Below are 72,089 nucleotides of genomic sequence, written 5' to 3'. Positions count from 1 at the left end.
AATAGGTATGCTTTGTAGGTACTCTAAAAACTAACAAACGATCGAAATATGGAATAATTTTCCTGCTGTTTGAAAAAGTGCATTGTTACTCTATTATTAAAAGGAAAATCTGCAAAGGAACTGACGTCTGCCCACAAACCACTTTGTATTTACAAAACTCACAACTGTTTGCAAGTTTCACTTTAACGCCATTGAAACCGATTTGTTATTAAACTTACCGATCACAATAGCATAAAACCTTTCAATATAAGCACTGAAAGGTAAACAGCTCCCTCTGGTGACAAACCGACGAAGGAGAGCGGCCCGTGCTGAAAGCGCCACGAGCCAAACTGATCATGCCATCCCTTTTCATCCACGACCGTATACCATTCCTGTCCCTCTCCCTCAACGGTATTAGAGCGCTTGTCGCGCGTCTCGCTCCTATCGCATCGATCATTGATCTTTGAAATTCGAATGCGGTAACTCGAGCGGCGCGCGCGCAGGCCTTCGGCCACTGCGTTCCGTCCCGCTCCCTCGCGCGGGCCACCGTTACCGTTGTCTCGTGTTTCTTTTATTGCCGTTTTATTATTTCTTGTAGATGATCACGCGATTGTGAGCTGTCGCTTGGCGCGCACACGTCACATGCTCCGTCCCTGTCTGTAGCTCTGGTAGCTGGGTCTTGCGTCTCGTTCTGACCGGCGCATGTCGGGCTCGCTGCCGTGCGTCGATGTTTTGGGAAGTGCACCCGCCCGGCGTTCCCACGGTTCACCTTCGGTCGACTTCCTTACGAAAAAAACAAACAAGAGCACTTTGTTGAAGAAAATCGACGTCTGCCGGTCGCGCTGAATGATTAATACAATTATGATCGCGCACGCTGCTACCTACACGACTTGATGGTAATAATAGTTCTTTATACGGGACACGTGGTCCGCTCGGACTTCACAATTATTGTTGTACGGACACTCATTTTTCGGTTGATACCGTACATTGAATTATTTTTTTATAGTCGAGAATGTATAACATGGTTTTAATTTCGTACTTATGGGAATGTTAATGGTCTACGCGCTCGTGTAGCGGAATTCTTCGTAGCGTTTCGTAGCTTTAGCGGAAAATGAAGTTGTGATAACATTGCTAAATGTAGTTTTACATTTTTGTAGAAACTTACGCAAAGATGTTGTAGTAGACGTTTTCTTATTTTCTGGGTTATTGAGTGCGGGCCTTTTTTTATTGTTTTGCCATAAAAAGATTCGATTACGGTAAAGTTTTTTGCTTGAGTGTGCCTTATGGGTTTCTTTCTATTTTTGGAAATCGATTGCATGATTTTGTTTTTACGCACATTTTTGTAATAATGGTATTTTGTAATGGGATACAGATGTATCTTTGCTTGTCATTACTTTTATAGACTTACTTTGGTTCCTCTCATATTAAAGGTAGGTAGATGATATCATGATTATCATAAGCTAGTATTAAGCTGAAAAACTTAACATTATCGTTCTCAATAAAAGTACTACCTCATTTGTTTACATTATAAACACTGCCCTATCTTTAATTAGGTCTCCGTACTCAAAACATCTATACAACAGTTTACCGACCATTTAAATGACTTAACTAGATCACATTAAAGACAAAGAGATTTCTACGAATCTGACAGTTCGGAAAGAATGGCACAATTCTTTCAAGCGTGAAAAATATGCCTTTATTAATTACGTTTATATTAATTTGGGACAAGATATTAAGGACAAACATTATACAAATTCTTACATGTAAGTACTAATATCTATATAAAATTTTGTGTAAGTATGTATGTGTATGTATTTGGTGTCGTGTTATGTTTATGATTGAGTGCGGAGACGCGGCAGATGGCGAATCATCCTTTTATGCGGGACTTATTCAATCAGACGGGAGTTATGAAAGAATAGGGTGGATGTGCCATTTCGTTATAATATTTTTTGTTGTTGTTAGTTTAAGGAGAAGAAGATCATGAGGTCTTACCCTTTTAATAACATTGATCAACGTATTTATTTCGAAAATATCACTGTTAACTCGTTTATGAACTATTAGTAAATGAGAAAATCATAAAAAAGTGATAACAAAATGAAAGAAATCGAATATCAATTTTTCTTCGATTACAACGGCATTCAATATTTTTAAACATCCTTGTAGTGTAGGGAATAAATTATATTATTAGCATTGAAGAACTGTGTAGACGGTTAAGATTAAAGTAAAATTAGTCTAGGTAGATGGATGCTTACGATATTTTTTCTTTCATTTTAATATTTTATTTTTCATGATTAGAGCAATGCAGAACACTATATTCAATATAATCATTAAAACTCTTACATATTTACCATAATAAATAAAATCTAAATCTCAAGTCATTTCAATATATAATCATAGAAACTCTTACATATTTGCCGTAATAAAAACAAAAAAAACGAAGTCTTAAGTCGTATCCACACTAACCTCAACACCAAACTGGCATGTGCTGAAGAAACAATATCCCTACTCGTGTAAGATGTCCCGAGGGAGCGGCTCTCACGGTCGGCGCAGGCGCACACGTGGCTACACATCACACCTAATTACTTTATTTACTATATAAGTCTTATATACTAGGTTATTTTGAAAGTGAATTTTTGGCATAGAAAATAATTTATTACTTTTGTACACTTAAATAAATTAACTTAGGTAAATGTAAATCATATGCTGGTCAGTCTATGTATCTATTTCGAACACGATATTATGTATAGACAACATAGACAATTTGTGACTTTTTTGTGAAATTCGCTATTTCATGGTATGGCTATATCTAAAACTAAAAACTAGTTTTAAAACATATTTTATAGGTCAAATGAGCCAAACGGTAAACGTCAATAGACAGTTTCTCATAATTAGCAAATCATTATTTAATCACCACTAGGTATACTGAAATTTAAATAATAAACACATCGAATTCTAAAATAAATATTAGCTTAATCATTTAAAAGTCAATCAATATTTTAATCAACTAGATAAACTTTGAAAGAAAAAAAACGTTAAGTCAATTCAAAGTTCTTAGCGTCTATCAATATGCATAGATGAAATGTAACAAACTTATTAAGATTTAGGCCCAAACTCACTGACAACACAAACGTCCGTTTTATGTAAAACTACAGTTTAAACTTTGTCTTACCAAGGGGTATTGGGTTGCCCGGGTAACTAGGTTAAGGAGGTAGGGCAGTCGTTCCTTGTAAAGCACTGGTACTCAGCTGCATACGGTGAGACTGGAAGCCAACCCTAACATAGTTGCGAAAAGGCTAGGTAAATGAACTGTTTAAACTGTGTTTTGAAAATTGAAGATGATAATTTATTTATTTATTGCAAAATGTATACTGTTACAGATATGCATCCTTATCCTAGTTATACATTGCCCTGTTAGAGTGCTGCAATTTATCTTAGAACTAGATAGTTGACTTTATACACAACACAAGTGATTGAATTCTTTTTTAAAGAAAACTAACGTTTATGTTGTTGGTGAACTTGGGCGTTATTTCTATGAAGTGCAGTTTAATGAGTTGCAGTAGGAAGTGCGATATAATCGAAGCATTTCAAGTGGGTTTTATTTTTATGACGTTACAACTATGAGATAACTGCTCCGAGAAGCTGTGATATTTATCTGTTGGAAGTACCCATTTGACTATATATTTTATGTGTATAAGAAGTAATTTTATTTCTATAGTTATGTTTGTTGTTAGATGTTGATGTTTTTAAGAATTGTCTAATTTGATAATTTTCGTCAGAATTTAGTGTGGTGACCATTTTTTCACAAGCATTTATGTCTTATATAACATATTGAATAGGTACTTACAATTGATATAAATACAAGGTATTGACTTCTATCAGAAACTGCATAGGTTTATATGGAAAAAAACTCAACTGAGAAAATAACGTCTCATTTTCGGCTTAATGCAGGACAGCTATCTAATACCAAAGAAATCAGTCATTAATAAAAAAATATTCGCACTTTTATTCGTCAAATCATCGTGGAATTACGCCTAGAACTCTTGTCCTAAAACTTCAACTTAAAAATCTTTGAAGAGGTTTTTTCAGCAGTTATTAGGCTTTAAGTAATTTGATACATTGTGCACTTTTTTATCGTTTGGACAGATTTCAAGGCCGTTAAGGAAGTGGTGAGGATATGATATTGTGAATTTTGTATGGTTTCGTTCACACGCCAAAACTTCGGAGAAAGGATATAAGAAAAGGGCCTGAGTAAGTTAGCGGTTTGTCATTTTTTTACATTTGGTAAAATGCTACACGGAAATAAGTGAAAATGTTGCTCAGTATAAGATTATTTTTAATTGATAAGAATTTGACAAACGCTTTGAATATACAATGTATGAAGTAGCCAAAAAGTGCACTTTCATCGACCCAGAGTAAGTATTTATGGTTTTTATTTTAGGAGATACTGATTTTGTTTTTCATAAATGTCTCCCTGGAAAGACAGTGCATTATCACGCTTATTTTGAAAACTTTGGCATGATATTATCTTGAAATAAAATCAAGCTATGAATGTTACCTAGAGTAAGAAAATACCCAAAAATGCCCTAGAAGTTACCCTCAGAGCTTACTAGACCAAACAGGCTGTCATAATTAGTAAGATGCAATGCGTACCCACATAAATTCAATACCTACCGTAATTCGAACTCTGTCGTATAAAAAAAGACATCGCCATATAATCTTCATTTCAATACTGTTTTATGACTGTATTGATACCTCATTGCACTTAGTCTTTCATTTGACTTGACTTCTACACGAGCCAACAGATCTTATCTCGCGTCACCTCTCAAGGGAAACTCAACCTTGACTGTAGTACTTTAGGGTGTAGTTTAGATTGTAGTTGTTGTGTAATTAAGTGATTCAAGTTAGTTTGAAGGCGATATGTGACAACACCTGTCTGCTTTTCCCACAGCGGAACGGATGTAGGTTGTCAAGTTATCTGAAAACATATACGTACGTCTTGGAACACCTACGTGTGTAATGAAATGCATTTACTGTGTGGCTTGTGATTTGTTTGGATTTGTTTAGGTAAATGATGACGTCATTGTATGAAGGGCCGGTTTTATTCGAAACTGGTGCTGTACTAAGTAAGGTATCATGTCAATTTGGAGTTTACTTTTCATGTACCTATATGCTTTGAAACCCTATTTTCTGTAATTGTTATTGGTACGTAGTTAAGCCAGAAGTCGGTCTTCATACTTCAGGACTTATCACAATGAGACTATTTAATAGTTAATCTTTACTGGTGGATGTAGGTATTTCAAGTAATATTTTACTGTTAACTTAATGTTTGAAATGTATTTTAGTGCGTATGTTATAAAGTTAATATTACAAGTTCATTACGCCTCTTATGTTCAGTAAGTAGATACCATTAATTACATTGTTCTTAATAAATAATTATGAATTAGAATAATTGATGTTGCTGTTTTTGTTTTGTAAACCAATTACTGACATTAGTGAATGTTTGCTTAATCCTACTAAGCTATCAATCAATGTACTGCTTAAGTATATTATAATGAGAAACTATGGGTACGCCGGTTTTGTTTGTTTGCTAAATTGTCATACGTGTAGTTTTGTCTGGAAAGAATGATTATTTAACTACGTTGTTTCACAATTAGCAAAAGTTGTAGATTTTTTGTGAAGGTAACTATGAAATTTAGTTATCTAAAGACATATACCAGCTGAACAGTACCTCAAAACACTTTTATCTCATTGTGAAAATCGCATGAAAAAATCTCTTCAAGAGATTAGCATCAAGCTGTAATCAGAAAGGATTTCAATTTAACTCCACAGAATATATCCCAAACAAAACACAAGTAAACTCCCAACACAAAATTAGTGCAACTACAAATTAAAAATCGATCATTCATTAACAGTTGCTTAATTTGAACTCAAAACAATCGACGCAAGCTTAGCATCATCAACAAAGTAGAACCAGGTGTTTGTTTATTATTAATTACTCATTACAAAGGCTCTGGTCGGACCACCCAACTATCGGCATGTGGATAAATCATCGGCAGCGAATAGCTTCGAGTACCTATGTGACTATTAATTGAAGTGGTAGCCAATTTATGTTGACTTTTTTATAAGTAAAGCGTTTCGTAGGTTTTTATTGCGTATAGTTGCTTTACAATAAAGCATATTTACTTAAGTTTTATACTTCATCATTGTTAGGTAACTTTCGACTAACAGTATGTAGCCGTCGCCGCCCTAACTCTTTTTTAGATTTTCTTCTGTAGGTAGTGCGCCAAAATTTTCAATTTGGTTTGTCGCAATCAGCCATATAAGAAGTTTTGCAGCCTGTAAAGCTTTCAATATTTCTAATTGATTATTAAGTATTTACGAAGATCTTCCACCTGTAGTTCTGTTTACATGATATCCTCGTTATTTATTTAGATTTTAATGTTCGTTTTCCATGATTTATATGTCACAATATAAACAATTTCCTTTAACTATTAAAAAGATACAGCTGTTTCGGTAATCTCATATCCGTTGGAACTGGATTTTTAATCAGAATCTATTCAGTTGGCGTTATAAACCCCGTGAGTCTGTATATAGTGAACTCTCTGATTTTACGATGTAATATTGGTTTTTAATGAATTGTATTACCAACTATACTTATACATACCCTTACATTATACATACACCGTATCCCTATAAACTTAAAGTCTAAATTCTGGTAACAATTGGTTTCGTTTCGGCAAAATAAAAGTTGTTTAAATGCCGGAATATATCGAACTTCCTCCCGACTTTAAAATCAATTTGTCTTACCTATGGAGATTAGATACATAAATTGTTTAAATTGATACAGGAAGCTCTTTCTTATCAAAACTTCATAAAATTACAAATTAAGTAAAAAATGTATATTTTAAGTTTTTTTTTTCTAATATTTAGGTATTGTAAGTGTTATCTTGGTGTCTTTTAGACATTTGATAACATAGATAAAACTTTAATTTAATTTGTGAATAGATTGAATTTCATATAAATAAAGATATAAAAAACTGTTCAAAACAAGCTAACATTCAAATGTTAAAGTTCTCAGATCTATGCTCCCACGCATATTGCAATGAGCGGCTTGATTGATTGATTTCCTGATTAGCAACCATTAATATTAGTTATATTAGCATCAAGTAGCGGTTACTCGCTATATTTGTGTGCACCGTCAACAATTTAATTGCAATTACAGTTATGCTTCAATTGCGCTCGCAAATCATTGAATTATAACCTCTTTTGTAGGGCTGGTAATATCAACATTTGAAATTAGAACATCAAAACTTTGAAAAAAATAAACTGTATAAAATCGACTTCACCGATTTTTTTTCCTTGTATGCCAGTATTAATGTGACCCCAAAAATTGTGCTTGTTCTAATCTTAAACACATTACAATACACGAGGTATAATTTTTCCTTAGAAATAATTTATTTTAGTAGTATCTATTTGATTTCTAAGACTGTGTTTTAAATTATTTTTTTAATTTATTAGCTTCTCGCATCGACTATATTTTTTGACGTTTTCGCAATGGTGCAATAAAAACTGAATTTTATGATATCTATGTAGGTACTCAATGTTTATTACCTCACATGTCTTCGGTCTTATAATCGTATCAGCCCTATACTATTAGTCATGACCATCCTGCAATCACGACAATTGTCAAACGATGGATGGTTCGCGCATTGAAACAAATGAATCGTCGTAAAACACGCTGTTGAGAGATCGTTAAACCGACTATAGTATGTATTAAATGTATTAAGTCCTAGTATGGGGACCTCTTTATTAAGGTCAAAGACATAAGTGTGACAACAGGCTAAAAGAGTAGGTCATAAAATAAGATTGCGGAGCCTACATATGTTGAAGTCTTCGTAGTGATTTTATGGTCGAGAATATTTACTCTCACTGTAAATCCGTTGGGTTATCCGTTAGAGTTCTTTTCCGTGCAGTGTTATGAAAATTAAATAGGTAATTATTGATTGGTAGAGAAACTGAAAATAATTAGATTCGAGGTGATTGATAAAGCATTAAAAGATATTGAGATACCTATAGTTTAATATGTGGCATCTCAAGAAACTGAAACATTCTTAAATATTAGGCCAGACCAGTGCAATAATTTACTACAGATCTTAGTTCATAGTACACCTCTACAAAATGGTTTCTTATTTATAAATACCTAACTCTGAATTACTACGTCTTTAGTTTTACCTTTAATGCACATACCAATAAGTTTTTGCTGCCAGCCTTTAAGACAACCACGACACCCAATTTGCACCCACAAATCAAAATACAAAGGTATCCATGACAAAATCCGATACGTAATGATCACATTAACGTCACAAAAAAATGACTAATTCGCAATACATTACGTATTTTGTATATAAGTAGGCAGGTAGATATATGCAAAAACGCAATAAGCTCCGGACAAATTATGCACGGATACGCTGGTGGTGGATTGACCACAATAAGTCACACGTCTGTAGACTCACCATGGGTTTTGGTAGATTAGGATTATTTTTCATATTGAGCTGATACTTAGTTGGATAAGATCATGCATTGCATATTTTGACTGTAGGTAATAGAATAATAAAAAATCAATACGCACAAACTCAGGTTATTTTAGTTAATTTACTTATCAATGCGTTCTTAAGTATCTCGTGTTAAAAAATTGAAACTTTTCAATTCAAAAATGCGGGTGCCGTCCTCTTTATTTATTTCAACTTACAGGCCAGTTTTAAAATCCTTTAAGAAGTTTCCACATTTTGAAGATCTTAAAAGCTCGTGATGACGAAAATTTTCTCCACATACCATATTCATAAAATGCCTGCATTATTTAATACCAGCAAGCAAATCATGTCCTAGCCCCAAAAACTCATGGTGCCACTACATGTAGATGATGGTTCTTGTCGCCCAATCGTTCCCATAGGTCGGCACAGGTGTCAAACAGCTCAGAGGCTAATTTAAATCGCATTACTGTGATAACTCAATTGTACGCGGAATATGCCTACAAAGCTATGAATCTGTAATTTTGGTACAAGGATTTGTGAAGGAGTTTGTGATTTTATGGATAGGACCAAAAGATGTGACTCTACTTTCTATGGTATTCATATAAACTTTTCAGGTATTTTACGCATTTTGATCAGAAAATCTCGTAAATTAAATGGCCTTAAAAATAAATTGAACAATAAAAAAGTTGATTAATGTTGAAAGTGTAACTTCATGGGAAGAAGAGTGCCAGTAAGACAGTAAATACCTAGGTCGCTCTTGGAAAACATCATTCTAAAAAAAAGTTGACTTTTTATTCCTGCCCTGTTCCCAATTTTATTTGGGGTCAGCGTTTCATCGAATAATGACCAAATTATTTTCTCTGTTTAGCAATCTAGCAGCCAGATTACACCAGACTTCAACTCCGCAGAAAACTTGTAAGAAATATCCTATACCGCATCCAAACATTTAAAACTCCTGCCATAGACCATATTCACATTACTTATGGAAATGGGTTCCATTAAGTCTGATTTAAATGTTAGTCCTGGTGCCCTGCCCAGGGCAATTTGTCCAATAAAGGGCCAGCCATTAGCATTGCAACAAATAATGCAAGGGCCACAGCTTTGATGCAATTTTATTATTAGAGAAAAATGTTGATTGTACGTGTTACAGATTTGTAAATATAGGTGTGAACTATTTAGATTAATATTGCGAGGAAAATATGGTGTAGGAAATGTTTTTTTATAGATAGTATTTTTTCTAGACTGGAATTCTGAATAGATCTTCATCTGTGTAGTCTTTTCCTAATCATATTGGGGACGGCTTGCAGTCTAATCGAATGCCGCTGAGTGCCAGTGTTTTACACGGAGTATAGTTTTGTAAATAAAACTTTCATTTTTCAGACGAATTGTTCAGATACTCGTAAGGTACAGGTTTGACTTTGACGTAGTATACTTTGACATTGTCTATTTTGTAACATGATGTGAATGCTGAAAACCAAACATTCTTTGACCAATGCAACAGAAGCACTTCTTCTTCTGTGCGTAACAAAAGGCGGTACATCAATGTACCTAAAACTACTCTTCAATATATGCTAAGGATTGTCAATAGCTTATCGACTCATCGAAATACGCAACCGATATGCGTGCAATCTTTATATCGATATGAAAATAACATGCTCAATACAAGCTCATTACAATATCCTTAGCAGGCACAATGTGTCCGTACCTTAAGCACGTAAATAGTGTTGTGTCAATAAGGATCGTTAGCAATTGAGTTTTTATTTATTATTTTATTGTTGCTTTATGCTTTACGAGTTGATATGTCGATGTCGACTCGCTCTGGGCGACGATTACACTTCACTTTTGTTTTCGATGCTTTTTTGTTTTTGTCCTTTCGAGGCTACGGATTTTTCCACATACGTCTGTCGTATGGTAATTAATCATTTATTTTTAAGTATGTAGGTATTCTTATTTGGTCCATGTTTGCATTGAGTTTTTAAGTAAGTGTGCAAAATGTACTTACAAGGATTGAACTTATACGAATGGTGGTTAACTAAAGATTTTTGTAATAAGCAGTTTTTTATTTTATTTAGTGTTAATAAAATTTCCTACGTAAAAAGTACCGTTCGGTAGAGTTTTTCTCACGGCAAAATATTCTCAATCATGATTATGACGTAAATAAGATATTAACATACTTAGACCAACAAAAAATATAAGCCTAAATGATTAAAAACATAAACTATGTTCAATATGGTATTAGCAAAAAAACAGTCAGATTAATATTATTTATTGCCGGCGCCATAGACATAAAATATTATCTTTTAATAGTTAAACCATAATGTAATGTAAATATCTTGATTTTGGATACTGAGAATCCTGTCATTAAGTTAATTTGATGTCTGTATCTACACATTTGAATGTTAATTTCCAACACCAGTTAGAGCTTGTTTTCAGTGTTTGTTTTAAAAGAGTTTATACTATCACTATAATTTTAATAACTTGCTTTGAAACCTTACATTCATCTCCCATTCCTTTTTTTAATGGGCCAGTGTTCTATTCACATAAAATAGGACTCCCATTCTGGTCTTCTAAAACTTCAAAATATTGAACTTGACGAATTGTCAAACTAAGTACTTTATCTGCTTCGTCGAGGCTTTGGGCGGCGGCGACCTCTCGCGTCCGGCCCTGGTTCAGGCCATGGTCCGGGGCGAGAGGGAATGGGATGCCGTCGCCTCCTTCTGCGAAGCGGTCATGCTCGAGAAGGAGGAGGCGGGACGCCAGAGAGGTCGCACCTCTCATCCCGGCCGCCGCGCTGGACCAGGTAGACACCATGGGCGCCGGGTGTCGCAAGATGACTCCCGGCCACCGTAGGCGTGGGTCTGTGGGCGGTGAGTTCGGGTGGCTCATCGTCCCTCTGTCTTTCTAGACGACAGACCCGTGTCGACGGCGCGCGTTGTTCCACGCGCTCCTCAAAGAGATGTCAGCAACCCCAGCGGGGCCCAGCAGGGCCAAGGCCTGCCGGGGCTGCGGGTTGTTCGAAAGAGATACCGCGGCCCTGGTACATAAAAGGCCTATGACGGAACACGACGATTTTAGTCAGTAAGAGTCTGGCACTCCCTCACCGCTGCTAACCCACAGCGGGAGGGGTCATTTGATGATTTTACGTCGCTAAAAAAAAAAAAAGTACTTTATCTGCCTAAACATAGCTATCAACCTCAGAGGATATAAATTTTGTAAAAAAGATATGAGTTCTTTTGCACATTAACGGTAAATATATAACAAAAATAAAAAGATTTAAATCTCGACTATGCTCGTCACCATAAGAGTATCTAAAGCAAGTAGAACATTTAAACAGCTAAGTAAATTGCTCTCAGTACCAGAATTCTGAAGTGTAAGCCATAATGATTCACCCAGATAAAACTGTCCAGTGCAATATTTTCTGCGAACAAAATGTTTGGCACGTGTATTCAATGTGCATAACTTTGTATTTATTATTATAAACACAAGTGCTATAGTTACACGTGTTGCGGTATTGGCAAAGAATTACAATTACAAAGAAATTCGAGTAACATGAGACGATGATACTTAATTAGGCTATTGCAATCATGCAAATCGTCTTGTTCTCAGGCTTTTTTGATGGAGTACTCGAGTAGGTACTGTTTACAGTTATAATGATCGACGAAAATCTGTGTCCTAGTGAGAAAATTGCAAAATTATCATCATTCCTTCCTTCATTCTAATCATCTTCATATCCATAGTTCTTTCAGATGGCTCTGATGTTTTAACGGAACCCTTCCCTTTATTTCAAACGTTTATAGTTCCTCGGGTTCCATTCCTCTACATGACTTTAGTAAATCTTTATTTTCCCAGACGACGAAAAAAATAGTATCAAGTTTATTATCTGAGAAATATAAAATTACCATTTTCATGTTTGTAAATAAGTAGATATCAAATATTCAATGGTCAATAAATTAATCTGTGTAAGTTAAAAGCAAGGACATTTCAAACCATTTGCACATATCAAATCAACATTAGCATTAGAATCGATATATCGGTATTAAATCGATACAAACGGTACCGATAGTAAATAAGGCGACATAAATACCGTTGTCGTCAATTCATTAGCGGTTTTTGCCACGGAGAAGTAATAAACAGATTGTTTAACAGCTGCCTGTTGTGAGAATCACATCTTGAAGACGTCTCGCCGCGTCGTGTAAAAATCAAAGGAAGACTAGTTTAGTAGCATAGCCATAAGTACACATGAGCATGACATATAATTAAGAATCTATTCTACGTAACAGTTTCTTTCTCAAAGCAATTTTACACAACTTGAAAGAAGCTATACGCAATTATCACCAGAAGTTATCATAACAAATATTGCCTATTGCGATTTCCACCTCTTTGGTATTCCAACTAATACTCTCCGAAGTAAAGCGTAGGTGAGTGAAACCTCCATGTCTTCACTAATCTATGTCATGTAACAATTTGTGTGGCTACCGTTTTAGCAAATCTGACAGCCGGACCCTCGACCGGTTACAGCGAAGTTTTTTATCTATCGTGTCCAATTTCACACGGACGTGGCAAGTGAATGAACGCCCAATAGCGTGAGAGCTGTATCCTGTATTAATTTATCGAGTAATTACTATCGCCACTCGATTTAAATAGGTATCGATTTTATTAGGAGCGAAGTAATCACTTTTTGTGGTTAGAACATTGATACTTTTGAAGATTGATTACAATGATCTGTCTGTTGCTGTGAATAACATTGAAATAAATTAATATCATGCTTGTTATCTTCTATAATTAATATTTTGTTGATAGATGATGTAAAGGAACACACGCTTTTTGCCAGTTACATATGTTTAGTACCTACCTAACATCTTTTTTAAGTGTCGTACACGAATTCAACCTATTGAGAAATCGAGGTATGTAAATATCAAGATGTCATTTAGCCATTAGTCGTAAATTCTTTTATGATTCCGTAAACTTGAGAATGAAGCGTCTCAAAATGTCAATAAATAAAGGTTACTTAAACAGAGCGACCAAAACCACAGACAAAGTGATAATTTTCAACGATACAATCTTCATGTTGAGCCTATTACACAACAAGCAGGTTCCATCCAAGTAGATCAACTACTGGATATTATTCCGACCACCAATTAGACGCCTCTTTAAACGTTTACATAAAATACCTTCAAGGAGATATAAATATTCATAGCAAAAGAGATATTTCAAATATTCTCGGAATACGTAACGTGGTTTGTAAAGGAAATGTTCAGATTTTGTAACTGATTAATTGTGGGGCGTTGACGTTTTCGTTTTTATTATCTTCAAATTGTCACACTAATGGCCTGAAAAAATATGTCTCACCTGTATTGTTATTCAAAAAAGGAATTCTACAGCGCATGTAATGTTTTATCTATGTCTCTATTATTTAAGAAAAAAACACAAATGGAACGTTGATTTAAAATTATAACAAAATAGTTTTCCTCAATTATCACACTGGCCGCTAAGAATAAATAGTGACGCACCTATTCTAAATTTAAATCGAGATAAAATCGATAAAACGTGGTAATTTCAAACGCAATTTACGAGAGCCGTGATTAATTTTGTTCAGTAGAGTGTACTTAGTTTTATGTTACAGGCTGGGAACTTCGTAAGTGTCGTTCTTGACTACGGTGGCAAAACTGACACCTGGTTTGTAGTAGCTCGCGTAAAACGTGCGATAATTCGCTAAGGGACTCGAAACTGAGTCAATTTTCAGCGTAGGTAAATTATACATTACAATTTTAAAGTACCTAGTATGTATATACTACAGTACTATCAAGTGTGGGGGTTTCGAATAATGTCGATGATACATTTTTAAGTATTTTCTTGTTCTTAAGCAGACAAACACTTAGGTTTTTATCTGTAAGTAATGCTTATTTCCCGGGGACATTGAAAGTTTTCAATCCAATGTAATCATTTTCTCTAGACGTGTTGATAAAAAAATAAGATAGCTTAAATTAATGTAGGTATAGAAATCGATCTCAGCTTTATATTCACAACGTATTTTGTCCTGATTAGATTATTCAAAATATTATTGCTTGAAAACGGGGCAATGTGTAATTCCGATGCGTAAAGCAAAAAAAAACTTGTTCTTTGAATTTTGCCGTTTCTATGTAAATATTCATTGATAAAGCCTAGTTTTTAAATCGTAAATATAGTAATAGTGCGTATTGATCAATCAAATTATTTAAATCAGTATCTTTTTTCATATAAACCTCTACTTACTGATTCATAAATAAAATCTATATTGGTTAGATAATCATACAGAAAAAAATATTGACCGTTTCTCATGACATCATGATTTCCGCTCAAATATTTCATTCAGAAATTACGTTCTTTATAAAAAGTGTTTAGGAATTATGTATGTATGATTTATATTGAATAAATGATAGCTTTCTAAATCACATAGCGGAAAAGCGATTGTGCGACTATAGCTTCCCTTTTGTATTTCATCACCATAAAAGAAAACATATCCTCCTCATCTACTGCTAACTTACTGCTACCCACTTATTAGCAGCCAAACGGTGTGACTTATTCGTAGGATACAGCTAGTGTAAAACAAAGCATCTATGTACCTCCATTTATACGTAAAATACCCAACAAAATCAGCTACAGAATAACTTGAAAAGTCACGTCATTTCAAGTGCGGCGTAGGAGTGGAACAATCACGGTTGTCTGTAAACACAGTGGTGTTTGCACAACGGCGCTCGCGCAGGCGTGGCGGTAGGCGGGCCGTGTGAGCAACAGTGTAACATACTTGTAAGTATGAAGTAGGTAGTATGTTAGGCGAGATTTTTTTGCGGTACTGTTGGCAGTGGATAGGTATTCAGTTTGATTTACTGCTTGGTCTTGCTTTAAAAGTTGTAAGATTATTTCGCGAGTTGTTTAAAATGCGCAGGTTCTTCCTGTTATATCTAAACATAATAAAACTTATTGGTACTAAACTCGATTTGAAAACCACTCACACGGATTGTAATTTCTTTGAGTAACCATGTACTACGCCTTCAATACGTAAGCGACAGGAAAACAATTATTTACTTTAATAAACTGCTAGTATTATCCTTCTAATGATGTTCGACTGCCAAGAAATAATAATTATAACTAAAGTTTCAATGAAAAACTTAATGGAAAAGCACATGCAACCAACTGAACAGCACAATAAAAATGGAAAGTCCTACAAATCGAATGTTACGTCAAGCAATATCGATAAACAAACAGGACATAGCTTGGAATAATACTATACACTCAGTAAGTGCCGACGCGTGATATTTATAGTCAATATTTAGTGTAGTCGGTTACGAACTGGCTATCTCTGTTGAAAGCGATTAACTTGTGTACTTGATTGTACTAAGCATAGAACAGTCTACGTTAGTAGTCTACGGTACTAGTCTACCGTACAGTCGAGAACAGGTACCTACAGTGAGAAAATGAAAATGGTTTCCTCTTATCGAAACAAAGACAATATACATAATAAACCTATAAATACAGACAGATATGTATATGTATGTACAGCGACATTCTTGAAACACATTGCACATTAAATTAGTAGAAATACTGAAACTTAGGAAAGAACATAGGTAGGGAATGGTTCCGAAGCTGTTCTTTCAAAAAATCCTCTTATTCAAGTCAATTATACAGAAAATCTTAACTTTCCTCGTCATAATAAATCATAGATTTTTTTGCAAAGTATTTGCTCATTAATATTCTTTCAGTATTATTCAGTTTATCGTCAACTGCGTAAAGACATTCGGAGGACTTTGTTTTATCACGGATACAAAGCACTAATTCAGACATAGCTCACTATCTATATTTGTTGTCTGTCATTAATTTCGCTAACTCTCATGTTACCTATCACAGATTAACTTAATATGATAAACAGGTGTTTTTATAATTTCAAGTAATCCATTAAGATAGAGACAGCTATTTATTTCTTCTTCTTATCACGTCTGTGGCGGATACAATCTTTGAAATATCCTTCAAGGAATAGATTGTACGAATAATATGATGTAATATTTTCAGATACTAACGTTATCATCCTTCCTTATAAATATTATAATAAATGCGATAGTAGCTAAGTATGTCTATCGCTTTCACACAAAACTCCTGAAGTAGCTCTAGAACATAAGTATGTACTTTTGTTTCGAAATGAAATATACTAGATATACTAGACATTTAATTCTTTCAGTTTTTATTGGCCCTTACACTACTTTTACTTGTTCACATAGGCGGATTTTCCGAGCGACATCGCCCGTTCGTAAGAGCGGCAACGCGCGAAAAATCCGGTTGGAAAACTCACCAGTGTGAAAATGCTGTAAGGGTCAACAAAACCTGAAAGAATCAAATGCTGATGAATTATTTCCGCATTTTCACTGTGCAGTAGTTCAATAATTTTATTTTTATAGTAAGGACTTACCATGTTAAAATATTACAAACTTAAAGATCACACAAAAACTATTATATGTATTTACGGCATGAACAATTTCTGAACAGGTGTGAGGCTAAGAAAATAAAAACAATAGGTAAGTATCAAATGTAAATAAAACGGTTATTTGCGCAATTTATGATTGATTAATTTATGATCGTCCGTCTCGACGTTACGTCAACGTAGATAACATTATTATGACAATAGCAACAATTGTTATAAATATTATAAAATGCGTAATCCGTTCCGATTTGTTCTGTACCTACGCAATAACTGTAAGCAACATTTATGTCATAAAGAACTTTTACGGTAATTTTTTTTCTCTCAGGTTAGTATTTTATGATCTAATTTCGTTCTTTTAGTACCTATTTTATGATCTAATTTCGTTCTTTTCTCTGTGGACAACAAACTAATAACTATGACCATTAACACTCATTACGTACAAAATTATAAAGCCCCATTTAAACAGCTGTTTAACGGTGATTAAAAGAACAAGCAATTTGACTAAAAGTAAATATTTAAGTTGCATTATTTACTGATACATTTTTGAGATACCGACAAATACCAATAATTCAGCAGCAAAAGCATCGAATTAACCGAATTAATTATTATCTACCAGCAAAAAAAAACTATAACAGACTTGCTGAAAGATGCCTCACTCTCGCCCATGGCCTAGCTCATAATAATCAGCGCAAGAGTCGGTTGATAGTATCTCCATATTACTACGAGATACAGAGAAGGAAAATTAAGCCCACGTGAGAGTGCGTGCTGAAATTGCAGAATGGCACGCGCACCACTCGCACGTGTTGGCTGACCTTTGCCTTTACTTGGTCATGAATTTCTTAATAGCTCTATGTGCTGACGCTACGCTCATAGACCAGAAACCTACATTTCAGTGCAGCTAACCTAATGTAGCTGTTTTGCTTACTTCTCAAATGGACCTTCACGGACCTTTATAAGAAAATCTTTTCAGGATCATTCCTCTTAAAAAAATGTCATCTTAATCAATTCAGTACCGTGTAACAAACAAACTTACTTTCCACTTCTAATACCTATGCTTACGGTTTAACCCGCACCTCGCCTATAACTATTTCCTCTACAAAATCTAATACTGAAATATTTTTTCACAGTGGTCTAATGGTTCTTAGAATTAGCTCCTTCAAAGAAACAAAATCTTCCTTCAGCTTTATAATATTAATATAGATTAAACTTAGAATAAGTATGACGCAACTCCGATAGACCAACCTTCTTGGGCATAAATTGACATTAAACTTAAAAGTGACTTCTAAACGCCCTAAGTACACACCTGTTTACTTCACAACTTATATAACGATAACATATTTTCCTATCAAGTGTTAAAAGCAAATATTAAATAAAGTTCTATGTTGATTTTTTATAGATTAAACTTCGATATACGACATAAGCCGTGTTAAGAGGTCGATACTCCTAAACGGTAACAAATATTTAAAATTGATTTCTATGTAACTATCAAGTATGTACTTATTATTTATCTACGGGAATAAACATAAATTGATATACCTATGTTTGGTATAAGAGATCAAAGGCTCAACTCACACCTCACGAGTTTTTGCAAAAACCTACTAAAAACTTATATACTGAAACCACAATGAAAATATGTGGTTTTTAGCTAATTATGAACTTTCCATACACCGTCATCAGTACCAGTATTCTTTGTATATAAAATGCATGACTTTGAAATAATTCTGAAACTTAGGAAAAATGATTCATCAAGATCCATTCTCAGAAATTGTCACGTTTACGAAATCATACTTAAGATTTGAATCCTTGCCTTTTTTTCAATCAAAATAATAGTAACTGTACCAACGAAATACTTCGTGTTTCCGACTTAACAGTCATTTATGCCAATCTAAGAGTTATATTCACGATAGTATCTGAAACAGAAGCTTCAATACAATAATAAAACTGAGCAAATCTAATCGTGAGGCGTGCCACGACTTAACCTTTCAACGACGTCTCGATGTAGGGAAACTTACTGAAACACGAGGGTTTAAAGTTATGGCCAACAATTTGCCATTTTAAACATTTTTTTGCAAATTAATTGACTTTAAACGAGGATATTTGATAATAGATTTTGATCGTTTATAATATAAAAGGCAAGTGAATTTAAGTGTTATGGTGCCTATGTATGTAATTCTCTTAAGCGCGTGCTTAGCTCACAAGATAGCTAGAGACACTAATAAAATTGTTATCTCTAATTGATTTCAGAGCCTTGAGTACCAAAATATGTATCATCACCATAAATATACATAGGTAATACCATCATAAAAAACAATTACGATTACGAAGATTTACCGAAGAACGTCGAGGTATTTAAAATTATGTATTTATCAGTAAACGATGACCAGCGTAATTACAGTATTTGCTTACTTAGCATTACCTTTAAAATTCTATATTTATGATGTATCTGGCTCAACAACGTGGGTGGAATGCTCTGTTTACATTTCACACAAAAAACCCAGCATTATGGTGTATCATCACCATATTACGTCGTCTCCACGGAATTTATAGGTGTTGTCATAAAATGGATACGTGATAGAAAAAATAAGAGGACTGCCGCGGGTAGGTCGTATCCTTGGTCCTTGCGTCACCGTATCAACAAAGCGTTGCCCACGCGCTAATGTATTCAACGCGGCGATTGATGAAGTATAAAATTTCTTAGTACCGTCTCACTCACAATGGAATTATGATAATTTATCGGTTGGCTTGTGCCGGCCGAGTGTGTGGGAACGCGCGCGGCACGGGCTTTCCCACGACGCCGCGCTACGGCGAAGAACGTCTCATTGGCTACGATCAGAAGCGTCGCTTACGCCGTTATCCGCTCGCGTGTCAAAGCGCCTTCAGTGTCGACAGGCCGTAAGTACCAAGTGGCCCGCGCTTAGTGGCACGATTCGCCTATTCCGAAGGCGGTGTTGACACATAGGACGTTCTGCCGTCTAGCAGCGTAAGACAGAATTGGAGTAAGTAGCGTCACGGCGGCTTCGACCGCACAATGGGTCGGTGTCGAGTCGACTAGCGGTGCTGGGAACAAACTCACACCTTTGCAAGGTGATAGTCAATGTTATTGTTTTGACTGACTAATTAGGATGATGTTTTTGTTACTCAAGGATGTTGGTTGTGATGAATGACGGCTTTGCGTTACGTTCTAAGATTAATATGAAAAATTGCGTTATCAACTTATATTTACTGAAACATACATTCAAACTTTAGATTGCTGTCAGTTGCAATTTATCATTTCAAGTTTTATAAATATTGTCCGTTTGAATTATGATATTTCCCGATAAATGACAGAAAAACTTGATAGATATAAGAGAGGAATTTAAAAAATGCAACTTACATAGTTGACACAAATATATTTTGTAGTGCACCGTGCAGGCAGTCACGGCGACATTTGCCGAAGTGGGCCACAAGGCACAAATAATAATTAATAACACACGTAAGCAGTAAAAAGTCGGTGCCACAGTAATAATTTCTATTCGTCACTCTGTCTGTATGACCGGCGGAGGCGATAACGCGCCTCATGTCGCCGCAGCACTGCGCCCGCGCCGACCGCACAGGGCTACCACCAAACAACAAAAATAAAAATACATTTTTACACTTTCATGTAAAAATTTACATATCAACACTGAAGCAGGGTTTCTTTCAAAGAATATCCTTCAACATTGTTATAAGAATGACCAGAACCCAACAATTACAAAATGTGACTTTAACACGAAAAAGTATTTAAGTAATGTATTTTTTGTTAATAATAATGAGGGGACTATTCCCTTGACAGTTATTTAATTCATCGCCACGAGTCGCCTTGAAGATAATGGTTGTGACGTCATAGTGCGTATTATTTGGCGCGCGAATCAGAGGGGAGCGTCTTGGCGTGCGTCTGCGCATAGTGACGTAAGGAGGGTGCGCGTGGGAACTCGTGCTAGCCAGCTGCTGTCAGCTGAGACCCTCACTTGGATGTACAGCTGTTTCATCTTACCGGCCGTGATTTAATTTAAGATAAATAATAATACTCTGTAAGAGAATAAAAAACAATTCTAATAAATTATAGAAAATACGGAATATTTAAGACTGATTTTAATTACTGAAAGAATATACATTATTACCATTTACATTACAATATTATTGGTTACAATTAAATGTATATGAATAAGAACTCAATGTTACCTGAAATAGGATAAAACTGTCGTGAAACTTTGCATTCTGCCAAGGCGATATTATATATGTAATTACAGATATTTATTTAAACTTATATAATATCTTCAAATATCATTTAATTCAAAGTAAAATACTTTAAAATATACTTTAAAGTCACATTTTTTTTTTAATTATGAAGCCCAGAACACAAGATAATTTAAGTTGTAATTACAAATATTTTACAACATATAAAGTATGTTTTAGTAGAGTTTAAAAAATTAATTTAATTCCCGTATCCTGCGAGTGACATCCCTACTTTTATCACGGGCGTTTTGCCACAATCGGTGTAGGGCGCATAAAAGCGGTACGACGAGCGGCGCGCGCGCCATTCGCTCACAGACCGTCGCGCGCGCACCAATGATCCTACCCGCCCGTACTATGTCGCCGCCGCACGGCGCGTTCCACCCGCCCGCGCACGCGCAACCCGACGAGGAACCCGTCTCCCGAACTTACCAATACAGAAAAGTCATGAAGCCCATGCTAGAAAGGAAAAGGAGGGCACGCATCAACCGCTGCCTCGACGAACTCAAAGACCTTATGGTTACCGCCCTACAAGCAGAAGGAGAAAATGTCTCCAAACTGGAAAAGGCAGACATCCTCGAACTCACCGTCCGACACCTCCACAGCCTCAAAAGGAGAGGCCAGTTAGTGCTCAAACCAGAAATGTCATACGCAGAACGTTTTCGTGCTGGATTTACTCAGTGTGCAACAGAAGTGTCTCAGTTTATTGCAAATGCTACGTTAGCTGCAAACGCTATGCAGCGCCAAGGTCCAGTGGATCCCCAAGCTGGAGCGAGGCTGCTGCAGCACCTCAGTAATTGTATAAGGAGGTTGGAGAATCCTCAAGTGGTGCAGCCCCAGCCGATTACACCTAGTGGGGTTGCGAGACCGACGCCTCTGCAGCCGATCGCGCCTAAGCCAGCCCAGCACCAGCAGGCCGTGGTCCAAAGAACATCGTTACCAGAGCGAGGGCTGAAGAGGCTGGCGGAGCCGATGGACTCGGAAGCGGCGCTCGCGAAGCGTGCGTACGCGCCGCCCTCGCCGCCGCACAGCCCCGCCTCTGAGCCGGACTCCGCCCAGTCGATGTGGCGGCCCTGGTGACTGCTGCTCAGCTCCTCGCATGGACGTGTGACAACGTGTGATAATCATTTATGTTGTTGTTTGTTTCTATTAACGTTCCTAGAACTCAAGTGTGTTAACGAATTATGGGTTGTTCTCGCTTTGCTTGTTGAAGTTTTACTTTTTTATTAATTTAAATAAATTAAGGTTTTTTTGTTCAGTAGTAATCTGTTATTTTTGTATTCCTAACTTCAACGTCTTCCGCGTCGGTAAAGCATTTACTTGTCCGTTTAAGTACCACGTAGCGTAGTTAGCACCTAAGTTTACTGTGATAAATAGTTATCTTTTGATAGGACTTGTTAGGTTAGCGAAATCCTAGAGGATGTTTACTGTAGGCTAATGAGAAGATAATAAACAATGTTTGCAGGAATATTTGTTTTGTTTCGACTGACACCTTTTACTAACAATGACATAAACTGTCCTACATATCTATTTAAATATCTATTCTATCTATAAATAGCTATACATTTATTTATATACTAACTCTACCTTATATTGAACAATCATTCTTCACTATAGAACTCAACGATATTATTTAATTACTCATATAATTTACGAAAATATACGTCTCCATTTCTGCTAGTGTCGCAATAATTGCAATCTCCTGTTAATAAGTTCTTCTGTCTACTCCACATTTCCTTATCATGAGATGTAATTCACATCTTAATTAGATATTGCACTGCTTATACTCATAACTAAAGGTCTCATTTCCTTACAATCTCCAGTTTCATCACAAAAAATATTAACAATCCAAGCTAAAACAGGTCTTAGTGCACTTCACTTTCAGTCTAAATTGCATTGGCTTGCACATCTTCAGTGATCATGTGATGGAGTGGTGTTTTATTAAATATTCAAGTAAATTTCTTTGTGGTGTAGTTCACACGATACTCAGCGACCGTGCTAGATTTTATTACCCAAGCACCTATAAAATGAAGTCATTCCGGACCAACGACCCGCCTTGAAAACTGTTTGGTATCTTCGTGAAACATTTGAAGTATCTTGAAAACCATTTTCTTAAATAACTAATTTTCACCTACGGTTTCACCTGCGTGTAAAAAGAATCATTATAATATTCATACCGATACTATTTCTACCTTTATCATCATTCGTTGGTCCATGTGACGGAATCGTGCCTTATAGCATCATATTAATTTCATTAAAATACTATTGAGGCCTAAACATGCGCATATATACGCACTACAAGTCTCATATTGCAAAATTAAACCAATTAAATTGTATAAACAGAACTTTCCATAGTACAATATAAACTATAAATAGCCTTAATTTGCATACACGTGTTTAAAATGACGTCTGTATAAAAATAAATAATATTTTTAAATGTTCATAACTTTGAAATCGTGGACCCGTTGGCAAAATGCAGTTATGGCTAAATTAGAAAACAACCTAAAATATAGCTTGAATATCACAATAAATTATTTGAAAGTAGAATTCTAACAATCGCTAAATGTTTTTCTATTGATTTGTGACGGCAACTTTTATTACTTACACGTGCTAAAATCAAGGAATAGATATCGAAAAAGCTTCCAATGATTCTATCTATACTCAACTCTATATGGGTTTCGTTAAACAATAATTTAGATGACCCGCTACCTGTTACATTATGTGCAGAATTGCGAAAGACAGAATACATAAAAATAACAAAAATTAAATCGTTATTAAATCAACTTACGCGTTAATTTCACCTATCTACTCTATTCTTCATTTGGGTATAAGATTACAACTGCTTGCTGAAAAACTATCATGATAGGTACTCATTTTCTCATTTAATAAACAGATTTGGGTTGATCTGTCGTATTTATCCACTCCTAAAATGTATATTCTAATCAAAAATAAATAAAAAGTTGTACAACCTTTGCTAATACTAATCATGTTCTAGCTATAGCCAGTGACCGTTTACCACCAGATTTGAGAACCGCTAACCCGTCAGAACTACGGAAATCATTAATAAAATTAGCGCTGATAAATAAAGCCGCTTCACAATCAAACAAACAGTATATTCAATTATCGTTGTGACCAAATCGAGCGCATCCGAAAAAGCTGTTCGTGTTACCAGACCTTTAGAAGGAACGATTACGGACAGAGACGACGTAAGCGCACAGAAAATACAGAAGCCTGACTTTCAAAATGAGATTGTAAGATAGGTTTGACGGACATCTATGCTAATATAATAACGAGGAAACATGTTTTTGTTTGTTTTTTTTTTTTTGTACCCTAAAGGCTCCGATACTAGTGAACCAATTTGAAAAATACTTTCACTGATCTAAAGCTAGCCTATACCCACGTAGCACAGGCTATATTATGTAGGTAAGGGAAGAAGATCGAGTAGGTCGTGGGTAAAACTGCGGGGAAACAGCTATATAGTACAGAATGTAAGCAAACTAGCTAATAGACAGGTAGACGGTGTATACCTATCGCTTACTAAGAAAATAGATAGAGATAAACACGCTGTCGGAATAAGTGATCAAAGGATTGCCGACAACCCAGTTACCTGAGACCTGTGAGACCCACAGAGTATTGAAAACATTCAAATCAAGCGATGTATTGAAAACAATACTATTGTTTATGACAGTCGTTACGAGTATTTTGTACTGTTAGGTCGTTATAAACACGAAATTTAACCTTTTGGAAAAAAAGAAATTTTCGTAAGTATGAAGCCATAAAAAAATCTGCAATATTTTAATCGGGAGCAAATTTTTTTTGGAAATCTTTCTTCGAAATCTGCAGACGAAAGTACAAACCAATATTTTCACCCACAGTAAGCCTTCTGCACCTATAAATCCATTCGGGCCGCATGCGCACGAATTAGTCCGGTACAGTCTAATTGGAACGCTGTTGCGTGCGCGCAGCCGTGGGAAACGCCCGGTGAAAATACTATGGATCGCCGCAATTTGAGATTTAGTTACGGCTGTGAACTTTTTTTGATACCAAAATGATAATTTTGATGTGCGATGTGTCTACCTGTAGGCATGTTGTGAAGATACCTATGGATGGAATTGCACGGTTCTTAAGAGAAGTTGCAATATGGCGAATACGTGAAAACGTTTTGATATGTTTAAAGATTCATTGGTCATTAATAGGTCGACGGGAAATATTATATTACGAGATATGCATTTAATTGAATTAGCTGGTGAAATTGACTCCTATATTTATGTACCATATTCAAATAAAGAACAAAAAAAGTTTAGAAAGTGGTCGTGACCAGTCTTCATAATCATCTTGACATTAGACAATAATTGTTACACGATCTTGATAATTGCTGAGTCTCATTGTTAGCAGTCATTATCAATCAAGACGAACTCTCATCATACATGATACACGCCTACTGTTTTGGACGATAGGTAGTAAAGAAGATTTAGTTTGTTTAAAAATGTACCTACTTAATTAATGTATCAACTCATTTGCAGCGCTTTCATACTGGTGAATTTGCGAAGCAAGTAGCAAAGCCGTATACGCGCGACATAGCCCGTTCGACGTGAATGTTGGCGCTTCGAAAAGCTGAGCGAAAAATCCGCTAGTGTGAAAGTACTGGTAATAGAAATAAATAAAGAAAATAAGTTTTATTGCGCATGTAAAGACGCTCATACACATGAAAATATAAATATAATAGAAAAAATAATAATAATGGGAAATATGCTTAATGATGATCTTATGACAGTACCAGCTGCACAGGTGGATTAAGGAGTTAACTTACCGTCGTCATCATCATAACAAGACCATGTATCTGAGAATAATTGCCAATTTCTGACGACCACTTTTAGCGAAGATTTTCAGCTATACTTCAGTTTAATAGCGAAATTACCTAGATACCCAGGTATTGGAATAATAATCTGCCAAATACTGGTACTGCACCTGCGCTTAAAACTGGACAGACTATGAGGTCAAAGATTGATGTTATATATTATATATTCTGAGAGAATGTAGTTGTAAGAAAAATAACATGTTTTAGAGTACAAAATAGGTGAATAAAATCACACTAAATTAAATAATAAAATCACGAACTATAAATCTAGATTCGATATTAAATTAGATTTTATCTAACGTTAAGCACTAGAATACAAATTAACAAGTTTTTTCCTTTATAGTACCCACACACTGCAAACTAAAGAGTCGACCAACTGACCCAATGTTGGTAAAAAAAGCATCATCTCCCGAGTCTTTTCCCAACAATGTTGGGGTCGGCTTCCAGTCTAACCAGATTCAGCTGAGTACCAGCGCTCTACAAGGAGCGACTGCCTATCTGACCTCCTCATCCCAGTTACTCGTGCAACCCAATACCCCTTTGGTTAGGCTGTTGGTAAAAATAAAATGAATCTAGATTCCTATCCATGTTTTCAGTCGGTATGAGACCGTCTAAATACCCGATCTTTGTAATGTGCATACTACCATTCGTCTTCTTACTGATTTAAGAGCCCAAAACTAAACTATCGGGCGACTAAAACTCTGCAGTGTGTTGTCTCTAAGAAAATAAACGAAATATCCCATGAATATCATATTAAAAGTTGACCATTTAAGCTATTCATTGCATGGGGTATTTCCAAACTAGTGGACTTGTCCATCTATAATTATAAAGTGGTCTTTCAAGTTACTTACGTACAATACTTAAACTATTTTTACTATTGTAGTAAAACGGGACAAAAGAGAAACGGGTTAAACGTTTACCAACCCGGTTTTTACTTTGTAGGGGGATTTAAGAATGATCTGGTCCTGTTAATATCTTGCGTCATGCTTAAAAAGACCAAAATCGGCCAAGGTATTAGTTGTATATCTTGGTTCAATGTCATATTTCATTCATTTAATTGTTAAAATTATGATCTAAATTAGGTTGTATATTCATTTAGTGTGATAATAATCGAATCTGTGATACGCTTACTCGCCCATCACTCAATCTTCTTAACCTTTATACACTGGCCGATTTCCCGAGCAGAAAAACCGAAGGTGTGAGACGTTGTTATACCAACCCCTCCATTGGCCGATAAAAAGCTTAACTACAAGGCGTACACAAACATAATGGTCTTACTAATTAAAATGAAGTCGCACACCATAACACTAATTAAGAAATTACTTTAATCAACCTCTTCACTAAAATGGAGCGGTAATCATTAACATTTTACCACTAGCCATTGTCTTGGACCATAACGGTACCATCCAGCACCAGTTAATTTTGCATTTTTTTGCAAAAAAATAAAATAAATATGGTTATCGAAAGTGCTGGATTGCTATAACAGGTTTGCAACCATGGAGAACAAAATGAGTAGCGGATATGTCATAATGCAATATCTCCTAAGCGCCCCAAAACGCGAGTGTTTAGGGTACGAGGAAAGTTACCAGCTCCACGCTCCACGCTCTCCTTACACGCTTACTATGGAACCCGTCTATTATTTTCAAAATATTATCACTCATCAATCAATAGGATCCAATCTTGGACGGATTTGGCAGATTGGTTTCGATTTGACAAGGAAGCCTAACGCCTCGGTGGTTCTAGTAACTGGTCCGCCTACCGTACTTTGACTTACTTTGACCTACGAGAAACGCCTGAGCTATCTTCCTTATCAGTCCTTATGGTATCTCCACTATCTTTCCTTCCTCCGTGTTTACGACGGATTATTTTTGCAATAAAGGTCAGAAAAGACGTACAAATATGGTCATAATTATAAAGCCTATGCCAATAAAAGTTGTATTAACTTGTTTATAATTCAGCAAAATTGTATATGTTTTTAATAAGTACGACTCAAGTTAATTGTATAGTAAGTTTTATGGGTAACGGTTAATTCGATATAGTGTGCTATAATGGAATTGTTTACCTTATACATTGATCTTTAAAGAGGCAGCTTTTCAAGGGCATACTTATTCAACATTAGCCATTTTCCCGCGGTTTTACCCGCGACCCGTTGAAACTTCTTCCCGTAACGGGAAAAAATATAGATAAATAGATAGATATACTCTATTAGCTACACCAATTTTACATTTTTGATCTTATTCTAGTTAAAGTAGGTGACATAATGGGCGGTCTTATCGCTAAGAGCGATCTCTTCCAGACAACCTTAGGATGGATTAAGACGAGTAGGAAAAGATTATACTGTATATATAGCCTATGTTACTCGGGAATAGTGCAGCTTTTCAATAGTGAAACGGAAATGTTTTCTCTTTATTATATTAGCGTAGATAAATCAGTCTATCAATAAATTATGCGACGCAAAAACGATTTTCTGTATTTAAATATTTCTGATAATAATAAAATTTCATCATTCTTTTAAAACGGGATGCACTGTGTTACTATTAAATTAAGTTATAAAATTATTATATCTTACTTTTAAAACACCATAAAAATGTAAAGAGGAAACTACTTAGATAATTTACGCCTAATACAGGAAGACGTGTTGACTACGACATCAGCAGTTACACCATCAAGAAACATCAGTTTATGAGTTAAAGGAAATAATACAGACTGAGGTTCTAGTTAGTCATCTAGCTTTTTCCGCTTTATTACTCATCATTATTAATATTATTTTTAACTAACCGTTTTACCGCGGTTTCACCCGCGTCTCGTGGGAGCTACTGCCCGCACCGGGATAAAATATAACCTATGTTACTCGCAGATAATATAGCTTTCTAATGGTGAAAGAATATATAAAATCGGTCCAGTAGTTTTTGAGTTTATCCATTACAACCAAACAAACAAACAAAGTTTTCCTCTTTATAATATTAGTATAGATTTTAGTATAGATAAAAAAGACAGGTTGAATGTTTAGGGCTGCGGAATTATTCTAAAGAGTTACCGCGGACCTGGTACATAAGGACTTAACAAGGAACATGATGGGGTTTAGTCAGTAAGAGGCTGTCACTCCCTGACGCTCGCAGCGAGATGCATTCCCTTCAAAAAAAAAAGTTGAATATTTACTTGTGGATTGTGTACTTACGTAACTGTACCAAAAACAATGTTATAAAGAAAAATATATTTTCACGAAGATGATATAAAATTTTATCATATTAAAGTTGAATGATAAATAGGGTGTAAATGGTAGGTTTCAATTAAATTTAAACCTGTAAAATAAAATAACTAAAAATAACTACTTGCAAGAATTGTTTGTTGTAAGATCGCCATCTAACAATAGACAAGATTGTTTGCGAAAAAGAAGCATGGCGCAAAAACAACTGCATTTGATCGCGTGCCCGTCTCTTAACATCGCAACAAATTAATTACATAAAACAAAATAAGTAATTGTATGGATGACTTCCTATATCAAATCTTTTTGGCAAGCTTGAATAGGCTTTTTTAGTTGGGTTCTACAGGAAACTTTTATTCTACGAAAACAAAAATATAGCTAATATTTTACAGAAATATCAGTATTTACAAATGGGTTGCCTAAAATAAATATGAAATATTGAAACAAATCCATATATGAATCATTCAGCATTTTCTACAGAAATACGACGTTACGTTTAATTGAAAGCCCCTGAAAAACTGATTATTCTTTAATTTAGCTTTCTTATATTGTAAGCCAGATTATAAAAACAGAAATAAGTCGTAGAGTTAAATACAAATTGTCCTACAGATCCCTAAAGCCATTACCTATAAGTAACGAAAGCGTAACCCGACAAAAAGTAAAAGTGTTATTTTTTCCATTGCGTTACTTCGCTACGAATCTGCTTCTAGTTTTACGTAAGTCCCTTTCAATTGCTAAGATAGTCAGATGTTTCAAGCAATTTTGTTACTTTCCTACATTCTATTGTGATTTGAAATCGATATCGACAATTGAATATCGAAACATCACTGCGATGAGACGATAAAATTGTAGTATTAAAGATTTTATGTTGCTGTTTTATATAATTAATCGAAGTAATGATGACTTAATTATGGAATATGACAGGAAATTGTTTATTATCGAAATTATCTATTAGTCAACCGTCTGCCTTCTCAGATAGTTAGTTATTGGTACTCACTCATACAAAATGTATGTTTGATCATATTCGTCGGAGAAACGTTCACTGCTAGGCAAAGGCCTCTCCCAAGGTTTACCACTTTGCGCGATTTTCAGCAACCCACATCCACAGCTTCCCAGCAACTTTTGGCTAGATCGTACTCATCATCTGCCCAGCCTATATTCCAACTACCTTGTAGTCGGCTTCCAGTCTAGCCGGGTGCAGCCGAGTACCAGTATTCTACAAGGAGTGACTGCCTGTCTGACCTCCTCAACCCAGGCAACGGGCCCGTTGCCTATTCGTCTGGTTTTTATTATTCCCTAGTCTTCACTTCTACTCAAGAATGAGGTGAATATCATCACTTACAAAATTTATAGCAATAAATAAAATAATTTCTTACCATAACTATGAATGCTTATAAAATATCCACATACAAACCTATCTTCAGATTACCGTTGGTATTTAGTTAGTGGGTGTGTGTAGGAGGCCCTATAATGTAATGCTTATTAAGTATTTGTCGAACTAATCGTGAGAATTGATGCTTTTTTTTGAAAACCCATCGATTAGTGTTGCCCACGTGACAATATGTCCGTATGTATAGCTTTGGCTTTCACTTACATGGTTATTAATTTTAAGTTTTTTTGTCACATTTATGGGATGTTAATTTAAGTAATGGACTTTATAATGATCTGACTATTGGGATTAAGTTTATCTACTGAAAAGAGTTCCAGGTTTAGTATGGGTTTGTTCATTTTTTCGAAAATATAAAAAGTAGGTAATTAAATTGTTTTATTATAAATCTCTGAAAAATTCAGCGAGTTAAAATATGCCATACAATTTTTTATAATCGCCCAGTTTATATTTTTTATTAAGTCTAAAAATAACTTAAATAAAATCTAAAAATATCTGAGATGTCAAACTTGTTGACCGAATGTTAGTTACCTACAATGATTAACTTGCCAATCAGGTCTATTTCTGTTGGTCATCGTGCGTTAACTTAGCATGTGAGCTAATTTTAGACCTAATTAAGCATTGTTTTGCAAGTAATTGTTACATTATAATTAGTGAATACTTGTTAATTATTTGATAAAAACAATCGTTACTACCTATAAATTTACATTTATAATATTATTTATTGATTGTTTTCCGGGTTAAATTCCAACTTAAAGAAAGCATTTTACATTTGAATTACCAGCTAAATTCTTACACAAAAATATATTGTAATGGCTACACACACTCAGACAACAAATAAAACAACTCCAAACATATCATTACGGAAGCTTTTACTCTTTTTTTAACAACACCCGTTCATTCCATTTCTATTTGTCAAAGATAAGATATCTCAATTTCAATTACCGAACACATTGTCTGCACTCGTGAAAACGCAACATTGCACTCGCCTTTAAAAAAATATTATAAAAAATAAAAAGTAATTAGAATCGTGACGACCTCTCGCTTCGGAGCAATAGACTTAATTGATTGTTGTAAAAAATGCGCCAAAACTGTGCTTCGATGGACGCTGAGCTGATGTGTTTTTTTAATTTTCGAACAGCCAGGGTTGGCCGGAGAAATATGGCTGGCTTGACCGTTTCTTGGTGCAGCTTATTGTTGCTGTCAGCCAATAAAAAAAACACCAATGACAGCTGTCAACTGCACATAAGACTCGGTGACTCTCATAAAAGCATTTTATATTGGACTCCAGAGATTTCTTAACTACTAATAAAGAGCTCTATGTAGCTGGGTTACCTACATGTCATAGAATATAGTGGTTACAATTACAGTGCTTGGTAGGTAATATAGTAGATCCTTCCCATTTATAGCATATCTTAACACGCAAACAGTGACAATAAGTAATGCAGTCTGCTTTCAATTTCAGCTACCAACTGTTGGTACTTTCGTTTTCCTTCAAGCTACTGCCAAGGGATAACACATACCTACATAAAACCGATTACAAGGGGATTATATTAAAACATAGATCGATTAACTTTCAATTATTCGGTATTAAAAATCACATGTAACGTATGGCATTAAATTAAATATTGTGTTTCTTGCGCAACGACAAGCCAACCCTGGTGCAATTTTGCTTCTTACCTAGCTCATATAATGTAGTCAGTCTTATACATTTCATGTCAAAATGACATAAGAAGAATACAATAATCGATTTACCTCACTCAGCTCAGTTTTTGTGTTGAAAATTCAGCAAAAATCTCGTCATTTATAATGAAATCATCAGCCCTAACAATGTGCGCCTAAGAGCAGAACGTTGAGCAACGTAAGACCACTGAAGTTTGACAGATGAACCAAATATTTACATAAACGACAGTTCACTCAAGTAGAACATGTCAGAAAATAAATATTGGTGCAAACGAAGTAAACGTAACGTCTAAATTGAAAAGAGGAGAAAGTGAATGCTGTTGCACTTAGTACACGATTTCTGTTGAACCGCAAACTTGTCCTATTTGTATTAATGTTAGTTAACTTTACCTTTTCAGGAATATATTTAATTGTAACACGTAATTTTTTTCAGCGAATGGAATTCATAACTCGGCGAAAAAACACTGAATTTTGCAATCCACAATACCTACAATTTCAAAACTGCTTAATTGAACACAAATGTATAGGTAAGGTATTATTTATTTGTTTTGCAGTAAAAGAACAAAAGTAAAGTAAGTGTTACGTTAGGCATTCGGCGCGGTTGCGTCAAAAAGTCGCACGTCAGAATAGTCGTGATTGCGGCGCGAGCCGACTGCCGTCACGCGCCTCTGGGCCGTGCACGAGCGTACAGGGACGAACTGCAATACTAAATAACTTGCAATAAATAAGTGAATGCTGGTAAAAATTGGGTTAGGTAAACTTGTCATTTGTTTTGGTTATAAGTCTATTCTGATAATATTTTGGATCATAGCTAGACTGAATTGCACCAAAAATTGCCCAACGATGTCCAAAACGGTACAGGGTACTTGAATCTAACAGCATGAATTGCATTTGGCAATTTAACCATCAATTTATATCCATACTCCATCCTTTCCAGTCACGCGCAGCTTCCTTAACTCTCACGCCTTATGTTAATTAAAACACCACTAACCAGCACACCACGGTTAACATTTAATCTATCAACGAGCTATCGTCTCCATAACTTCCGTTCAACCATCAATCACGCACAACAGCCAATCAAAAAGCCGTTAATTCAAATCCGCGCCTGCGCACAACTCGCCACAGGCGATAGTTTTCCCACGGTCGCGGGCGGCCCGCTTCGTGGCCAAGTATAGCTCTGCCATTTGCATACCCGCCCCTCGCCACCTACCGTATTACACGACCAACATACCAACGCCACTTAGAAACACGTCTGTCTAACAAACACACGACTCTCAAAACTGACAGCGTAACATTTGCGGTAACGACGTCCAATTCATTTCTTAATAGACCGAGACCAGCTAATGTATACTAGTTTAACTAGATTTGAATATGCGGTGTTCTCATCGATAGTTATTTTGACAACATTGTCATTACAGGACGTAGACCTCCTGCGCATAATATTACCATTTATCAGCTAGCCTGGGAAGATTTCTAGTGTTTTGACGTTGATTACTATATTAGCATAAAATCTGGTCGCATGCCTAAGTTGTAGAGATGTTACGCGTGATAGACTAGATATCGATATCTTTTGCCTTATGAACTACTTCGTAAGGTTTAGGAAACCTAAATTAAATGCCACATCATACCTATCATTACAAGTCAAGAACAATTTAGATAATCAAATAACGATTAAGCACAACGAAAATTTCGGTAGATTTTCTGACTGCCGATTACGGGTTCTATTTACCAGTTGTCTTACCTCTGTCTGTTGGCTGTTGAGCACCCTTTACATTCATTTAATTTTTTAAAACAAAACAGAAAACTAAGTTTAACTTGATGAACACACGAATTAAGTGTAGCCACTGCCACTCTCAGGTGAAACAGAGCCTTCATTCAGATTACGAAAGCTAAAAAACCTCTAAAACTAATCTTCAAAAGCCATTTTTACTGACCGCTGATTTATAACGAACTTGATTAGTCCGAGTAAAAGCCGTCGGACATTCAAAGGGTTATAATCTGTCTACTAAAGAAGCGGATAACATTTGTGCACCTAACTCTAGAGGTATAATCAATGTCCCGTGCCGCCCCTTTCAATCCTCCTTACCCTGTAATAAGGCCGACATAAAAATTAAAATTAGAGGTCAGTTAGTTCATCAATTTTTAACGACTACCAAAATTATCTCATTAAAGACCTTTTAGAAATAATACGATCTTATTTTTTATTTTAATGTTGTTTTTTATGGTTTTCGGTATGCTTGAAGATAGCTGATAGTTTTAGTGTAATTATGTGTGACCCTAGATGTCATTTGAATGGAATTTCTCGGTTGTAAAGTTAGTTGACAGACGTTAATGGATGAGTAATGATTTATTTATAGTGTAGTGAATGAGTTTTACGTTAATTTCTCGTAATAATAAACCTTCAAACGGTCATGCCGCATAGCAAAACGGATCTATTTTCAAGGCAAGGTTCACTTAAGAAAACGTAGCTTACGAGTAACTTCAATATCTTTGTCACCATCGCTGCTAATAATGATTATTATCAGCATTTTTCAACAAAGTAATAACGTGGTTTATTGCCTGTGTTTTCTAGTTCTCCTTCGTTTCAATGTAACAAAATGCTTAACATAAATCGCTGTGTATTTTCTCAATTGAATTCTCGCTTAAACAATATTAGAAGGAGGTCACCTTAATTTATTATCAACAATATTGAGGCTGTCAATTTGCCGCCACTTTATACAGGAATAATCGTAAAATCTGTCCTACTACATGAGAAATATCATAATGTAAAACTACTTGACCGATTAGATTCAATCGTCAATTCAAATGGAGTAGCACAGACAAAAGCGAGACTCAAAATCGCATAAATAAATCGATATAAAGAAGCTGTCCATTCTTTCACGATTCGCGAATCGAATAAAAAATTGTATCAAAACGAAAGAGTTATTTTTATTTGTGATAGATGTAGTTGTTTTTGAGAAAACCGATGGTCCCCGGTTCCCACGGCTTGTATTCCGTCCGGAGCGAATTTTGACAGATCTTCGGAATCAGTAACGATATTGGTAGAGTCAGACGATGATAAATCGATCTCAGTTGATCGATTCAGTTGTTTGCTGTCGTTAGAGTTGTTCGACAACTGTATTGTTGCTACTTTTAATGAGCTAATGATGTTGCGTTAAAAAATGTAATGTTTAATGATTTTTTGCAGTAAGTTGCTGTTGTATTTTTTAACAAATAAGTGAAAAAGGCAAAGGGTTGTTAGAAGAAAAGTACAAATTGTTAGCATCCATTAATACTCAAGAATAATGGGTTCTTATTTCAATAAAGGTGTAAAAGAGCGTGATTCAGTTTTTAATCAAAAGTATTGTGTTGTTACTCCATTAGACATTGCCTGTTTAATAAATTAAATTATTAGCCATGTCCCAGTTGTACTAAAGTTTCCATTACCAAACAAAATCAGAAAGTACTTATTTACTAATAAATCAAGCAAAAGCCCTTTTATTAAGTGCGGATTGAATTTTGGTATACAAAATAATAAAAAATACTTGGTGTTTTTTCAGTCAAACAAAACTTTTAAAAAAAGTAGGTATTCTACACACCCACCTCACCAATTAAATAAACTCCCAAAAAAATCTAGAAGACCCAAAACAAAATGAACAAAATTCAAGTACCCAGTCATCTTATCGCTCTTGATTATTTTGCTATCGCTTCCGCGGAAGAGTGGTCAATTAGAAGCGCGGGCGCAGTAGTTCGGTAACCTATCTGTTTAGGGCGCGTGCACACTGAATGCCGATAGCGTCGCTGATAAACGCTTGACATTGACGCTCGGCTTCCGTTGAGACGGGAGGTGGAAAACGTTTTTTTTTACACGTGCCTAGAGGTTTTAAGTTTAGAGTTTTATCGATAAAAAAAAAGTAAGTAAATTATCTTTGAAGAAGACATGCTTCGATATTTATTTTCATTTCAACGAGCAAAAAAACTTTTTTTCCTATCTCCCTTTATAGTGTGTGTGTGTGCAAAAATTCAAAAATAAATAGAATGTACATGCCACATTTCCTTAGGGTAGTATTTTTTGTATGCAATATAAATTGTAGACTTCTCAAAAATCTTAAAAATATGTATAAGAGTTTCAATATATTTTTACAAGGCACAAATCTTTGTAAAAGCGAATTTTCTTTCCAAAGATACCGCACCACTATTGAATAACATACCTTATCTTCAAAAACACAGCCTGTGTTTACGATCAACACAAACTGCCAAAGCACTAAAGCGATCTATTATGTGGCACGTTTCATAGACAATAGACCTCTAACGCCCTTCGCCTTCTAAACTAAACGATTATTACCCTAATTGGTGCCGACCACCGCACGTTCCAAACCTTCATTCAAAAAACAGAGAAAAAAGAATAAAAAAAGCTATGTCGGCAAAGGCCTTTGGTGCCACCAGCCTAAGGATTTGCATTAAAAACTTTTCGAACCTAACTGTAATTTGTATTGAGCTGCGCTAAATTTTATTGCCAGAATTCAATTTCTGTTATACCCCATTATCCTTTAAATGGTTTTCAATATTTTCTTTGGATGTAACGGTATCTTCTTTTATTTTGAAAATATGCGGTGTCTAAGTAAATTGAATCGAGATATACGATGATCGAGTCGAATCAAAGCAATTGCCGATTTGTTTTGTTGTGTTATGCTTTGTTGTTCTAATTTTAATTGCATTTTTAAGTAACAAGCGAAGTTAGGTATTTTTACTAGACCAATTACTTATACATATGATATGTACCTACATACTTGGTACATGAAACGAAATATCGCACCTAGTGACACTCTATTTCGCCAATATTTATTATTCCTTCCATAAAAACATCCCATATAAAATCAATAAGTATATCACTGCATCTTATTTAGTGAGCACAATGAACAAAGACTATGTGAAACAATCTAGACTGTTTATGTTACCGGGCTTTAACCCTAAACAAGATTCACTTCTCAGGATAATCGTGAATCATAACCTCTTTGCTATACATAACATATGACGTCACTCAGTCTGGCCAGCAAGAACCCCGCGTGTTATAATTTGACACATGACAGCGCTTCTGAATTTAAATGCACACTTTATCGTCGACAATTTTCTTTGCAGCCAGTCTCATGTGTCACTTAACACTGGCCGGTTAACTAGATTCGCAATAAAAAGGTCCTAAAACCAACACCGCAGATAAAACCTCTTTTGAATGACTCAACGTTTTTTTACCATAATAAAACAATTACGGGCTCTTCACACATCTTCGGCCCATCAGTTCGATGACGCACTCACTTACTCTGCCTTAGTGACGCGCGGTGAAAGGTTATCGATTGTTGGAATCCGATTGATGATGAATACGTCAAATCGATTAATGTGCTACTTATTTTTATTATCTTTTATGATGATGGCAAGCGGTAAAACACCTATAACACTGTATTAAAAATGCATATTCATTAATTGAATATTCATCTAAACGCTAAAATATTAGTACCTAATCCCCCAAATTGAAATTAAAAATTCAACCACAAAGATTAAAAATAAATCGATACCTAAAGTTCAGCGCGGTATTCGCAGCACTAACCTCACGCCGTAGGTATTTGTCGTCATGTGGGAACAGATCGGCGCTCATTTCCCACGCGTGCCACAGATAAACAAAGACACCCACACACAAGTTTCGGCTGTCCGCATTGATAACGAAGCAATTAGGCATCTATAGGATTTAGATACGTGTTCGCCAAATGATAACTGGTATATTCATGAGTTTTTTTCGCCATATTTGTATGGTAATCAAAAACCACCGTGGCTGGTAGCGAAATGGTGAAGGCCATGTCAATTTATTGGTCTGGTAATAAGTTGAGTGGCCTTGATTGTCTAGAAGTAGATTATATTGGTTTTAGGGTTCTGTGACTAAACACAATATGAGCCTCATGGGGTTATATAATACCTACCTACTCTGTCTTCACTCTAAAATTTTACCCCAAACACCTTTTTGGGTATAGTTCAAGGGTTGGGGATGAGGACATTACGTCACTCTCTTAGGTATAAGCAATCCAGAAGCCTCTAAGTACGTCTGGAAGCTCAGCAATTTATGACATCATATCAGTAAGTAATCTTTTTCCCATTGAGGAAGGCAAAACTTCTTGTGCCCTTTTTTAACCTATAATAAATACTTATGTAATTTAAAGTAAGCCCTATCATCCTCTAAACACTACACCAAATATTTACTTAGAACTGAAAAAACTGAAGAAAAAAGAACTGGCAGGAAAGAAAACCATCACTGCTAATTCTAGCTCACGCTTGACCAATTTTTTTTACCATAGAAATTGAAAGACTAAATAGTTCTCACGCATTAAAACCTGACATAAATATAAGTTGATGCGCTAAAGGTCGTAAGTCATACGCTAATCTCTTGATGGCTCAAAAAACTGGCACTGATAGGGCAAAGGCCAGAACGCCGTATAATTCCATAATCAATTCGAAAAATAATAAAATATTATTGTGTCTGATGGTGTCTTTATGACGGGTTAGCGCAAGCCAATGTTTTAAACTTGGAACGTGTGTGTTCTATTTTTGAATTATGTCTATATTTTTTTGTATCCTTTTTTGTTTTGGTTTTTATATAGATCAAAAATAGGTTTGCTCTAAAATGCCTCTTGCATAGACTTTTGTTCATATATCTTGACCATCGTGAAGTCGCTAACCAATTTCAGTAAAGACTGGCTACTTGATAAAACAGTACCTAATACGATAGGAAATGAAGCTTTATCTTTCAGATTGCGTAACTCCAGATTAGGTTTGAATATTTATAAGCCTAGTCTTTCAGCTCTAATAATGAATCAACGTAAAACCTCAACCAATTATTTAAATTTTCTTATCGTTAAAGCCATTACCTATTTCCTTATACATACAACTGTCATTAAATGTCCAATAATATTTGTTTGTCACACCAGAGTCTGCATATAATTGGCAAAATTGAATAAACCAGAGAATGTTATTAACACATTTTTGTATATAAAAATACCTAACAATTAGTGGTCATAATTTGCTATAGTACTTCTTTCTGAACATTGTGGTTTCGGTCCGTTAAAATGATGATACACTATGACCGCAGTACGTGAGTAGGTACCTACGTGATGAAGCTTCAAAATAGTGAGGGATCACAGAGCAAGGAAAGATGAGTAGATATGCCATAATGCAGGTAGGTCAGGCTTTCTTCCAGGTCAAATTCGTATGGTGGGCATAACCAAATCGCTTAGTTTTTATCACGTGCGAGATTTTTCAGACATGTTGTCAACGAATTTTGGTATTACAAAAAATGATCGGGTCCAAAGAAGGTGTAAGAGGTAAACGTTCCTCGTCCCCCGCTCACCCGCATTTCGGCGGGCTACTTTCTTAGGAGAATTTTCGTTATGGCACCTCCGCTTATAATTTTGTTATCTATGTTTAGGATGTATGTATTTACACGAGCGGGTTTCCTTTGCCACTGAATTTTCGCGACCACAGAACAATATGTAGCACAGGTCGCGGTTGTAAGCATTATGGTTTCCGGTGTTTTGTGGAATTAAAACCTTTAAAACACAGATTATACAATACATGCTGTTTCCCGTGGTCGGTAACTATCGTATCGTTTACAATTAAAAAATTATATCATCATCATCTTCAGCCATAGGATGTCCACTGCTGAACATAGGCCTCCCCCTTAGATCTCCACAGATACCTGTTGGAGGCGACCTACATCCAGCGTCTTCCGGCGACCTTTATAAGGTCGTTTGTCCACCTTTCTCATGTTAAATGAAGACAAATATAAAGAAGGTTCTTTTACACGTCAAGTATTGTCATTATTACTGAAACCGACGTGGTTGAAGAGCCTCTCAGGATCTTCGTACACCGAAAGACTTCGGGTGATAACAATTAAATCACCGTTCAACCCGCTGTCACGTTTCATATTGCTCTATTTTTCTCAGGTTTTTGTGTTTGAGATATGATATGACACACACACTGTATAGTTAAGTTTAGTTTATGTACATGTTTAAATTCTAGTGTCTTCTTATCTATTTCATTATCTATTGATTAATGCAATAAATGATGATGACTCAAAATTGGGTATTTCCAAGTTATTTTTGACGCGCGTAGGTTCTGTATCTAATCACCCTGAAAACGAAAGTGTAGGTAAGCAATTATGTTAATAGTTGGTGGCACGGGATAATTTAGTTTTTCGATACATTTTTAAACTAATTTTCTGTCATAAAAATCTTGTCCTGACAGTTGCCTTCATATTTCGAGCTAGGAACAAATCACAAATTGAAATTGGCGTTTTTAGCTATCGGATTATAATTTTTGCAGAGGTTATATTATACGTTATATATTATACATTAGTTTACATAGTTTAAATGATATATTAGTGTACATATTTTTTATGTATTAGTGTACTATACTGTATGTACATAGATAATTAAATATTTAACATAATAAAAGAATATACGCTCGTCTGAGTCATCATGTTGATAACTTTTTCTCTGCCTAAGTATGACTAATTAAAGACGGGTCATTAAAACTGATAACATACAAACAGAAAAAAATCAAGTCTAGACTTGTTTATTGTTTTTAAGCCGACTACTAAGTAAAAGTAAAGTCGTGGTGGCCTAGTGGGTAAAGAACCAACCTCTCGAGTAAATGGGTGTGGGTTCGATTCCAGGTCAGGCAAGTACCAATGCAACTTTTTTAAGTTTGTATGTACGTGAAGGAAAACATCTTGAGGAAACCTGGAATATATAGTCTGAAATCACCAACCCGCATTGAGCAAGCGTGGTGATTAACGCTCAATCCTTCTCCGTGTGAGGGGAGGCCTGTGCCCAGCAGTGGGACGATAAAAAGGCTGTAACTGTAACTGAACTAAGTAAAATCAGCAAACTAGCAAACCTACGTCTCCGTGGTTACAAAAGAGTTTCCGCGGCCCTAGTACACAAGCCTTCAGAACTCCAACTGAAGTCTGATTCTTTCATCTCCAGCACCCACAGCGGTTGGGGTCATATTCACATGTTGTCCTACCACAAAAAAGGACTTTTATTGTATTGACAAAATAACTAATTTTCACGAAAAAAGCCTTCACGTAAAATTTTAACTCCTTAAAGAAGCCTTCCTCAATAATAAAACAGTTATCTAAGCAAAACATAGGTCCAGAACAAGTAGACAAAACACAATCATAAAGCCAAGTGCACAACATCAGCATGTGTCATTGTTTAGTCTATCCCATACTTGTATGCTTGCATAAATCCCATCTGCCTATGCAAACATTTCTCCGTCAGCCGTAGTCCAAATAGCTCGGGAACTCTCGATAAGATTGACGTCATAAGTTGAATATGTCAAGCATAAGTGTAAACTTTGCCTTATGTCGGTGGGAAAGTTTAGTTTTTAGTGTTGTAGGTGTTTTTTTTTTATTTGAGTCCATTAAAAATATTCAACATTCAACTTTTGCAATAATGGATTTTCCAGTCGATCGATCGTCGAGTCGCACTTTTCTATGCGCTTTTACTGATTACTCCTGAATTCTGAATTCCTTGTTTACTGAAAAAATCACTGAAGTCTAGTCCTTCTTCATAATAATTTTTAACAACAGTAGGAAGAGCTCAATTCACAGTTTCATAAAACGCAGGAAATATTTTAAAAGCAAAATCAAAACAGTTTCACATTCGTTTTCCTCGATAAATGGATTACATAGTACGTGACCGGCCATAAATTAATAAAAGTTATAACATAATGGCAGGTAGTAATTTCAGCTCTTTTAATTAATTTAATGAGCTGATCAACTCTGCAGCTCAGACTTTAAACACCGTTCACAGACTTGATTATCACATTTAAATAACTAGTACCTATGTATTTCAAATCTAATAAGTCGTATAATTCAAAACATTCGAGCGTAATAGTAAAATAGGACCATAAGCGCCATCTAGTAGGAAAGTAGGCAACTATAAAATATTTATTTATTATGAACGTGGCCTATAGAATGTATACATTGGCCACAATAGGCAAATATATTAGCTAATAATGATTTAATTGTGTTATGTAGGAAATAAATTTTTCAGAGTGTGGTACCTACAGACATTCACAAAGCTGATGAAATAAACAAACATATTGTTTTACTAACTTATGGTCGAACCAAAGCTTGAATCCTACTATTATTTTATTTTCTATTAGAAATAAATTTTTAAGTCTAGAAATATATTATTTGGCGAACCATATTCATCTTGGTCAACTACCAATTTTTACCGAAAATCGAAATTCTGCAATAATATTTGCTCAGATTTATTCATATTTTAGGAATGCAAATAAAGTCTTTGAACTATTATTTGTTTTCAGAATATAAGAATAGATTGCGTAAATACAGCCGTGTTTTGAAATTAAATAATTAGCGTAACCATAATACTTAGCGGTGTCTGCATATTTTAATATAATGGAGAAAAATACGGTATTTTTTCTCAAAACACTAATTTAAACTAATTATCATCCATTGAGCCGCTTTGCGTCCATAAAACGTTCCTAACAAAACATTAAAGAAAAAACAAACGAAGACCGTCCAGCATTTTTTAACACAAACATTAAAAATTCAAAAGGGACTTAAAATCGCCGAATAACCTATAATTATATAGTTTTTAAACGGCAATCTTAACGACGTCAAGAATGACAAAAGATAAAACCGATCGCGGAATCCTTCGGCTCGCGCCTCTACCTGGCTTTGCCGACGGCCGACTGCCGAGGCCGAAAAAAGAAATACCGCAACAATCTGTGCCGCAAGTTCCATATAACTTGTACCCTGTTTGGACCGTGCCATTTATTACATACAACCTTTTTATGCGCCGCCTTTTGTCTACGTCATTTTCTTTTACTGTAAACGCCGCCAAATGAGCCCCAGTCGGGAAGATGAAACATCGGAAATTAAAGATAAAACTGTTAACAGCGTATTACTAATTACAGTAAGGTTTTAAAATTACATTAAGACTCATAAAAGTCATTGTGATGTTCGAATATGTTTATTTTGTTTCGTCTCACAATGGAGTGTAGTTTCTCAGTTTGAATAGGCAGCATTAACGGGAAACATTGTCTTGGGTGGTAAACATAACTTCGTTATATGTACGGCCAGTTCATTTTGTAAATAACAGACAAATTAATAGATGCCTATTTGTTAAACAAGATATTTCGTGATTTATTATTATAAATTACACTCTACATTTAAATCCATGTCCTGCAATGTTTTTGAATCAAGATTAACATTCCTACAAGTTTACCTGAGCTCACAAAATCTTGCCCAACACGACATTCTTTGTGACGTTACCGAGAAATAAATGAATGCCACGTGCCCTTTGATTTACCGAGTCCACATGAAATGCCTTATGAACTCAAAATGTTGTTTAACTCGGCTGCCAGTTATTAAAATATTTCGTATAAAAAACCAAAGTGTTCCTCAAGAATTCCCTGGGAAAGTATGTTACGCATGCTTGAAACTCGATCGTCGGGCCACACGTGCTCCCGCGCATGAATGGGACAGGGCGGAGGGCAGGGAAGGGCCGCGGGCCGCGGGGGCGGGAAGAAGGCTTTTTTCAGGCAGTTGAAGCCGAGACGCGGCCGAAGACGCGCGTCCTGTGCTTGCAAGCTCCAGATCGTGACCCGACATTAAGTTAGTGTGTGTTAAGTGTAGTTCGAGCAACCTTTTTATTAATTATGTAAGTATATTATTTTAATGTCAATTATCAGTTAATTTATGTATCATTAGAGTATCGTGTTTGAATATTTATCAAAATCGAGACTTTGCCGCATGGTAACTCATGGGATTTTAGAGCCATGGTTTTCCGCATATGATTAAAAATACTGAAATAATATAATCGGACGATCCTGTATACTAGATGTGTTATGTGATATGATAATATTGATTTATTATAATTAATGTTTTCAAAATTAACTAATTAATATTAATGTAAGACTCATTTTTAATAAATTAGTTTTTAATATAAATAATTAATTTAATTATTTTTATCAGAATCAAAATGTCTTCGGACCCGGCGCCGTTGTCGAAAACGGCGAAATACAAGAAGATCACGAAACCACTTTTGGAAAGAAAACGGCGCGCGCGCATCAACCGGTGCCTGGACGAACTTAAAGATCTCATGGTTGGAGCTTTAGAGGTATGTTTTATACTTACGTATGTTTTATTATATTATTCTGTTTATCATTTACAGTAGGTACATTACGCGTTTCAAATGATGACACACTCACGTTTATTTTTGCATAATTTATGGAAATAAGTTAGCTATCAATATCATATCTAACCACAACTCGCCGGCTTATGTGTAATACTTCTAAATTTAGCTCAAGTGTTCTAAATATATTCGAGTGCCATCAAAGATAAAAGATAACATCACGTACATATAGATATCGCGCTCTATTTTTACCCTAACTCATTACCTATGTGTTTGCATAAAAACTAAACCTTATTTTACTGTTCATCAAAATGCAATCCATCATTCATTCAGTCACCATTTATTTTTATCGCGGACCGGTCGTCCTTCTGTTTATTACTGCGCACTTACCATGAGCCGTACCGACACCAAACAGGAATATAAAAGTACAAGTTCCATTAAGAAACAGGAGTTGCTTATTCACATATATGTACAGTTATATTAATGTTACGTTTGTACCGTGAGAACGGAGCGCCGCACCTGCGCTATACTCTACTCACTTTTTTCTTTTTGTCACAGATCGATGACGACAACCTGAGCAAGTTGGAGAAGGCAGACATCCTTGAATTAACCGTTAACCATCTTACAAAGTTGCACAGCCCTAGAGACCCGGTTTTGGAAGCCAAGAAGTTCCAAGCGGGTTTCGGACAATGCGCGGCCGAAGCGTGCCGATTTATTATGTCTGTGCCAGACTTAGACGCAAACGTCAGCCAGAATTTAATCAGTCACCTATCCAGACTGATTACCGCTCAACCTCTTACGATTCAAGTACCAGAGAGACCTAACTTCTCGCCGCCGACGTCACCGTCATCCGTCATCTCCGATAGGCAACATTACTACAGCGATCACGACAGATCTTCATCAGACGCGGAAGATTCAGTATACTCAGGCGATGGCCCGAAACAGTGGGCGTACAATAGACCCGCTGCGAGGGTCACCAATAAAGTACCTCCCACCGGGCTGCTCACAACCGTCGACAATCTGAACCATCACGGCGCGCCAGAACAATTGAACGCTCAGAGAAACGGGGCGTATTTCAAAAGAGTTCCGGCTGAGGCGAAAGATGTAATACTGCAAAAAATTCGTCAACACATAATGGACAAGCGAAGCAATGACAACATCGACGTGAACATGAGCGCGGAGCCAGCGCCCGAACCAAAATATTTACAGAGAGACGAACCGTACAGAGGCGAGTACTCATACCAATACTCACCGCCGAGCACGAACAGCGATACTCTTGATCTCCGAAAGGTTAGATCACCAGCGAAGGTGAACGAAGCTGTGTCGCCGAAAAAATCTGTCGCATGCTCCGGCGCTAATCAATTAGACACGACTCCCCAGAGCAAAGTTGAAGTGACACCCAGTCTTCCGGAACACTGCGAATTGCCGATGGATTACAGCAACTTACCGCCTAAAAAGAAAAGGAAATTGATTGAGTACCAAGAGTACAAAAAGCAGGAGGCTGCCCGTCGTCAACTCGAGGCTTTTTACGATGAAAAAAAAGAGCGTCTCGGCGAGGGACCACCGGCGGACGAGGACAGCAAATGGCGGCCATGGTGATTGTGTCCCCTAATCACTCGCCTATTGTGATATTAATAGTCTCTTCTTCCATAAAAAAGCTTTAATTTGATTTAATTTATGTATGTTTAGTCAGTAGTGTGTAGTCCTTAAGTGCCTTATGTTTGCTTTAAAATTGTTTATGTACTGAACGTTATTTATGTGCCATTTATTTGATCTCGATGTCTTCCTATAAAAATTGTATTCATGATGTAGACTTGCGCAGTCTTCCATGTAAAGTAACAATTAATGAACTATACGATAATAAATGATGTATGTATCGAATTTCTTTTTTGACTCCCCAGACCTTTTTATTAATAAAAATGACACAGCTGAGATGATAAGTTACGGAAAAAAGTTAGATAGAACTGATTGAATAAAACCCATTTAGGTTTTACAAATCTCGTTGGCTTTCGATGACAAAAGCTCGTTAGAAAAAACGAAGAAAGGCTTCAGCACGATGGGATAGATGGAGTGGCTGAGTGCTGCATGGCACGGGTTCGATTCCCATACTAGTTTTTTTTACAAACGCACATATCTTCGTCAATAAGAAAGTTCAAAGAAGGGAGAAATCATAGGTTTTAGAAAGGTCAAGTTCATATAAAATTATGTTTAAAAAAACAACAACATAGGTAGACAATGAGAATCTCTTCCTTTTTGGGAAATCTGTTGAAGAACAAAAAATAATAAAAAGTGTCCTTGCTGCTCAAACAATCAAGAATGATTAGTGCATAATTATGGTAATAAATTAATGCAAAGGTTCATACATTACATATTTGACATGCCGGAATTCGTAAAAATCTTAGTTAAAATAATACTCAGAGCGCCCTCTGTGAAGAGAAAAGTAAAAATAAATTTATATACTGTTTTAGAATTATACATACCTTATAAAAGCGCCATCTGTTATTTTTAGCTGCAACTATCAAGATAGGCAAGCGTGAAAGTGAGGCAACGATGTACCCCAGCACGTATTTTACTGCCATCTATTGTTTGACTTGGCAATCCTGTACAATTATCATAGACAGCAGCACGTTCTTCCCAACCATTCTAAGTTTCTTTGCTACTGTCTAGTTGATGGCGTGAATTTAAATTTAAGATTAATTCTTTTGAAATTCGTCATATTATTCATGACGAATTTCAAAAGAATTAATGTGAAATTAATTACAAAACAATTTTTAAGTAATTTAAAATTAATGCCTAGTATGTATAACATATTTTAAATATTTTTTTTTAATTTTTTACTATAAAACCTCTTTTTAGGTTTTTATGAGAGAAATCCTTCAAAAATAAATAGTGCTATTACTAAAATTACCGTTTTTATAAAAATCTGAGGAATTATAAAAGTTTAATTTATTTTAATCGATTAAACACAATACACATTTTTTTATCTTACCTATTAATAAGATTACAACCAAAATCTTGTATTCACTACTCACCGCTAGATGGCAGATAAAGTCCAAAGTACGCGATGTGGTTTGCCGCCTCCTCGAACGTAGTAGTAGTGGAGTGCAGTAAAGTGGGGCGCTCGGCGAATCAAACTTCTCATTCATTCATAGACGCGCCGGCCGGCCGGCCAGTCGGTAACACCGTGACAATACGACGAGTCGCACTCACGAACAACAAAAATGTGCTGCGCGCAATTTGTAACGAACTTCGAATTTTAAAATACGATTTTGACAGTTAACAATTTGACTATTATTGAAAAATTGTAAATAAATAACTCGTGAAAACTGGATTGTTTACAGTGAATTTAGTGATGAATTTATGTTATAAGAGTGTAGTGGAAAGTGTTATCCTGTACGATGTTGTGGTAAGGCGATGCTTGTAGGAGAACAGTCGCCGGCACCACGGGTGGTGGCCGGGCTAAGAAAACTTCGACCTGAACTCACTCCTGGACCTATCCCTACGCCTGTAGATCCTGACTTTAGGATATCAGGTCAGTATTCTTCATAAATCTAAAGTAAACACAGCCCTACCGGTAAATATGATGCAATAATCTCATTCATAAACATAACCTACTAGATTTTGCGAATTCATAATTTATTCGTAAGTACTTCAACTTTGATGAAAGCCAACGTGATAATTTCGTAACGAACAGGCTCCCGCTTAGTTTTAACTCAAGTTTTTTTACCAAACATCTGGCAAATAGACACAGACTACACAATACAAGACATAACACAGTTCTTATATTGAGTGCAAATGAAATACACAGGACGTTGACCATTCCTTCAAACTGTCAGCTGTGTAACACATGTTATAGAACTCGGAAACAATAATAAACTGACTTCTTGAATGCAAATAACTTAGATGGATAAATCTAAATGCCATTGTGGTTCTTAGATTAGAATAATAACGCGTATATTATCGGTAGTTACTAAACTCAGGCTACATACCTATAAAAATTGATTGCTTAGAAGCATGAAAAGTCGAGTCCTTATTTTTATGTAAACTAACAAATTCGGAAGCAACCTCCAAACTGTACGACCTAGGTGTGATAAAATGCTAAGCCAAGGAATTTCCTTGAAGTTAAAAGAAAATGTTTGTTTATATTTCGTTAATTTACTTACCTACCTACCTAATTTATAAATGCGAAAGTCACCCCGTCTGATTGCCGGCGTGTCTATCGCTCTTTCACGTCAAAACGTATAAGTAGGTAAACCAATTTAAATGAAAAGGGCATAAGCTATTTTTTACCCGGTTGCGGGAATTAATTCCTTCGGGACCTAGATGAAAACGCAGGGAACAGCCAGTATGATACCTATAACCTTTATAAAAAATCTTACAATAACATTTATGTACGTTTACTAAAGACTTCTACCTATGTTAACATTAAGTGATGCCTTAACAGGGTCTAACGTGCATCGTAGGTAATTCCACTCTGTAATAAGATGCACCTCGCAGGTGCACTTGGCACAAACATTTCAATAGCACTACTATTAGAATTCATGCACCTATCATCCCACATGATAGGCATGTATTCTAATAGAAGTAATAGATGTTTACGACAGACTTGCTACAAGATTAAACGTCTTTGTCGTTAACATAAAGTTTTTAATTCCTCGTATCAAAACAAACAAAATGAGTCCAAACTCGAGGAGTTTCCTACAACCCAGGTAAGGGTTCTAATATGCACCTCCTAGTTCTTTCGCGTAGGTCAGTATCTATACCTGAAGACACTCGATGAATTCTAGGTACCTACTCTATATTCCTTACGAAATAGAGATACAAATAACATAGTTACACTTACCTCCTTGATCACATCAGCCTTCAAAGTTTGAAATCGATACCTGCGCCAAATAAAGAAAGTATTAGTAAGATTCTGATCTACATAGAAATCTACACGTGCACGTAAATACAATAGCCATACATAAGATCTAGACTTCTCCATCCAGTCTATGTTATCCCACCAAAAACATTAAATGTAAAAAAAGCCAATCCTCTACGCAATTCCTCCACCGTAAAAAGTTTTGAGATCGCATAGAAGCCAAGTCCTGTTCAACTTTATTTGTAATAATAAATCAATATTTTGTGACCATATCAATAGTTTCATTCACTTTACAATAATATTGACTTGGCCATGTGCACAATAAACTACAAATATAATACAGCATATCTTGGAGAGGTGAAAGTCAATCATGAAGTTTAATATCACAGAATTAAATACTTTTAGTTTTTTCAATTGTTACTAAATGACAGACAGTCAGTATCATCCAAAATCATGAACTGCACATTTACTATGGCGCATGTTTGGTCCATGGTGATCTCAAATTCCAATCAGTCCAATCGTAAAATCATGTCCATATAGAATGTATCAATTCAATGGTCACATTATTTCAGGGAGCGACTATTAACTCGTGCTCATGGCCAAGACAATATTATTGTAATGTGAACAAAACTATTGATATAGTCACAAAATATTGATTTATTATTACAAATAAAGTTGAACAGGACTTGGCTTCTATGCGATCTCAAAACTTTTTACGGTGGAGGAATTGCGTAGAGGATTGGCTTTTTTTACATTTAATGTTTTTGGTGGGATCTAATTTATTTTTTGTAGGTCTCCTTCTTCTCTAAGTATATAACAAATTAAATAAACTTACATGCAACTAACTAAATATATAACAAACTAAATATGTAGACCTAAACTAGCACGTAAACAACATTTTTTTTTAATAAATTAAACAATTTCGAAATTGTCAATTTTTTTAATCGAATATCTTTTAGAATAAAAGAGATTTATTTCAGAGGTAGATGGCGCTATCACATGAAATTATTTGTTTTTTTTTTAACTAAAAACCGTAGCGCGATTTAGACCAGGACAACGCCATCTATCGAGCGAGCATGCAGTATTTATCGCACTGCATTAATATGAAAGATTTTATCATTATTCATTTTATTTTAACCTAGCTTTTTTATTCATGTGTATGTATATTTAATACATAATAACAATATACCACACTACGTAACAATAAAACAAATAGTAACATTTTGTACATAAATAAATAACAAAGTTATCAATGCAGTCAAAATTCATACACAATGTTCTTGAAAAACCGCAAATATAAATTTGTTTCCTATTTTTTTATTAAGTTTTAAGGTTTTTATAATTTTCCCTTTATATGTAGCCAATAACCTATCTTGGTGCCAAATTTGAAGGTTCTAAGTTTGCTAGAAGTACCTTAGACTTTTGATGATCGGTCAGTGAGTGAGTCAGTGACAAAATGGTGTAACTTTGATCGCTCATAACTCGTAAACTATTTATTCAAATTTCTTGTAATTTTGGGACTGAGCTTGTTCTAATACTTGCTCTTGGTCATCGAAAACCTAAACTCTTAGCTTTGTTCACATGGAAGATACAGGGGGCTGAAATAGCCGCGAAACGCTTCGAGAAAAGATGGTACGGCCGTGCCCGCTTTGCTCGAGTCTTGGCTGGGGCACTGCCGTGCCCTCAGATTACTAAGTCAACAATCGTAGTCTGGAGTCTAGACGCTAGACTAGGATCAATAGGGCCTTACTACAAAAACTTTAAACCCTGTTTTACGCTTGTCTAATAAAATTTTGGCTGCAAAATGAACCATATGTCAACGTCATAATTTGACATTTTTTTAGACAAGGCATAAACTGACGTTTAAAAGTTTTTGTGGTAAGACGGATAGAGTTGACTCATGGTATGGTAGTGTTACCGTGGTTATGGTACCTATTGTAAGATTCAAAATCTATTCAGAACACTTTAATCAATTGCAGTTGTTTTGGATGATGTTAATCGGTTGAAAACATAATTCGTGACAGGTCAATGAACTTTGAAAAATACTGTCATAGGTACCTATTCGTTGATTGGCTGGCACCTCGCCTGGTTAGTTAAGTTCCAGGGTAAAATACTAAGTAGGTTTCTCCCAAATACTCCCGAAATAAATATGTGAAAGATCAGGTCCTATTTGGTACAAAAATAACTGTTGACTAAATGCCCAAAATATATAAAAAAGCCTTCTTTTACCATATTGTCATATAAAATTCCCATGACCCCAAGCCTACCTGGAAATGTCGCCATATTTTATAATCAAAATGCTTGGCGGAACCGTGAAGTTTTAGCTGAAAAAAATAACAATGGGAAGATACATCAGCTGTTCTTATAGGAGATAAAATCAACTGTTTAACTGTCAACGGCGTCTCACAATAGTTGTTGGATTTCACGGAATCGGTTAATCTATCAAACCTTTTTTCCTAGCCGATTTCGCGTAGACGCGTCTGTCAGGAAATCAGTCATTCCATAGGATTAAAGAAATTGTAACTAGGAAGCTATACGTTTAATAGATCAAAAGTACTCTTCATACACAACAAGTACCTAGGTTTTAATACTGTGCAAAAAGTACTTAGGCAAACTTGCTACAATGTTTTACATCTACCGAAAAAAAGGTTTTTGGAAATCCATCAAATTATCATGAATCGATCACCAATTCTATCTCTATCAATAATACCTAAGTATCAATGACCCACTAGTATAATTATGCAGGTACTTTTCCTATCGAATATGCACCTACCTACATAACAAGATATTGGCAGACTGATAAAAATGTTATCGATCGCTATCGGACACAAATGTCCGATACGGAATTATATTATGTCAGTGGAAAAATTGCTGTTTTGCCTAAAAATCTACAAAGATCTGCCAATTATGCTCAAGAAACCAGCTGAGTGATTTCTGATCAATATTTACGCGTTCCAATAATTCCAGCCGAATGATTGAATATGAATTAACGCTTCTGTCCAAGAATCTGAGGATATCAAGCATTCTATATTTACTTAAACCGCACAATACGAGAACACGAAGAAAATGCATATTAATTTTATAACGTAAACAACGTTAGAATTTGGTGACCACGCTGTTACAAAAAAAAGACAAACTTGTTGAATCCAGTTAAGTCACTATGTAGGTAATGTAATACTATGGTAATCGATGGCCTAAGCCCGAAGCCGGCCAATACTTGTCAAGGACATATTTTATTCTTACAACTAACTAAATTGGATGAATGCTTCTCAAGCGTTATGGGTCAACAGAGCAACTTGCAAGACTTACATGACCTGATCTAGATGCGTTACTTTAAAGCTATATTCAATTTGACGACTTGGATCTCAGTCGTGTAATAAGTAGGAAATCATTTCACACATCAAATTCTTAACAGAAAAAAGACCCATCACCATTTACTGGAAAGAACAAAAATACTCCTTTCCCAAACTTTATTTCAATTACTCTCCTCGGCTCGTAATTGATTATTTATTTCAGTAATATCACTAACGGACCATGAAGATACATTTTATAGCACAAGAATCTCTCCCAAATAGTTTATAGCTAAAGCTTAACTTCATTCAATTTGATAAAAATCTGTAGCTAACTTTAATAATAAGTAGGTATATTTGCTGCCATATTTGCTTTGGTGACGCATGGCTTCGGGTCACGAGATTTTGAGTTCAAGCGGATAGAAGAATCCAATCATGCATCTCGTATGCCTGACCTAGGTCACTGCAAACATATGGTATTTAAATTGGATTTCTGAGGCCCGTTGGATGATGATAATGCTACCACAGCATGAGAATTTGAGATTTATTTTCTTAGGTAAAGGTTTGAGATGCAAAAATACTGATTAGCTCTATAGAAGACCACTAGCCCTATCCATAAAACAGGAAACTTTTCAGGTAATCGTTATTTACCTGTTAGTTTCTAAATGTTTACCTCTTATTTCGAATGCATATAACAAAAGTCACGTACGCCCATTATCCCAACGAAAAAGTCTAATTACTAGACTACTAGAGCAATATAATACTTAATATTAACGTAGGAACATAATGAACTGTAACAATGTGCTCAAATTATGAATAATCGCTCTGGTACGTTGACACGGCTTGCCACAATTTGCGGTTAGCACCCTTTGCAAAGCTGCTCTGAAGTTGTGATAGCATTGTGTCCAACAGACTGACCTCATTCACGTAATTAGATTTAAGTGAGAAAATATTAAATAATACTAACTATGTTGCTTTATTACTCTGCGTTTTCTCAGAAATTTTGAAATAGATCTTCATTGGAAGCTGGACCATCTGTTTCAAGTTTATAATGCAAATGGTTACATACATTATAAATGAATTACAATAATATTAAAGTCCTTCACAAGATTTTACTCTAATTCATTACGAATGAATCAATTTTCTATTTAACTTAAAGAAAACTTAATCGAAATACTACAAGTCAAGAAACAAGTCATATTTCAATCCAAAACAGCATAGCTTCGCAGTGCCCACGCCACGCGTATCATGCGAAGAATTCGTGAACTTGACTTTGTAAGTTGACACTTACATGTCAACTCCATACTTGATACCTTAAATTCCTGACGTTGCGAAATGCAGCCAGTATAATGCCTATGGAATGATGAAGATTATCATGACATCCGTCTCGACTCAAAATTAGAATTCTGACCATGCAATGATTCGTAACGATTCGAACAGCTACTAAATTTTAAGCGGTTGGTGGCATTGTACAATGTCAAGTACATTTGGTCAACTGACTGACTACAAAAACATTTGATTGAGAACTCACTTTCCTTCCTCAACATTTCATGCCTAATGACAAACCACAGGTATTCTTGAGACATATCATCTCTAGAGTATGACTAAATCGAAGATCCATTTATTGGATGTAAGACATTTGCATGAAGTGTAGTTCATATGACTCAATAAAATTAATTACTTACGCATGTAAAACATGTAACACAGGAAATGCCGATAAATTAACTATGGCAGCTTCGATTAATGAACATGACAGATATTAAAATTAGCAACCAGCGTCATGAGGCTTACTGCGTCAGATAATACATTCCACCAATTTTAACGGATGAACTACCTGCCTATATTGTTTGATGCCCGATTAGATACTTGATCCTTGTTAACCTTGCAATGACGGTTGCATCAGAATAAATCGATCGAACCTTATCGGTGATTCATGCTTCTATGAAATTATGACATAATTGCACTTGCGTGTGTGGTTGACAATGATTGCAAGCTCAGATGTTTTATATGAGGTCTGTTTATGCTTCATAATAAACGTGTATGCAACGTGTAGCTAACATGGTAATCTTGCTTGTGTCTTGTCCACGTGTCAATAGGACTGAACCTCGAATCCTCCAAATCTCCAACAATTATATTATTTTAACCAATGTTCTCTTTGTCCATAGGCGTCCTCCGCCAGTATTACAATGACGACACAGAATCCTGGGCTTGGGTGCGGGCAGCCGTCCGTAGTGGTTGCCTGCTGGCGTGGCGGGACGGTACCCTGCCCCGACGAGCTGCGGCACGACTGCCCCTCAGAGATCTGCACCTGCGGACTGCCCACACCTTGCCCAACGCCTTCCAGCTGTCCCGGCTCAGAGACGACTCTGCCGTCGCCACGTTTCAGGTGATTATTTGTTCCAACTTCGACCCCAGCTTTGAGTGCCCTCTTGCTTGTACGTAAATTATGAAACGTGTTTCCTACGTATATGCTAAATCGCGAAAATTGACAATCACGACATTTGGCAAATGGCGAAGTATTTCGAACGTGCTTTAAAGACATTCCGGGTTCCAAAATGCAATATAATAAACTAATTTACACGAAATAAAATGGGGAAATATGTTTGCACTTGATGAAAATAAACATCCTCAAGAAGGTTAACGGAGCAACAAAAACGCGCTGAGTGGACAAACACGTCAACAGCTGTAGTGGTGCAAAAAGTCATGAGTTTTCATTTTACACGTCTAGATATTAGGTACACCAATATTGCAAATATTGTCAATCGATCAAGTCACAAGACGAGATGAATAAATCGCTGCAACTCATTCAAGTTATGTTTACTTTAGGATAAAGCTTCAATTTATTTCCCAATTAGGTTCCTATTCATTGGTTCACATCTTGATTAATGATTTTCAATAAATCCGCCTCAGCATCGTCTTATTTGCGGCTGTATTGAATATGCCAATTCATCATTTGCGATTTAGCTATAATTTCCATGCAATAGTCGAGTGTCATTTGTCAGTCCCACATAATAGGTGTAATAACGCAAAATCTAAGAACTGGCGGGATCCTTGAACATACGAGAGACTTGGATAATATTTCATCGTTCTAATATGACAGTCTACACACAGATATTGTATCAGCACAATACAATAGCGTAGTGCGGACTAAATACAAAAAATACTACGTCTGCAGTCTTTGGTACAAATACAATGTACGTACATATGTATGTATTATCTTCGAACTGCTTTCATTTCCTCGTCGCAAGTGATTTTACGATGTCCGGGAAGTGTATCGATGAAAAAAGAATAGCGGGTATTTGTGGTTTTATGATAGCGTGCGTTGCGGAAATGTTTTTGAGTTACCGACTAGGTAGCTTCTCTGAAACTAGAGCATGTATTACCATAAGTACTGCAAAGCTGTTTCGAGATGTGCTAGATAGACTGCTGGCATTCTTAGTTAGCGCGGAAGTTGTTTTTCAGATGCAAATGAATAAGTAATCACTTGCAAATGGCGTGCTTTAAAAGACTTGGATTTTTACTTGAATCTGTGAGTTTTATGAGCTACGGACACTATTAAACCTCAAAAAATTTACTGTAGCATAGGAAGGAAAATATCACCTTAATAGCAAGCAGCGTTTGTCGCAGGTTTTTCCTGCTCAACTCTTATATTATACAACCAAGACATAAATCATGTATTTGTAAATAGCAATATTTTCCTCGTTACAAGATGTCAGGATCTTTCTACACTGCAAAACAAAAAAAGAGCATCACGTCAGCATACTTATTTGATATTTTATTTCCCATTGTATGTCCACATAAACCAATATTGTCTATCAGTGTCCTCGCCAGTACTAAATCGTCATAAATCAGTGATTCGTGTTTACAAGATTAACACTCCATCTGTATTGGACATTATATCGAGTCACGTAGTCCGTACGCCACTGGTGATCATTGTCCACGAGACAATGAGGACATAAATAATTATCAACATTACTAATGTAACTGATGAGCCTCGGGCTACTCAGCAAATCGAGAACAAAAATATTTAGACTTGACCCGAGACCACTATGTCATGAGATAATTTGATTGTTTTTAAACATGTCCTCTGGTTTGTAAACTCTTTTTGAAAATAAACTTTAGTTCGTCTTTGTGAGTAACTTTTATAGTGTCAAGACTATATGCCTGCTTCACCAATTTATGTCTTACGAATACTTTTTATATTTTTACACTACCACGTTACAATGTCTTCCAAGACGTTCTATCCCCCTTCGAATAACGCCTTTCTCACGATTCGTACACTTTAATAGACCTCAATAAAGCGAAACAACCGTAAATCAAAGGCTTTTGTGCATTGCAACCTTTTGATGTAACTATTTACCATAAGAAGGGCTAGAACGCGAAGGTGTTGACACGTAAAGGAAACACGTTTTAAGAAAAAATCATACTATAATGCGCTCCCGGTTTTAAAATACATCTATAAATGCAATGTGACCGTGACTAGTTCAGTCCTTGCGATCAGATGTTCCATTATTGTCACCCTACCAACCCTGCATGCTCACTTTTTATAATTTGCGCGAAGGACCTTATAATAATAAAAAAAAAACATTATGCAAATCGCAACGTTTCTCAAACAGATTAAGTCATAAATCGTACTTTTATATCTCGATACATAGCGAAGATGAATGTTTCAATTAAGTTTATTGTTGCAGACTTGCAATGCGGCGGAATACGCGAGATGGGTGCGAGCGCTCTGCGTCGAGATCCTCGGTCAGACGCCGCTGCCGCAAGTCCGGTTTCTGGACGTGCTACCCGCCGCGGACACCGCCAGTCGGGAACCAAAGAAAGAGGCTCCTCAACAGGAGACACCCTCTTGCCCACCTAAACCGCCCCCGCGAGCTCGTCGAAGGTTATTGACCTCCACGGAGACGCAGCTAACGCGCAGGGACCACTCCCCCGCCGCCACGGATGAGGGCATCGTCGTCGAAGACGACGACTACGACTCATCGTCCGATCGCAGCTTAGACCTGACCCTCTCCCTCGACGCCTTGAAAACCACAGACGTGGTAGATGCGCCAGTACGGAAAGCAGAGGTCATCAAATGTGACAGCTGTAGCAAGCTGAACGCGGGCACGCAACAGCACCACACACTGCCACGCGCTGCGCGATCCGAATCGGAGCAAGGACGCCGCTACTTGAAGAGATGGGAGGGCACGGCGGGAGGCGCCGAGCGGGGTCGGTTTGCCATGGAGGCGGCTAGACGAAAGACATCGTCGCTGGAGCATCGGGCAAGGTCCTGCTCCCCGAATGTCCATGAAGCTATTGCGCAATATGTCCCGGTGAGGGAGCGACGCGCATTATTTGAGTCATTGTCGCGGACCAGTGGAGGGCTGGCTCGCAGCAGCGAGCAGCTGGCTCGGATCGAGCGATCCCCGGAGACGACGCCGCGACGGGCGGCGTCGCTGCACGACCTGCAGGCGCCGCCGACGCGCTCGGTGTCGGACCTGCGGCAGTTCTTCGAGGCGGTGGCGCGCGGCGCGGGCGCGGCCGGCGCGTGCGCTCAGCGGCACAGCGCGCCACACTACGCGCCGCGCGCCTTCACCTCGCTCACGTGTGCTTGACGCATACTCTGTTGTAAATACTGTAGATAGAACCGGCGTTGACCGCTATCTCACTAAGTCGTTTGTTTTAAGACTGTTAAAAGTATTGTTATAGAAGTACCTAATATAAATAAAATGAGATGTATTGTCTATTATATTCAGTGGTTTTATTCAGCCTTGTTTTGTTGCCTTATTGTCTGAAGAGACATAGGTTGCTTGTAACTTAAAAAGTCGCAGTAAACTCAATCAAGCATAATGTTTTTCTGCAGCCTTGTTGTGTCTTAAGGCGTTGTTTTAATTGAAAATTCATTTAGTTACAAAAACAATTGGTGCTGTACGTCATTAAATAACATTTGTAAGGTAATAGACGGTGAAATGTCAGTGGGTATGCGCGCAAAGGTCGCGAGTCACGGAGCTCCACTCGTGTCCTCCAAGTTATCTTACTTTGTGTTGTAAGGAACATTACGTTGCGAAATGTTAAACAGCACATTTAGCTATTGTTGTCGTGAGTTCTCATTTTGCGAAATTTGACAAAACGGTAACGGCATGGAGTATAATGTAGATCAGTATTGCGTGTGTAGTGTTATGCAAATCTTGCAGATAACACTTGAAACTATTGTAGGGCTGCGCTGTCTCCGGACGGGCGGACACATGCATCGTGTACTTTGCACAATGACTGCAACTGCTATCTTCACGTCTTTGCGATCGTGACAGCTTTGTTCCCCTTCCGAAGCGAAAGTGGAATGCACGAACTGCTACAAATGATAAGATTCTAAAAACAAAAGGACGTAATACACGATAGATATAGCTAATGAACGCAAAATGATTATCTTGTATGACAAGTGTACCTAAGTGGGAATATGTTTGTTTGAAGATTATCTTACACAAAGCAATTTAAAGTCCATGTTTTTATCAACTTCCTGAAAAGAGCTTAGTTAAAGAAGAGATGATGAAAGAAAAAACCCTTTCTACGTAAATGAATAAAACAATAAGCTAATAAGTAATACCAGGGATTTTTATTTTCAACATTGTTTACCTGCAGGATCAACGTAATTTGACAATTGACGCCCAACGCGCATATCGTAGACGTTGCGTCAATAGCAACTGCGCTTACGCATTCAACACTGAATCAAATGAATTGGATTCCTGGACCTCTTTTACGAAATTCCATAACAATAAATCATCTAAATAATTCAAAATTTCTATGGGCCATGCTAATACTGAATACGGTAAGTATGAATACTGTAAGGCCAGAGTAGCTACTCTTAAAAAATATCAGCTATCTTCGCAGATGTATTGTATTATAGTGCTCATGCTTTTGCAAAGACATAAGTGTACTCTCTATTCCCTGACCCTCATAGCCCGATGGGACGACATCCGACTCGATCAAAGAGAGTTCTGGTGTAGGACTATACGAGGCATGGATACAACCGTGAGAGAGAGAGAGAGCTATAATTCTGATAAGGAAGTAACTAAAAGGGACTTACAATTTGGCAATAAGCATAGGCCAGTCATAATTTGGAGCGAATTCCGCGTTCAGATGCAATTCACTGATAGACATTGTGAATTAGACACAGTACCTACAATAAATCTTTATTTGCTTGAAATAGTAAACTCCTTATTTGTAGTAGCAGGAAGTTTTATAATGTAATATTAAGCATTCAAAAAAGTTAACAGTATTAATTGATCTGGAATCCCATACTACTTAACTCTAATTTAGGAGGTGAAATATAATATCGTTTAATGAATAGAAATTATAGTTTTAACTATATTCTAATACCAAATAGCCAAACACGATATCATAAAAACTTTCATCCATTCAAGAACATCCACAAAATAACAATCAAGCGCACGCTACGATCTATTAAAAATATGATACACAGGATAGGATAGAAGCACCTATCCTTCTCTAACAGAAAAAATCTATCTGTGTTAGAAAGAGATGGAGAAAAAACATGGGTGTTTCATTTAATACTACCAAATTAGCAGCTGGAATGCGGCCGTGTCGAATGTTCACTGCAACCTCACAACCAGTAATTTGATCTATAAAAAATAACAAAAGAGGATAGAAGGAATAGAAAAAGCACAAAGGAAGCCGAGGGATGAGACAGGTAGCGGATTATAAGGAATAGATATGGACATGTTAGGGGTATAAAAGTTTTAACGGACTTGTCTTTGAGTTACCGGTTTTAGATCGACTAGAAAAACTTTATTAATTCAAGAAACAGATGTTTCTGAAAATTGAAGTACCTAAGTAAGTAGGTATATCTACTGCTTTTTTTATCTAAGAAACTGTATGACATAATTTGAACTCCATTTTTTCACATTTTTGGTCACATGGTTTCTACCAAGAGCAAAAAAGGAGTTGCGTAGAATAAAAAAAAACAAACGAATGTCTCATAAAACACGATTCAATTGTCGATTTTTTCTGAAAATTCTGATTTTCCTTACAATGCTACGTACTTACGTTCTCAAGAGCATTATGGTAAACGTAAACACATTTTCAATTTAGCATTTATATTAGACGATTGTAGTATTAGTTGAATAGCTATTATTATCGATGTAATATCTCGGTCAGTGAATGCTCTGGCCTTGAACGTGACTGGCGATACCGTTTTTTGGTACAAATTCAACTGTTACGGTTATCAATTATTCGGATGGAACTGACGTAGATGATGTATTGGAGAACTTATGCTTGGTTGGAGAAAATCCTATAGCTTCATAGGAAAATTGTCTAATTAATTGATTTCTAATTCTATTGATCATATCATATCAACCTATATTGAGTATGCGACCAGCTGGTTGAAATAGCCGTTCAATCAAACAGCTAGCCTTTTGACTGAACAACGCCATTCAATCACACGGTTCGTCCATACATCGTTTACTGGACATATGTAGGTACCTGTAGTATTTGAGGAATTCTGTTAAACTTCGTTATATAGCGGCCAACACATGGATGGGTCACCGTTTCTAATAAAAAGCTTCTCTAAATCTTAATAAGTGTCCAAAATAGTAAGTTGACCCCAAGAAATATGAATATAATGACCGTTATGGTCATGGCCCAGAGATTGAAAACCTAGATCGGAACGGGTTTCAACCTTGCAAGTGTTATCGACAAACTTCGTCATTCAAGTTGCCTTAATAGTAAAACAATATAATCTAAAATTTAAACATTTTTACCTAGATTTCAATAATTTATTCGTATGTTAATTAGTTTTAAAATACTAATACATGAGCTTATGGTGTTTAACGACTTAGATAGCCGGTTGACATTGACTTAATCAAAATGGACCGGGTCATCTGCATTGCCATAATAAGTAACCTGTTACCTCTTACCTAACTAAGGTAAACAGTTCGCCATTTTTGCAAGGACTTTGAAAAAAAATTAAAGAATCTGTTTTCTTTGAAAGAAACGAAGTTTTCCTAACAAAAAGTCTAAATTCGATTAGAATGTTTCGGCTGACAGCAGCAGGTGCAAGGTTGGCGTAGAATCAAATAAGGTTAGTTGTCTCGTGATCGATACAATCGATTCGACAGATGCACGCTCATATCCAACCATAGGACATAAAGCTCAAACTCCCTTGGCAAAACTAAATGTCAGTTATAAAGCTGTTGTGAATAATGTAGAAAGACAAGACCATGAACTCACTGTTTAGAAGGGATTAGTGTGCTTATTCGCGTTTACATGTACACGATTAAGATTTTTCAATCAAGTATCGATTTATGGCGAGTCAATCGAGCTGCAGTTTCGCTGATGCCGATTAAGTCACGATTAACTATTTATCAATAAATACAATGGCTGAGAGAATTGGCACTCTTAGCTTTTGCCTCCTGTGATAATAAATTACATACAACACAGTACATTCTAACTTGCGAAAGTAAGAATGTTGGAAACCCATATCGAAACATCTTGGGAATAATACAAATAACGAAACCCGAACCTGTATCTTGAGCAACATTTTGTCAGAAGTGACGAATCCATTCTGCTGTCCATAATAGTCGTATGGTCACATTAAATAGTCCAGTAGCCGTTGACTTATTCTCAACGCGAAGATCTATGAATCCAATTAAATCCTTTCTTAAACCAGTTATATCTGTGGGAATCCAAATACGTCTTTACAAACCAGAAAACTAGAGAAAGGTCTTTTGTGTCTATGAGAACATATCTAGTTGTGAGGATTAAGGTAAGTACAAGACACCACCGACCGTAAAGGGGTAAGACGAAGGGTATAGAATAATTGAATTATTTCTTCGGCATATTGTTGAAGTTTTGGGGCCGTGATCAAATGGGTCAGTCGGTGTAGGGGACGCCACAATTAATCTTGTCCCAATCGTGATTGTTCTTAATTAGGTGACCCGTTTGAGAAAGGAATGTTCTTTTTTATTGTTTGATTGCTGACCAGTAGAAGGGCTATTGTTATTTATGCTTCGAGACTTTCTCAATCATGATGATTTGTTATTAATAGTGATGCGATGGCATTTTGAAATAAAACTAGAGCAGTAAATAAATACCAATCTTTTGATTTACCTTAAGAATCAGTTATGTACTTAATATAATGTTAACCAGAGATTTGGAATCCAGTAAGCTAAGTGCTCATTGGACAATCACAACAGCTGTCAAGGGGAGAAGGACAAAATTGAAGGTTGAATGGAAACCGTAATCAGCGCAGTGTCACGCCCACGAGCCAGGTGGAGTAACAATTTACGCTAGGGGCCAGTCGAAAATGGGCTTCAAGACGATGTGATTGCTTGACCGGGATGGGCAGTTATCCAGATTCTATGGTTTGATAAAAGTATGTCACGGATTAGGTTTCAGAGTTACCTTACGCTATGCCTTTGTCATTGATGAAGATAACTATAATTTTTGTAATAAAATAATTAAGCTTTCGTTCATACAATGTCGTAGTAGGTATACTTAATACGATCCTTTCTATAAATAGCTGCCTGTTTGCTTCTACTAGTTAACCCCCAACTGCGATTGAACAAACATTTGTACCAAAAAGACCTTGATACCGATTAGTGAATTATTCCTAAGATTACGAGTAACTACTCTATTGCTTACATGTCAATCCTAAACAGTTTGACAAACAAAAACAATGGCTCATTCAACCCAATCAGTAATAATATAAACATTGTAAACAAACCTTTTGTAAACGCCGCCGGTTTTGACGATCAAAAAATAGGTCAGGAGACTTCACTCGATCAATTTATTACTTATGTCATTCATTTGGGAATGTTGACTCGATCAATCTGTGTCGGCTCGCAGCTGTAGGTCGATTTTATAACAATTGTTTTTACTTCTCTATTAAGAGAGGTTTGTGAGTCAGTTATACCACTACGGGTTGGTCATGCCTGCCTTGGTCGTTCCTTGGATGGAAGCACTTGACCTATCGTAACCTATCCCGTATAAAGATACATCTCGATGGCTTTGAATTCATCATTGATATTATCAAAGAAAATTATTATGTAATTTTCGTCTTGACTACTTATCGGGTGACCCTATAACTGGATCATAATTTCGATACTTCTTTTCATCATGTACCGTAATCTGTCACATGTTGAGCGTAGTATTTTCTCTATCCGCCTTTAGAGCTGTGTCTTCACACTGGTTGTAGGATTAAGGTTTGATTATTTATATACCTACATATGAGTATGTGCGTATCCTTATGTGTGTATGGGTATACCTCACGAGCCTATAGATGTAGATTGTAGATATACAGTTATGACGAGCCGCATAAAAAACTGCAACAAAGTAGAGCACATTTTCGTACTTACGGTATTCAAGTGACAAAGCGATTTTTTAGACTCTGAGACCGTTTGTCTACAATGTTGTTCATTATGTTACAGATTCTGCAAAAATTAATACAATTGAAAATGATTCATATGATTTTAATATTCTTTTCTAACTTATAGGATTTCTACTCCACATGATTAATTGCACAATTCTCTGTAGCTTTGCATGAAAGGTTAAATAAAATGCCATTTAGCTCCCCAGCAATGGACTTTAAAACTACATCAGGCGCATGGGCACCATGCTGCAATGAACAATTCCTCAATCATTCGTGATGAAGGCGGCAAACCTTATGATCCTATTAAAGGGGAGGTCCACTGGACCTTAACGGACTACGGCAATGATTATTGCAGCACTCAGTCTGCGGAAAGTTTTCAAAACAAAAATTAAAACAGCATTTACCTATTTACTTAAATACTTTAGGGTTCTGAAAGAATAGTAAAGCTGTTTCACTATAAAATATAGTTTATAATTGTCGGAAAAGAAAGAATCTTTGTCGCTATGATCATTAAACTTTCATGTTCAAAGCTGTTATCATCAACCGAACTGGGCGTGACATTACTGGCAATCCAAAGGGACATACGATGGGAATTATTAACGTCCCTCAACTAAAATATCCCACATCTACAGACAACTACCACACCGTACTTTGTCGCACATTTGTCAAATTAATAATTGTAATTCGTTCAATAGGTAACAATCAAATATTTGAAGTCGTGACCATTGCGTCAGGGGGCGTATTACGTAGACAATTAATAGACCGAACACAGCTGGTTTATGAGTCTACTCGATAAGCGCAAGCAAGTACCACAATTGATTGTTACCATTAAATTGTAGTGTCTTGAATTCTAGAAATCAATTTATGAGCTTTAATTCTTAATTTGACATCCTTGGCACTGCAGTCGTTACGGGTAGTCAGAAGGCAGTAAGCCTGACACCAGTCTTATTAGGGTATTGGGTTGCACGGAAAACGGGGATGAGGATATCAGATAGGCAGTTGCTCCTTGTAAACCACTGGTACTTAACTACATCTGGTTGGATTGGAAGCCGACCCCAACATAGCAAAAGGGAGGAAAAGGACTTATTCCTTCCGTGATACCATTACGTATTCAACGGAGACTGATGAATAGTTAAATATTTTTCTGACGCGTCAATCGCCTCGGAGCTTTTGGATAAACATGTTACTTTACCATCTTAAAAATTAAGTAATGTTAGAAGTAAAGCAACGATAATGCAATAGGCAACATTGAAATAAAATTTAATTTCAGGGAAGCATTTCTCACACTGCATTTCTTCTCATGTCACTAGACTTATTGATTGACCAAAGAAGTAATTAAATTATGCGTTTGACAGTCCATCGACATCATCGATGGATGCCGATGGTAGAATTGATTAGTAGAGGAAATCAGTATCGTCAAAAATATCGATCGAACTCGATCAATCATTGCATTCATCGATTGACAGTCAGTAGGGAATAGTGGTAACATCCTTTCCCTCTCTATGCTTCTATGTTACTCAAAAATAGTGGTACTTTTTGTATACTCAGCTCAAAATTGACCAGTTTCCCTAATCCAGCTGGTATCTAAATGATTTGTTAGCCTAATACCAACCGACGCGTGCGTAGTGGTTGACTAATTTCCATGTAATTAGCTATCGCCGGAATCTAATCTAATTGAGCTCAGTGACTCATTGTTAATACCGTTGTTACAAATGTTATTCTTATCTGCTTTATCTTACCTATTATGCAGATATTTTAGTACATAATAAGGAATACATGACGCAATTCGATTTTGAGTGTCTTTTTAACTGATAAATAAAAATACCCTGATATGGATAAAAATGTGTCATAGATAAAAACAAGTAAATACATAGTTTGGACTTAAGCTGGATCTTTTAAATCCAGTCATGAATATGTTTGAAGTGCATGTATGTCTGTAAGGCTCACAAGATCGTCTTCCTTAAATTCAACCAGCCCTAATCCCGCGTTTCGTGGGAACTTTTGCCCGAACCGGGATAAAATATAACCTATCTTACTTGGGAAAAGTGTAGCTCTGCAACAGAGAAAGAATGGAAAGCCCTTATGGGTGCATACAAACAAAGAAAAAAAATGATTCTTCTTTACTATACATATTGGTATAGCATTAAATTGTGGTGGTAAGATTTTAAGGCTATATTAAACTGATCTTCGGTGACTAAGTGATGCGCTTACAACTCCTTTATAATGATTTACCTTATCAACAGATTTAAAATATTAGGTATTATAAAATAAACAATAAAATTTTATCTAAGTGATAAACAATAACTGATTGTCTTTTATTTTTATACATGACTTATAATTACGTAGGTATTTTGAAGTGTATTTATTTCTTTGTACGTCAACTAGGTAGGTACTGCAAAGATTAGTATTTAGGCATTGATTTATTTTGATTTTAAATATCTGTTTAACACAAACCCATAATCACGTGGATTAAATATTTCATGCGATGTATTCTCATAAAATAAATAAGAAACTGTGACCACATTACCTATTCATCTTTCGAAAAAATCCGTTACCAAATCCAGTTATTATCATAGCTATCAAAACTCCAAAAACAGTCTTAAAATTGTAACTGCAACCACATAATTTTAGGCTACCACACTTTAAAGAGTTACATAATTGATTGCACTAAGCCATTGTTTTAAAAAGACAAAAGTATAAGATTCACACATTTATTGCGCGTAACACCGAAATAGCATTGCTTAAATATTTTTTTAATTACACCTGGCTTAAGAAATAATGACCAGTCTTATTGCTAATGATGGTTACTTGTCTTGCTCAGAGAATTCCAGAAATTATTTATTTCTGAACATCTATTTAGAGTTTATCACACCCAGCTTTGAACCTTGTGTGGGAATCCTAATAACGGTGGTGTGATCTGGGCTTTAGATGGTAACGAATGACCATCATTTCAAAGCTTAGGTACTTTTTAGGGTTCCTTACCCAAAGGGTAAAACGTCCGTCCGTCCGTCTGTCACCAAGCTGTATCTCATGAACTGTGATAGTTATAGAGTTGAAATTTTCACAGATGATGTATTTTTGTTGCCGCTATAACAACAAATACTGAAAACTAGAATAAAATAATATTTTACGGAACTCTTCGTGCGCGATTCCGACTTGCACTTGGCCGGTTTTATTGTCTACAAAGTTAAGACTTAAAAGGACACTAGAAAACATAAAGGTGCCCGTTGGTTAGGATACCACGAAATGTGTGGTAGGAAATACTAAAATAACGGCCGCCCGCCCAGGAATACGAATAACATTAAAAATTTACAAAGAAAATTCCCAATCTTGGTGAAAAGTTTATTGAGTGTAAAATCTTCAATTGGGAATTTTTAAGTCCTGTCACGTTTCCATCTGACATCAGCTTTGTATCCATAGATGGTGTCTATTCTCGTCCTTATTCGGGGACCACACAGTGAGTTATAAGTTTATAACTTTCTTCCATTAAGAGTAACCGCACACTACAACTACTATACTCTATCCACGGAAGCAAGAGCTAAAAGGTAAACAAAGAATGACACTTTTTCAAGATGGCGGTATAACCCGATGACAAAATCACAGATACTGCGAACATTTTACACAAAAATGTGACGTTTTGTCATCGGTCGGGTTATACCGCCATCTTGAAAAAGTGTCATTCTTTGTTTACCTTTTAGCTCTTGCTTCCGTGGATAGAGTATAGGTACTACTTTTAGTCGGCCGATAATTTCTTCGGGCTCATAAATCAGTATGAAGATCAATATAAGTAAGCATATAACAACGACCAGATATTTGGCCGGTATAAAATCGATTAAAAACTTTAATTGAATTCACGATTTTCTCAAAAAAAAATATTTCTTCTATCGGGCCAATGGTATCTGTGGAGTTCTAAGGGCCTATGCTCAGCAGTGGACGTCCTATGGCTGAGATGATGATGATGGGCCAATGGTCGGTCAATAGTTTCGTCTGCAGTGTGCACGTAAGCTAAGTCCCAAGATAAAAATACCAGCGTTTAATTTCTCAATAACTATAAAGAAATTAATGCTTAGAAAAGCTTTCTCCCATCAATTCGTTCGCGCGTATCTAACAATATCATAAATGTTATATCACGTCTATATTAATATTGATCGGGAAGGAAACGGATGTTTGGTACTTTTATTTACCTAAACCCTTATCTGTGAAGTGGGTCGATGACATATTAATTGGTTCTGTATCACTTTGAGAATGATATTGGTAAGAATTGATATTATTATAATTTTAATTTGTTGATAACTAATGAGGACGTGTAATAAAGAAATGTGTTGACCGTCACTTATTTTCGTATGAAGCACCGGTTTGACTTTAAGGTTTGCTATGTCTTTGAGTACTGCTTAGCTAGGAATTTTATAATGTTTCCAAGCAATGACACTAAAAAAACATTAAAATATTCTACACAGGAAATGGACGAAGAAGTTAGACTCGAAAGTTGGATTGAGTATTAAATACTTGATTTCTTCGGGTGCGAAGAAAACTGCCGTCTTATTATGGTGATCCAAATTCTGTATGAGGTATCGGTGGTAGGTACTTCAGCGTTCTCATACTTAATAGGTTTATGGTGCTACTCATAAATTGATAAGCAATATGGAATTAAGATCTCTCTAATCACCTCAACAGATAAATTGTTAAGTAAGGTTATGGTGGAACAGCTTTCACACCGCATCTACCTCATTATAGATTAATGTCTGATTACAGGTTAATGCGTATAACGGCAGTTTAAGTGGGGATATTTCCTGCTTGACTGCCATCAAAATATGTGGCTTAGGTATAAAATAGGTCAAGGTTAAATAAGTTCATTTTTGTGGTTGTGACCTTAGTATTACCTTATTCAGCATCAGATTCATAATTAATGGTTGGCATTGCATCATTGGCATCTAAAAGAATGCTTCTGCTTGGCTGCAAAATAAATTGCTAAAATAGTCACCTTCCTATTTTTTGTGTAAACGAGGCGCTTTTGAATAGTGCTTCTCCAAATTCAAGGCAACTTTCGCATGTTAAAGTCAAAAATTGGACTCTACAACAAAAAATTATTTAAATATGTAGTGGTCATAATTATCCAGGTGTAGCTGTAGATACAAAGAATTCCTGTCAACAAGAAGGAAACATAAAATCATCAATTACAAAATAGTTTAACGCAATCCATATCGCGAGTATTACACTTACATACCTAACACCATTCCTATGAAATCGAGTAACATACCCGCAGTTGCACACAAATACCGTAAGACGATGAACTAACGAGTGATGCAACTAGACTATTTTAATTGTCTTAAAATAGCTCTTATAATCGCAGAATAGTTGTTTGTCTGGTTGATGATCTTGATTGCATTTTTATACGCATTGTTCTGAAAGATCAATTTTCACGTTACTGTGTATAACATACTAAATAGCTTGGATTAGCAAGAGTGCAAGGGATGCCACTTAGGGGTCATGTGCTTATAATGTTTTTAGGGTTCCGTACCTCAAAAGGAAAAAACGGAACCCTTATAGGATCACTTTGTTGTCCGTCTGTCTGTCTGTCTGTCTGTCTGTCAAGACCCTTTATCTCGAGAACGCGTGGACGTATCTAGCTGAAATTCACATGGAATACTCAGGTCTATTGTCCCTTTAAGCTGTGAAAATATCAAACTTCTAAGCCAAGCCAATCAAACGATACAGCCGATTATGTCGATATTTTCAACAAAGTTTCGACACTCGCAAAGGAATCAAAACCTATAGGATACTTCCCGTAAACTCAGAGTCTTGAAATTTGGCATGAAGCATTATCATATAATGCAAATATAGGAAAAATTCCGAAAATCTCGTTTTTTTAGTTGTATAATACAAAAAAAAATATTTTAATAAAATGAAACTTACTACCTTATTTCTCACGAACGAATAAAGGTATCAAATTGAAATTTATACCAAATACCTAAGTCTATTGTCCCTTTAGGCGGTGAAAAAATCAAACTTCTAAGTTAACGCGATCAAAAGATACAGCAGTTATACCGACACCTTAGACGAATTTCCGTCACACGCTAGGGAATCAAAACCTATAAGGTACTTCCCGTGAACTCAGAATCTTGAAATTCGGCACGAAGCAACATTATATAGTACAGATAAAGGAAAAATTGCGAAAATGATAAATTTGAAGTTACATAAAATATTAAAATATTATTTTTGCTTACATGATATAAAATATTTTTTTAATAATTATAAACTTACTACCTACCCTTTTTCACATGAACACGTAGAGATATTAAAGTTGAAATTCATATCAAACACTTCTTAAATATAATTGCCTCTAAACTGTGAAAAATTTTAAATCATTCAAAGGTCATTGGGCACCTTAGTATGGAAACCATACCCGCGGCGGATACAAACGATATATAGCACAGTATAATGATAAAGGCTCTGATTTACTATGGCATTTGTTGCATCAATGTGAACCATGGGAATCTAGAGAAAATCAGGTGTAAACATCAAATATTTTCCTCATTTCAATGGGGAATTTAAACGACCAAGTTTGACGGATTTGAGAAATCATTTCTTTGTGTGAAAGAGTATACTCGCCGTTTATTTCCAATGTCATCAGGTCAGGATCTGATGATGGAAATCCTGAGAAATCGAGGGCAACTATCAGAAATTGTAGGCATGCATAGGATTAAAACTTGATTCTCAGATGTATGTCTGGTGATACTATCAAACAGTGAAGGTAGTAGAGCTAGAGAGTAGAGCTTACCTGATGATGGAGACGTGAGAAAGTCGAGAGAACTCCTCAACGGTATGTTTTAGTTACGTCGTGTTTGGGCTTATATTATTCGTATTGACGAGAACTTTTCACAAAAGTTAAAAATAAAAACTTTTTACAAAAATAAAACAACTTCTAAAAACAACAACAAAACTATTTATATGCATCGGTTTAGATCTCGGTGGTTAAATAAATATAGATGCATCCTCTAGACACCGACTTCTAAACCGATGCACCTAACATCTTTTTAATTTCTTTCTTGCTTTTGTTTTCTTGTTGTTTTTTATATGTTTGAAGGTGGATTTGTTTGTAAAATGCTACAAAATAAAATAAAGCCGAGTTTATAAAACAAAGAAAGGGACAGAATTACACTTTTGTCAAGACTCTAGAAACGTAAAGCCAGCAGCACCGAATCCTACTCTCTAGCAGTCGTTGTTACAATTCGACAGTTACAACTCGTCAGGCAGTTTCGAAAAAAACCTGAAACTGTTGCTCGTTAGGTGATTCTCATCACCTAAAATAAGCTCCAACACAAGATTACGCTATAAATTGTAAAGGAGTTCCCATAACTATATCTGACCTTTGCTATCGATCCCACAATGGCAGTCAAACCTATCTATGTAGAAAGTCTTCGCCAATACGAATCAAATAAGCCCAAACACGTGCAACATACCGTTCAGGAGTTCTCTCGACTGTCTGTAGTCTCCATAATCAAATCAGCTCCAAACCTTCACTGTTTACCAGTACCCTCAAAAGTACACTCACATGTCTGGTTTTGACTCGATGCGTGCTTACAATATTCAAGAGTTGCCCTCGATTTCTCAGGGTTTCCAGATCCTGAACGGTTGGCGCGAGACTCACTTTTTATCTATACAGTATTTGTACGGAACCCTCGGTGCGCGAGTCCGACTCGCACTTGGCCGGTTTTTGAGAATTCAGGACCTTTGTCAGTTTAAAAGATTACCCCTATATTGTTTTTTGATTTTCAACTTATATGTTCTTTTCGTAGCTTCTTATTTTGCGCTTTTGCAATCTTTGCCTATTAATGTACCTAGCATTTTCCACAGCCTCACTTTCCCTAAATATTACACAAGCCTATGTATGGAATATCGAAATCAACCAACACACATCAAAATCTAAAAATATCGATTTAACCAATTGCATCGAGAAAGCCAATGAGGCGGAACAAACAGTGACTTATAATTTGAGTCACGGCTTCAAACAGCCCAATTTAAGAAAGAATATA

The 72,089-nt window shown here is 36.1% G+C and overlaps 3 protein-coding genes across 3 annotated transcripts; all 3 read left to right on the top strand.

Moving 5' to 3' along the window:
- Positions 1 to 21,484: 21,484 nt before the first annotated feature.
- On the top strand, positions 21,485 to 22,681 carry LOC110378114 (enhancer of split mbeta protein). Its single transcript, XM_021337224.3, has one exon. It carries the CDS (start codon positions 21,550 to 21,552, stop codon positions 22,291 to 22,293), a length of 744 nt encoding a protein of 247 aa, XP_021192899.1. The 5' UTR covers positions 21,485 to 21,549; the 3' UTR covers positions 22,294 to 22,681.
- A 21,234-nt stretch (positions 22,682 to 43,915) lies between these two features.
- On the top strand, positions 43,916 to 46,412 carry LOC110383028 (uncharacterized). The gene is made up of 3 exons (XM_021343735.3): positions 43,916 to 44,063; positions 44,378 to 44,522; positions 45,096 to 46,412. The coding sequence occupies exons 2-3, from the start codon at positions 44,385 to 44,387 to the stop codon at positions 46,134 to 46,136; spliced, it is 1,179 nt and encodes a 392-aa protein (XP_021199410.1). The 5' UTR covers positions 43,916 to 44,063; positions 44,378 to 44,384; the 3' UTR covers positions 46,137 to 46,412.
- A 1,243-nt stretch (positions 46,413 to 47,655) lies between these two features.
- On the top strand, positions 47,656 to 58,424 carry LOC110383027 (uncharacterized). The gene is made up of 3 exons (XM_021343734.3): positions 47,656 to 48,069; positions 54,854 to 55,074; positions 57,380 to 58,424. The coding sequence occupies exons 1-3, from the start codon at positions 47,952 to 47,954 to the stop codon at positions 58,286 to 58,288; spliced, it is 1,248 nt and encodes a 415-aa protein (XP_021199409.3). The 5' UTR covers positions 47,656 to 47,951; the 3' UTR covers positions 58,289 to 58,424.
- The last annotated feature ends 13,665 nt before the right edge of the window (positions 58,425 to 72,089 follow it).

The sequence above is a fragment of the Helicoverpa armigera genome, chromosome 18, assembly GCF_030705265.1.
Source record: "Helicoverpa armigera isolate CAAS_96S chromosome 18, ASM3070526v1, whole genome shotgun sequence".
In the NCBI taxonomy this organism is placed as follows: domain Eukaryota; kingdom Metazoa; phylum Arthropoda; class Insecta; order Lepidoptera; family Noctuidae; genus Helicoverpa; species Helicoverpa armigera.
Note: the sequence above shows the minus strand (reverse complement) of the source record. Positions and strands in the feature narration are given on the sequence as shown.

What these genes read in the sequence shown, in the direction of transcription:
- LOC110383028 (XM_021343735.3), top strand. Translation starts at nt 44,385, where the DNA reads ATGTCTTCGGACCCGGCGCCGTTGTCGAAAACGGCGAAATACAAGAAG. An exon ending in TCATGGTTGGAGCTTTAGAG is followed by an intron (nt 44,523 to 45,095) that starts GTATGTTTTATA and finishes TTTTTGTCACAG; the next exon opens with ATCGATGACGACAACCTGAG.
- LOC110378114 (XM_021337224.3), top strand. Translation starts at nt 21,550, where the DNA reads ATGATCCTACCCGCCCGTACTATGTCGCCGCCGCACGGCGCGTTCCAC.
- LOC110383027 (XM_021343734.3), top strand. Translation starts at nt 47,952, where the DNA reads ATGCTTGTAGGAGAACAGTCGCCGGCACCACGGGTGGTGGCCGGGCTA. An exon ending in TCCTGACTTTAGGATATCAG is followed by an intron (nt 48,070 to 54,853) that starts GTCAGTATTCTT and finishes CTTTGTCCATAG; the next exon opens with GCGTCCTCCGCCAGTATTAC. An exon ending in CTGCCGTCGCCACGTTTCAG is followed by an intron (nt 55,075 to 57,379) that starts GTGATTATTTGT and finishes TTATTGTTGCAG; the next exon opens with ACTTGCAATGCGGCGGAATA.